At 38.3% G+C, this 72089-nt stretch overlaps 2 protein-coding genes, 1 long non-coding RNA gene and 1 pseudogene across 3 annotated transcripts; 2 read left to right on the top strand and 2 right to left on the bottom strand.

Annotated features, from left to right (window-relative positions):
* Nucleotides 1-13057: 13057 nt before the first annotated feature.
* LOC147557197 (uncharacterized) lies at nucleotides 13058-13531 on the top strand. Its single transcript, XR_015235180.1, has 3 exons — nucleotides 13058-13121; nucleotides 13225-13312; nucleotides 13481-13531. It is a non-coding gene; the product is annotated as an uncharacterized LOC147557197 (long non-coding RNA).
* A 2451-nt stretch (nucleotides 13532-15982) lies between these two features.
* Nucleotides 15983-18204, bottom strand: LOC147557196 (pumilio homolog 12-like; annotated as a pseudogene).
* Nucleotides 18205-27116: 8912 nt separating this feature from the next.
* LOC147557195 (tubby-like F-box protein 1) lies at nucleotides 27117-33005 on the top strand. Its single transcript, XM_086658181.1, has 4 exons — nucleotides 27117-27671; nucleotides 28083-28170; nucleotides 31081-31210; nucleotides 32088-33005. The coding sequence occupies exons 1-4, from the start codon at nucleotides 27279-27281 to the stop codon at nucleotides 32662-32664; spliced, it is 1188 nt and encodes a 395-aa protein (XP_086514307.1). The 5' UTR covers nucleotides 27117-27278; the 3' UTR covers nucleotides 32665-33005.
* A 21505-nt stretch (nucleotides 33006-54510) lies between these two features.
* On the bottom strand, nucleotides 54511-57360 carry LOC147557194 (uncharacterized). The gene has a single exon (XM_086658771.1). The coding sequence runs from the start codon at nucleotides 57358-57360 to the stop codon at nucleotides 54511-54513; it is 2850 nt and encodes a 949-aa protein (XP_086514897.1).
* Nucleotides 57361-72089: the final 14729 nt, after the last annotated feature.

Raw genomic sequence — 72089 nt, 5'->3', positions numbered from 1 at the left:
CTAATCTAGGGCTAGGATGAAACCCATTTTTGAGCTTTCAGAGACAAATTCTTGTATAATTAATTCTCTTGATTGCGTTTAAAAGTTCAAGTTGTTTTAATTATTTAAACTTATTTTCTTTTCATTGCCTATATTTTTAGTTTGATACGCCATGCTTAGATTAAGTTCTTTGATGGTGTATGCTTATCGATTAATAGTCAATAGTTTAGAGATTTGTTTTTCAAAATAAAACAATTACGAGTTTATGATTGTCAACCGGTTTTAACGAAAATATCTTCCGGAATTCGGGTAGTTCATTACCTTGAATTTTGAGTTATGAAAAGAGAAATTTAACTTGTCTAAGTATTGATTCTTAAAGTGATTTTATGTGGTGAATTCAGAAACCCTAGACTTCTCCCCCCATTTGAGTTCATCTTTTTATTTGTTTTAATATTTTATATATTTTATTTTATTACCAAAACCTCATCAAAACCAAAAACCGAGTTACTTCCAAGTCTTAGAATAGGTTTCACTTCGTCTCTGAGGAACGAACCGGTCTTACCGGAATTATCACTTGACGCCCGTGCACTTGCGGGTGTAGAGACCTTTTAGGGTAACCTTTTAGGCCCATCAACACTTGTTCCATCAAATGCTTCTATGAATATCTTGGGTTGTAAATGGGTTTTTAAAACAAAACTCAAGGCTGATGGTTCAATTGAAAGGTATAAGGCTAGTCTGGTAGCTAAGGGCTTTCACCAACTTGATGGTTTGGACTATTCAGAGACCTTTAGTCCAGTTGTGAAGTCTTCCACAATTAGGGCTGTTCTTACTATTGTTGTAACAAATCAATGACACATCAAGCAGTTAGATGTGTCAAATGCATTCCTGCATGGTGTTCTAGATGAGGATGTCTTCATGGCTCAGCCTACTGGATTTGTGGATTGCTCCAAGAAAGATTGGGTTTGTCATCTTCATAAGTCCTTATATGGACTCAAGCAGGCTCCAAGAGCCTGGTATACTAAATTTGCCTCTTTCTTACTTGATTTTGGTTTTCAGAAAAGTGCAACAGATCACTCAATGTTTGTTTATCAGGCTCATGGTGACACATTGGTCTTGCTTCTTTATGTAGATATCATTCTCACTGGGTCTTCTACTGATTTGCTTCACTCTTTAGTGTTATCACTTCAAGAGGCTTTTGCTATGAAGGATTTGGGTAGCTTGCATTATTTTTTGGGGATTGAGGTATCTCCTATTCCATCTTCTTCAGGTCTTTTGTTAACCCAAAACAAATACACATTGGAGCTTCTTCAGAAAGCAGAGCTTCTTGACTCTAAACCAATGGCTACACCTATTCCTTTTGGGAAAAGACTCTCCAAAGATGATGGTATTCTGCTAGATGATCCTACTATTTATAGGAGTCTGGTTGGTGGGCTTCAGTATCTCACCATGACAATACCTGATATAGCATTTGGGGTTAACTATGTGGCTCAATTTATGCAAGCTCCTAGGGATGTTCATCTTCAAATGGTTAAAAGGATATTCAGATATCTTAAGGGATCTCTTGGCTCTGGTATTTCGATTAACCCAGGAGATTACACTTCTCTTACTGCCTATAGTGACTCGGATTGGGTTGGCTGCCCTGATTCCAGGAGGTCTACATGTGGGTTTTGTGTATTCCTTGGTTCCACATTAGTTGCCTGGTGCTCCAAGAAGCAGCCAACTGTGGCTCGATCAAGCACAGAAGCAGAGTATAAAGATCTTGCACTTGCCTCTTCTGAGCTTCTCTGGCTTTCTTATGTGCTTACTGAATTGGGTGTCAATGTTCATACTCCTTATGTGTTAAAATGTGATAATCTTGGAGCTCAACATTTGGCAACAAATCCTGTGTTTCATGCCCGTACCAAGCATGTAGAAATTGACTACCATTTCGTGAGGGAATTGGTTGCTTCAGGTACACTTCGATTGGATTATGTCTCTTCTCAAAATCAACTAGCTGATGTCTTCACTAAGGGACTCTCCAATCCTTTGTTTCTCTCTCTTCTATCCAATCTGATGCTGTTTTCCTTATCCTCAGCTTGAGGGGGAGTGTTAGAGAGAAGAAGGTGTAATAGAAGTGTTAACATTAGAAGAAGGTGTAATAGGAGTGTTAGTATAAAGGAAGAGTAAGTACTAGGGGCATTTATGTCTTTTTACCTTCTCATAATTCTGTTAGAGATAACTGAAATATGAAAGTTTGTTATAATAACAAACTTTCTCACTCTCTCTCTACCGAACTCTGTATCTTGTCTATATAAGGAGATGATTACTCCTAAGTTTGGTTTAATGAGAAAATACTGTTTCTCTCTCTATCTTACTTTGAGTCTCTGATCTAACAAATTTGTATTCATAAATCAAAATTCTCCCTCAAACTCCTGATGTTCTCATCTTTATCTAAATATTTACAACAATCTGTTTCTCTCTCTAGTTTGTTGCCAAATCTTATTATATTTTAGTTTCCTTCAAAGGGTTCTTTCTCTTATTCAGTTCTTTTTCCTTCTAATCCATTCATTTGATTCCAACTGCCCCTTTCAGCTACTTCATAACTACTACAAGTCAGAATATAATACCCATATTATGAACTCAAATTATATTTTCGTAAGCCCTAATGCGGAAAAACTGTTTGAATTTGAAATTCCTCTCCTTAATCATTATAATGTATTAAATTTATATCAGTGTGGTACAAAGAATTAGGAACAAATCGTAAATGTTCATATCTTCTTTGTAGCAGGATGAGAACCCAAGTACCCAAGCCAACTAGGAAAGGGGTCATGTTTGCAACTGAAATCTAATAAAACCCTAATCTAAATACTCCATTGAAGTGTCTCAGTAGCATTTATTCAAACACCTTTGCCTATTCACATTACATAGGTAGAAACTTGAGAGGAAAACTCATACATCAAGTGAATGAGACCAGACTTTGAACTTATAAATCAAAATTATTTATAAAAGTAAGTCCTTTGAATCTCTAAATTAATTCAATACTGATAAATTATCAGAAGGATTAGGCATTTCAAAGATTCAAACTTATGTCGTTGATTGAAACCCTAATAATGAAAACTCGTGATGAAGAGTGAAAAGATATCTACCTGTCTGGATTGGGAAGACGATGGTAGTTGATACTTTAGAAGAACATTTCTTTCTCTATCCTCTTTACAAGTCTCGTCTAGTTTCAAGACCAGACGAGATCTCGTCTTGTCTGCCCTGGTTTCCAGACGAAACCAGACCGGTTTCACTTGGAAACCAGTGCTCTAGCGAAGGGGTCTTCCCCTTAGCCGGATCTTTAGAGAGAGAGAGAAAGTCGAAAGAAGGGAGAGAGAGAGAGAATGAAGATAATCGAGAAAGAAGAAGAGAAAAAAAAAAATGGTCGCCGGAATTTTTGCCGGTCGGCGTTCATCGCCGGAGAAGATGATGAGATGGCAGGTGAGTGATGACGTGGGACAGATAGGTCATGAGATGGAGGTGAGAGAAGTGTCTTTAATATTTTTAAAAGAAATTCTACTTTGGTCCCTAATTTTTTCTAAACAAATTAAGTTTTTTTGAGAATCAACCCATATTTGAAAGGGGGTCAAATTTGAATTTCCAAAATTTCTTTTATAACAAGGGCAATAATGGAAACAAAAGAGTTAACCACTAAAGTTAACTGATGGTGTTAATAAAATAGGGTCATATTTGAATTTATGGAAAACAGGGGGCCATAAAAGAATCTGGTCACAAAATAGGGGGCCAAATAAGAATTAACTCAAAACAATAATATAAAAAATTAATACAGTACAATAGCTGTTCCAACACATGAGAACTCTTCAAAAGACACAAGTACTTGACACAATCATTATCATAATTTTCTATGATCTGCTAGAATTAACTTAAGTTCTGCAAACCTACAAAAATTAAATTATATGTTTCTATAACAATAGGTTCTTATTTCCAAAGATTTGAATGTAGATATACTAAGCTAACCTATATGTGTTGTATTTATCTGAAATTTAACAGGATCTCCATAAGAAAGTTTTTTCCTAATGGGAGTACTCTCATGATCCGGTTGAGTTAGTTTTTTTATTGTTTAATTACTAATCAATTTCCGTTACTTAAATAGTTTTCAGAAAAAAAAGGAAGGTATAGATGTCAATGATGTTATTTCACTGATTTAGTTACATTTATTTTTAATTCAAATGATATTATGCTGGTAACTATGATACGAAGCTATGACAAAACAATGAAACACAGGGTTCAACTTGCTTGTGGAGCCAACAGTTGTCCTGACATTGTTGTTACGCTCTAATTTCAAAGACCCTTCAATTCCACTCCGCAGAATATATTTTTCTCTGCATATGATCTTCTCCAAAAAACTGGAATGATTTTGAAGCATTTTAAAATTGTATCTTTGAAGCATTTCGACAGTTTCAGACATTTTTGGATTTCGTTTACCTTTTCACTTTTGTTAGTAACTCACTTAAAATACTGTATGTCAGCGAGCAATGCTGAAGCAAATGTACGAACCAAGAGAGTCCATGACAAACCAGATAATTATAGCTTTCTGGAAGAAAAAAAAAGGAAGTCTTGAATTCTTAGTCAACATCAATCATAAATGGACAAACTCATTGTTTATGTTCTTTGTATTTTCAATTTAGTTTTGTTATTCACATTGACTCTTTGATGCCAAAACGATGAAGAAAATGACATCAACATATAACTATATGATATATGTATTTACATTAAACCCAAAGATGTCTTTGCCTTTACCACAATAATTGTTTTTTTTTTATCAAAACTAACATAATTATTCAAACTTGGAAACAACATCAAAAGTATGAGTTTGAAAAATTATATAACAAAGATGAAGTAGAAACTTGTTACAAGAAACAAAAAGAAATGATGATCGGTTTAGAATGAATAGTAAAATTTATAACAGAGAAATTCATTGATTTTGAGTGAAATGCAACCTTTTTGAAAATGGGTTACAAAATGTGGAAGATTTACAAAGAAAATCCATCGGTTACGGAAGGGAATTGATCAATTGAATTCTAAAACTTACATTAACGATCCCAAAGCTTCGTAGTTCAGACCAAGAACAAACTCATGCTCCCAAATTTCTAACAAGAACTTTTTTTTAGATATTGGGTTATTAGTTCTTCTAAAACTAATAAACCATATGATCATTTCCAAAAAAAAAATTCCATCTCTACAAATTGGAAACGTTTTTATTTTTATTTTAGTAGTAATTCCACCTCTTAAAAATGTTTTTGGTAATAATTTTAAAGAATGGAACCGTTTTTTTTTTTTTTGCAAAGAAAATCATATAGTTATTGGATAGATATACAGACAGTTAAAGAAAAATTTAAAGAGGTTTAATGTAAATACATATATGGATAGTTAAAGAAGAAGAAGAAGATGTGTCATAAATGGGGGAAAAAGTAGGTTGTCTAGAAATCGGTGTGGCCGTTTCATTCAACCTGCTTTAAAGGCCTTCAAAGCTCTTTTAATGGCCTTTACTATAGGGAAAATATCTAATGGCTATGATTAAAAGACAAAAAATTGGGTGGTAGATTTATAATTGAGTTTTATTTACTCTTTTCCATTTAGTGGGTCGATAAATTTTTTATTTTTAGGGTAGATAATAGATAAAAGGGTGAGTATCGTATCAAAATCGCAACAAACGACTGGATTTGTCTTTCGATTTGCCCCAGTCAGCACAAAACCTTGTGTTTTATATAACCCGTGTCTGCGGCACGACAAGATTCAAATTTAAATATACGTCACTGGAACTAAACACATTATGTTTATTTTCTTCATTTCTAGCAAAATTTGCAATTTACATCATTTTATGTCGTTCTTATATCATGTTATGTAGTTTTACATAAAAGTAGTACCTTTAGGTTTCTTGGTAAAAAGGAGTTGAAGATCTTCAACTTAATCACCATCATCACTTGTCTTTCGTCTTATGGTCCGTTTCACGGGTCTTTTTCTCCTCAGCTGCAACATACATATCGAGTTTCCCCATATAGGATTCCCTATTCCCCGAACTGAAAGAGCACTGAGGTTTAAAGTATAACTTGTATAACTTGAATTTGTCACCTCTCTGATATACTTGTATTACACAAGAGTCCATTATAATTAAAGATTACTGATACAAATCCTCTCGAGAAACAATCATAAAATGATTAAATATAATTTGCTTGATACCCAAACTTGGAATAAATTTGAAAGTAAATAATAAAGTTGATAAATGGCGAAGCATTATCTTTTTTTTTTTTTTTTAAGGGATTTGGCGAAGCATTATCAGTACATAGAGTGCGTAGCTAAGATAATCACGATTCGACAAAAAACATGAACAAGTTGGTCAATACTTGACATTAAAAAAATGAATAAGTTGGTTAATGTTCGTTATATAGAATAACACAATTAAGATAATACTTGGTTAGATAGCCAATAATAAATCATGGACATCATCTTTTCCTCATCCTTTGCACTGAAATACATTTTAGTTAACAAGTGTTATAACCAATAAAAAAAAACTAATCAAACAGAAAGTGAATAAAAAGGATTTAATCCAAGCAAAAGTGAGAGGATCTTATAACTTTGATCTCACAAGTGCTATAAGCAAAATAAAGAAAAACATAATCAACACAATATCTTACAAAAATTCTTGGATCTACGATTTGATTGTCTATTCCAGTAGCTTTCTATACCAAGTACCAGTTGCTCCATTCTTTCAATTTCAATTCAAAATCCAAAAAATAAATGAGGAAGAATAAATAAAATTGTGCGGTTTTGGCGAATAAACCTAGAAAATTCGAAGAGTCAAGCACAGAGAGAACCTTGTAGTTGATTAGTTTTACCTATAACCAAATCCAACAATAAAGGCAAATTATTGGAAAACCCCTTTATTCTCATATTCTAGAACTATGAACAAATAGATATATTGTCTTTCAAGAAGAAATCGAAACTTACCAACCCTCGGTTTCACAGTAACCGAGAAATATTGTATATTTCAATTGAAGATAAATTATATATAAGTTCAAGGGGTTAAAAGAACACGAGAAATTGAATATACAAATCGAGATGATCAAGATATGAAGAAAATAAAATAAAGATTAATAGCTTTTACCGTAAATGCCATTAAGAAATAATCAGCTGCTTGGTATTGTTGGAGAGAAGAAGAGACTTGAGAGTCCATACACCGATCCCTAACCACATAAACAAAAAAAAGTTAGTCGCAAATCATGTTCTTTCTTCAAATCAAACTCACAATTAAACAACGAAAAAGAAATATTAGAAGCTAGATATGAAACCCTAATCGCACCAAAATAAATTATTTGCAATCATGTTCTTTCCTCAAATCAAACTCCTAACCGTTTATAATTGATCTCTACAATTAAAGGTGAGATGAATTTTGATGCATTTTCCTTTTAGTAACAATAATTTCATTATTAGCTAATAAACTCATGCCTTAGAGAAAGAGATGGTGAGAGAGAGAGAGAATAAAGAAGGTGTTATATCATTGTAAATGTGGATAATTGATTGTTGAATGTTAATGAGCATTGTGAATGCAATAGATAGAAAGGAAGGGAGATGGATAGTTGGAACAAAGGGGAAGAGGGTGTTAACGGATGAAAGAGGGAAAAAATGTAACTGTTGACCATTACATTGAAGTGCAGCCATTAAATTGTCATCAGTTTGGACAAAAATTTAATGAGAGGTAAATTTTGGTTAATAGGTTTAATGAGGGGAGGGAAATTTTGGAGGTAATAGATTTAATGATTTAATAAGAGGGTGATTAGACGGTCTAGATTCATCAATTTGTTTACCTTCTTATATTAGGCGAGTGAACAATATTTTTTTTCTTGGGTAGGTAATGGATCTAAAGGGCAAGTGAGAGAAAATGCAACGAACGACGGGATTTGTCTTTCGGCTTGTCCCAGTCAGCAAAAAACAAGAAATAATCAGCTGCTCGTTATTGTTGGACAGAAGAAGAGACTTGAGAGTCCATACACCGATCCCTAACCACATAAACATAAAAAAATTAGTCGCAAATCATGTTCTTTCTTCAAATCAAACTCACAATTAAACAACGAAGAAGAAATATTAGAAGCTAGATATGAAACCCTAATCGCACCAAAATAAATTATTTGCAAATCATGTTCTTTCCTCAAATCAAACTCTTACCATTTTATATTTGATCTCTACAATTAAAGGTGAGATGAATTTTGATGCATTTTTCTTTTAGTAACAATAATTTTATTATTAGCTAATAAACTCATGCATTAGAGAAAGAGATGGTGAGAGAGATAGGATAAAGAGGGTGTTATATCATTATAAATGTGGATAATTGATTTTTGAATGTTAATGAGCATTGTGAGTGCAATAGAGAGAAAGGATGGGAGATGGATAGTTGGAACAAAGGGGAAGAGGGTGTTAACGGATGAAAGAGGGAAAAACTGAAACTGTTGACTATTACATTGAAGTGCAACCATTAAATTGTCATCTGTTTGGATAAAAAATTAATGAGAGGTAAATTTTGGTTAATAGGTTTAATGAGAGAAGGTAAATTTCGGAGGTAATAGATTTAATGATTTAATAAGAGGGTGATCAGACGGTCCAGATTCATCAATTTGTTTACCTTCTTATATTAGGCGAGTGAACAATATTTTTTTTCTTGGGTAGGTAATGGATCTAAAGGGCAAGAATTGAGAGAAAACGCAATGAACGACCGGATTTGTCTTTCGGCTTGTCCCAGTCAGCAAAAAACTTTGCGTTTTATATAATATATATATAGTGTAAATAGAACTTAAGGATTGATTTCTCGACAGTATAATCTATATTTTGTTGTAATGTTTTGTCTTCCACAATTATAAGTTGTAACATCTACACTAATGTGGTCATATGTAACCTATATCTTAAAGACATATTCATGTGTATGCATGTAATTCCTTGTTAAATGTCCATGAATGTATTTCACTTTGTAGAGTCTATAATAGGGGTTCTAACCCAATGTAATGGATATAACATTTAGTAGAATATTTTACTACAATCTTAAGGTAGATATATGGTGATCTTAGTCTATATTAGTCTTCTCTCTTCTATATCTATCTCATTTTCTTAGTCTTCTCTATTTTGGTGTAAGAAGATTAGAGAATCCTTGAGAATGTGCTTACAAATAGTTTTAATATTTATTGTATACATGTGAATAATCCACTTTCCTACACTTGCATCTTTAGGAAAAGTAATTACAAATATGAAAGTAATGATTTTTTATAAACATAATTGTTCTTCATATTAGCATTTATAATCATATTTGTAGCATGTTATTTTTTATGGTAGGATTGGAATAGTCTTTATCTAATATTATAGATAAACTCTAACAAATTACTGTTTTTTATAATGTTGTTCTTTTTATTTTTTCTATAGAGATTATTAATGGTGTTATGAATATATTGATATATATGAAATGATGAAGACTTTTAAAACATTAAAATAGGAAGCAAATAAATAAATATTTTTCTTAGGCATATTTGTCTAACTTGTTTGTTTGTATTGTTTAGATCATGTCGGGTAATCTTACAAAAATGCAATTTCTTGCTTTTGATATTACAAGGAAAAACTACTCGACTTGAATTTTAGATGCTGAAATTCATCTTGATGCTAGAATCTCGAAAATACCATTATGACTGAAAATGAAACATCCCCACAAGATCGGACAAAAGCAATGATTTTCCTTCGCCATCATCTTCATGAAGGTCTAAAAACTGAATACCTAACGATAAAAGATCCATGTCTCATGGACGAATCTAAAAGAAAGATATGACCATCAAAAGATTGTCATCCTTCCAAAAGCTCGTTATGATTGGATGCACCCGTGTTTACAGGATTTTAAGATAGTAAGTGGGTACAATTCAGCATTGTACAAAATTCAATCTCGGCTACAATTATGTGGAGAGAATTTAACTGAAGAAGACATGCAAGAGAGAAAATATTTTACTTTTCACGTATCGAATATGCTTCTACAACAACAATATCGAGAGCGTAGGTTTACAAAGTATTCTGAATTAATTTCATGTCTTCTTGTTGCTGAAAAAATAACGAGTTGTTAATGAAAACTCATAATGCTCGTCCCACTGGGTGAATCTTGTTACTCAATTAACCGTGACCGCATACATGATAATGGGCGTGTTTGAGGCCAAGGTTGATATAATAATCGACAACGTGGTGGTCTTAGCAAGCCTTCAAGTGAACAAAAATTAGCATCAACCCACGAGAAGTGGAATAACACCAAATACAAACATGACAAAGGAAAAGGTGTACAAACATCTAATGATCGTGAATATATTTGTCACTGATGTGGTATGAAGGGGCATTGGTCACGTGTTTGTCGTACTACTAAACACTTGGTTAGCCTTTATCAAAATTCAATTAAGGCGAAATGAAAAGAAATAGAAGCCAATTTGACAGAATTTGAAGTACCGACGAAGACACCTCCTTTGGATATTTCTGATTATTTCATAGATCATAGTGGCAAAGAATTTGAAGTATTAATAAGTTAACCTCATTTGGATGTTTTAGATTTTTTTTTGCGGATCCAAGTCGCAAAAAATTTGATGTTTTACTTAGGAATGAAAATGTCAACTAGAATCTCTTATAAAAGATCTAGTTTTAATATGTTTTTAGGAAGATATATTTTTTCTTAGGTTATGTTTTTTACCCATTTGTTTTTTTTTGAAAATTGTACTTTTGTTATGTTATTTCTATTCATAAAATATTAAAGTACTTATTATGTTTTTCTTTTAGTTCCTAATTAGTATGGAGTTTCCTAAAGATTCCAAAACTAATTATAAGGATGAATGTCTTGTTGACTGTGCAACGACAAATCCTATTCTGTGAGACGAGAAATTTTTCTTACAATTAAAATTAGTTAAGGCTACTTTCGTTGCAATTTTAGGACCCACAAACCTGATAAAAGGTTGTGGTAAAGCCGTTGTTATGCTACAAATTGTACAAAAATTGATATCTCAAATGTTTTATATTATCTATATAATAAAACAGGTTGAAAAGTGCTGACTGGGACAAACCCCTGGATAAATTAAGCCGTCAGTTTTGTTTGATCTCAAATTATGACCAATGGATTACCTACCACAAAAGACCATAATTTGTTCACCCACTCATTTAGGTTTTAGTTACCAACCCTTTAAGTGAAAACCCGTTTCTCTTTCTCGGCCAATATTCAATGGCCATCCTTCTCTAGAATCGACATAACTTCAGCGCCTCTCTCGAATTGACATTACTTCAGCAACCGTTACAATCTTTATCAGATTTCTATCTTTACCCGCTCATCGGGGTATATCATCTTCCAATTTTTCCTGTCATCTCTCTAATAGAAATAGGGATTTCTCTCTCCAGAGGCTGCAAAATGGTTACAGGGAAGAAAACGGTAAACTCCAGACTTTCTTAATTTTGGGTTTTATGATTCTTCGTCTTCCTCTTTTTCCTCGAACTGTAAGCAGGATTTTTGAAGGTAAGTTACCCACTTACTATTTAATTTTTAGGGTTTCAGAATTATCTTCATTCTCCAACTTATTGGTCATTTCTCTTTTAAGGTTACAGAATTTAGTTTTAATGAATCACTCTACTAAAGGAATTCTCACCACAACTGGAATCAGGTTAAGTTTGCAAATGGACGAGGAAGAGTTAACAGAGCAGGTAAATCATATATCTAACTCCTCTTTATGTTTTTGTTCTAGGGGTTTCTTCCATTTCAATAACCTTTACATGCTTATGGATTTGAAATCAGCAATTGGGAATGGATTAAGATTTATTCATCTATTTTTGTTCTTTCTTGCATTATATTTACATGAAATTATAGGGGTGGTTCTCCTCCTATTGCATCTTATTCATGGAGACGCCTCTTTTCGGTTTCGTTAGCGGAATTTAAATACCCTTTTCAACAGTTAAACCCATCTAAATACATCATTTGTATTTTTATATGCCTATTTTAGTTTGATTCAGATTTAGAGTTTCACCTCTTAGTTAAATTTCTTAAGCTGATATCTTTTCTGCATTATTTTTTTGTTTCATTATATTCATTTGAGATTTTTGATATTTTGTTGCTCTAATCAAATTTCATTTGGTTCTGTTACAGGAACACAATTGAACCTGACACTGAACCTTCTTGCTTGGAGAGTTGTTAAGGAGGTGAGTTTCTCAATCTGATTGTACACTAAGTGTTTGATGAAATGTATGACTAAGCTTGGGTACATGTTAATACTTATTGTGTTATTGTGTTATAGAGAGTGGAACATCTATTGGGAGTTGAGAGTCTCAATCTTATTTGCTTAAGGTTATTGCATATATAGTCACCAGTTTGTCTTTATTTCCTGCTAATTCTATGTATACTCTCCCCTTTAATCATCGCAGCACATTCATGTTCCTGTGTTTGCTCACGTGAAGAGACATGATTTTGAATGCCCTTTGATTAGGAATAGAGTTTTGTGATTAAAAAACATATTACATATGGTCTCTCCGGATAGAAAGGAATAATCGATCATTCCGTGAAGCAGATTGCTTAATCAAATGGGTTATTATGTCGGTTAAATCATTGATTTATCTTTGGGGAATGTCGACTAGATAGTTTGAGGATATTCCTTAAAATGTTTTGTTGAATGCTTAGGATAACATAGTTCTTGTAATGTACGCTTTTTTTTTTATGCTTTTCGGTGTAGTTTTTGTGCCTTCTTAGCAGCTAAATAATATTTCAATTACTAAAGCATCTAGCTCTAATTAACTTTTGAACATTCATTAAATTTGCCTATTTGCACAAGGAGTTGCCAGAAGTGATGAAGAAGTAGTTCTTGCTATTTTTTTTTTCTTGTTCTTTATTTGAGTAAACCCCCATCTTTTTTTATCTACTGATGGGACGTCCATGCAGTTGAAATACAAATATTGTGTGAATATTAGAAAAGAGCAATTACGTTAAATATCTTCAACATGATATTTGTACGTCATTACTATATTTGTAAAGGAGTTTCTCTTCCTGATAGGCTGCAGCGGATGCCAAGGTTTATGGGAACTCAGAAATTTATAATATATTGAGTGCTCGAGGAGCCAAAGTTCCGGTAGTGCTTCAAACTTCTCTTATATTTTTTTTCTGCTCTCCCGAAATGGAAAACAAATTCCACTTAGCTTTGGTTCTTAAATGTTTCTCATGATACCTTGTAGAAGTTCAGGAAAACACCAATGACTGTAGAAAATCCTGGAGAAGTTCCTGAGTACGAGCTTAATCCATCAGACCTACAACTACGGAAGGGTAATGGTATTTCAAAGGCATGATCTCATTTCTTTCAATACATAAAATCATTTAGTGAATTACTTTATTTGTTGTTTTTATCATAATTGAATACACGTACTAATTATAATTCAAGCATCACCCTAAGCTACTTTTGAAGATGGATTGAAGGCATCTGTTTTGTTGCAGAATTCATATCAAACAGCTAAATGGAATGGGACAAAGGTTGTTGTCAAGATATATACTTGATAAGGACGGCTACACTGATCCAGATGTAATTTACGTACTTAATATTTCCCTTCTTTCTTATATTGGTTGTTCTGTAGTTGTGCATCACACCTACAATAGGCTCCCTCTGGGGCGCTAATGTTGTTTTCATATGTTTTCGACGCATAATACTTATGGAGTTAGCGGTGGTTTTTGTTAGGACTACCCATATCACTTTTCTTTTTCAACATTTTGAATATGTGTTATATGCTTTTCAACATAGATATGGATGGTTTCTCTTAAAGTTGTTCCACTGATTGTGTTACCAAATTTGCCTGTTATAGACAACTGTTTATAATATTTTCTTATCTTGGGCAGAAATGCTTTCAAACTTGAGTTGACATTGGTAGAGAAGGTGCGACATCCAAATGTGGTGCAGTTTGTCGGAGTCGTTGCTCAAAAGTAGTTTGCATACATTTGTAGTTAGTTTGATGCAATCTATATTCATGTAGTTTGCGTACATTAGAAATATATGGCATAGTAGTTTGTTATTTGTTTCTACTGCCGTCATAGGAGGGGCTTCAAAATAATGGAAACATCTTCAAGGAGAATAAGTTCTTGACGGGTGGTCTGTCTGGCTCATTGTTGTTGCTGCCGAAGCCATTTAATGATGATTCCCTCTCAAAGCTGGTTCTTTTCAAAAATTGGAAAAGGTAAAACCCAATTTTGAAACTCACCCAAGTTTAATAACTATGGATTCGACTTCCTGTGAGAATCAAACCTATAACCTATTATTCAAGCAGGGTTGGTCAAATTGAATGTTTTTATATTTTTTTGTTTCCTTTCTATCAATTGTAAGGAAGAAAAATTTAGAGCAGGTCGTTGTTCATGAAATATGAGAAATTTAAAGTATCATATATATTTCTATCACAAGTCAGTGACAATAACCCTTCTATAGCACTTCCGAACAAAAAAAAAATCTATATGACCTATAGAGGAAAAAAATCTATAGTACAATGCCTGTTTTAGCTTTTTACTATTGTGGTAGTTGTATCACCCAGTTTAGAAATGTAAACTATTGCAATCTCAATTTGATGAAGAAATCTTATCAACCAATATGTGAATTACTGTTTTGTCCGTCCACCAAATTATATGCCTACCAAGTTTCAACAGAATTTATATTCTTTCTTGTATGCTTACTGGTACTCTCATATGCTATCTCTAGGTTTCGGATATTGATGATATTATATAATCTGTATTGAAATCTAACTTGTTATTTCTAATTTGCAGTTTCAAGGGAAACTTCTTCTGATGTGGTTGGTCGTCATTATGTTGCCCTCAGTAGTGTTACGTGGGTATTGTGGTTTAGCATGTGATGCTTGAGTGATGGGTGTTTTTTTACTGTCAGTGTGCCTCGAACCAACCACATAGAAGGTGGAAAACTTAACCTCCTGCCACTCCAACCAAGAGCTATTGGCTGAGTGATGGGGGTTATCACATACATATTGCTAAGTGGGGTTCCTCGGGATGGTGAGATGTGATTCTTCAGTCCATCTGCTTGAATATGCTCGACACAAATCTGACTACAAGTATGTCCAATTATTCGGGTATCAGAAAGTATTTGAACAAATTTCAGGACGAGAAGACTATCAGTGATTTTATATTTTACTAACTTATAGTTTTTAGTGTAATTTTCGTTTGACAAAATAGATGTTGTTTGTATCTTTAATAGGTTCTGTAAATATTGATTTCAATATAACCTCTTCATGGAATTGATAGATGCTTTTGTTTGAGGAACTGACTAATATAAAATTCACTATATATGAAATTTATCATAATGTTTAAATGGAAAGAAGAGAAGGTATCAAGGATTCTTTAATCAAAACTAAAACAAAATTTGCTTCGTACTTACTATCAAATTTGCATCATGTAGTGCTTAATAAGTTTGTCCGTGCCGGAGGCACGGGCTATACCCTAGTAAAATATTAAAATGTATTCAATAGCATGCAATGAAATTTTTTGTTTTGTTGAAAGAGCATGTAATGAAGTAGATATAGAACGCTAATGTAAGAGAGTTGAAACTTAAATTTTTAGTACATATTGATTCCATTTACTTAAAGTTCACACATTGTTAGTGGCCGTCACATAGTTTCTCTTAACGTGTAACTTTCATGATAAAAAAATTCAATTTATTCATGATCCCGATCATTTCTTGCATATATATATATATATATATATATATATATATATAGTATGTAATTTCTGTTTGTTATGTACCTCAAAGTATGAGAGCCACAACACTAAAGCAAAAACAAAACTGAGACATTGGAGTAAACCAGAAAAAAACTAAGATAATGTTGAATGAGGAAGATATGTTAGCCAACAAAGTCAAAACCACGACCAGATTAGAGATCAATTTCCATCTGATCTTGCTCTAGACTACTTAAGAAAAATCAAAAGGGAAGGCCATAGCTATGATAACTTTTATTGGACAACACGAAATTCAAAACATGAACCACTTAGAAGTTCTTTGATGATTTGAGAACGACGATCTTCACCACCATATATCAAGCATTTCTCAACCACATGGCTGCTAATTTTCTGTAAAGAGAGGTTTATATAACAACCTTCAAATTGATCGAGCACATTAGTCGTAGCCCATGGAATCTGAAGTCCCAAGACACACTTAACAACATAATTCCTGCGTGAAATTAACCGATATTTTATTCAAGTTATTGTACTCTCACGAAAACAAAAAACTTCAAACTCTAAATAGAATGTTTCATGATACCCAAATGGATCTTGTGCAAGGATAAAGGCATTTGAAATGATCTTGCGGATCAATTGGCGCTTCTGGCTAAATTCCGAAATGAGAAAACACTTTTGGAGTACAACACAACCTTGAGATCTGTTGAAAGCACAAAATAGTGTGGAGTCATATCTTCCAAAAGAAACTGCACAAAGAACAAAGAAAGAAACCGCTCGACTGTTAATACGTTGAATTTGATAATAGATTTATATATGTTTATTGCATTTCAATCTGATGTGTCATCTCCAATGCACATGCAACACAAGCTAACCGGGGGTTCGGCTGTGAATCGGCTTGGGCTTTATCCAAGCCCGCGCCCACCCCAGAGTTACTTGTCTGAGCCCAACTACATAGAGCATAAGAAATTTCATTCTTTCCCTTGGACATTCATTTATCAATAACATGAACAATGAGGCAAACCTCCAAATAGGCTGAATGCTGACTAAATTCAAAACCCTTGATTTTAATCATAAGTTGGTCGTAAATATGCTAAATTGTGAACAACCTAAGGATGTGGTTACCAAGTTGGTTTCCACCCTCTAGGTTAAGGGTTCGAGACACAATGTCATATCCCTTAAAGTATGTTAATCTTTCAAAGAAATAATATGTTGAGTTGTGTTGAAATGGAGCAAACTACTGGTTAATTGGCAACCACTGGAAAATAGAGTAGTTAAAATGTGGGTTTTTAGTACGAGCACAAGCCTCACTGAAAGAGCAATATGCTTGCAGTGTATATCACCGAGGTGCAAGGCTCTGTGCACGCATCATTGGACGAAGGCATGAACAATAACGAAGTGCATCTAAATTGAAAAAAAATCACCTCAATACACTCAAATAGAGTATGTATAAAGTTTTAGACACTTTTCGAGTATGACTGACAGAAACAAGAGTAAATCCGAAATGGAAAATGGAAAGAGCTAAAGATAAGCATGCATAGTATGATAAAATGCTCGCCTCGCTGTGTTCAGAAATTAAATACTGTAAGCAGCGCTGAGCAACATGAGTTCCATTAAGATCTTTCATTAAACAAATTATTCCAGGCTTCAAAGAGGAAACCACCACTGCAGATTGCTCCAGAGTCTTAAGCATTTCTATCACCTTTTGAACAGCTTGGGTCCTGCAATTTCGTAATTAGAGAAACAACAATTGAAAGACGAATTAACGAAAAGGTGAATTTCATAAGGTGAATTAAGAGGAAGAAAGTACAGACCCATATGTGTCACTTGAAATTCTAATAAGTTCACCGGGTCTTTTAGTAATAGCGTGGAGTATGTGCATCCTCTGAGCTTCGTTACACACTTCGAGCAGTTTTTTAACGAGGTAATTACCAAAAGGATCTAGCATGAGCTCAACAATGTCATCAATGATCTCCAAAAATATTTTCCGGATATCTTCTGGACTACCCTCAACCAACTTCTCTTGAAGAAAATGACAACCTTTATGATCTTTTGCTAATCGATATATTCGTCCAATGACTTCGTCAACCGACTCATATTTATGTAGCTGTAACTTCGAATATCCATGTTCCCGACTTCGACTTAAATTCCTATCGTTTAACATTTTCCCATCGATGTTTAAACGATTGAGTACTTCTTTCGCTCTTATAGAACTTGGATTAATAGCTCTTAGTGAGTTCAACCCATTTGACCTTGTAAGAATCCTTTCAGGAAAATTTTCTCTTCTCATTTTGTCAAAAACTTAAACTGCTTCGAAATCATTGTCATTTGATGGACCGCTCTCTCAAAGAGGTTTGCCTCTGGTCATGTCCACGTGGACCGCTCTCTCCATTGTCATTGAGTCCTTGAGCAAAGCAATGGCATCCAGGAACACCACAACCAGTTATTGCAACTTCTGAAGCATTAAATCTCGGAACACACACATCATCTATAATAGGCATCTAAAATCGGGGTTGATCAATATTGTTAGTTAAGGGCCTGGTTTTCATACATCCAAATGTTGGATGCACTTAGCTCTTGTGAATTCCCTAATGAATAGTACGACCGCAGATAGGATGAAACAGGGAGGTCAAACCGAGGAGCTACATACTGTATATTATTCATGACCAGAGCACCCGACACCGGATACACTGGAACTGCATTTTGCTGCTTGAAAGAGTTTCCGTTAGGGCTCAAGCTCAACAAGTGCATACCAGTTAGAGTACTATTGGGTGATGCTAAAGGTGGAAAGATCTCTAAGTCCTTAGAATTCAAGAAACATGATTTTGAATTCCCATTAGCAACTTCATTCACTCTCAATTGGGCGAATGCTGATGCTACGGATTGAATCTGAGAGAAGTTCATGTCCTTCCTCTTGACATGTTGTTTCGAGTTCACGAGAGGACTTCGAATTTCGGAGGTATCATTAGGTATCTCTCCTAGTATTCTACTACATCTGCACGAAATCTATTAAATTTTATAAATATTCGTCATAATGGATATCTTATTGAGACAACTTGTGAAAAAAATAAAGAATGTCTTTGTATTACTTCAACAGTCTCAGATAAAAAGTTGATACTAGAAAAGCTTCTAGCTTTTTCTTCTGGTTATTTGATGAACTATACAAGTATAAGAACTATAAAGTCTAATTATTTGATGAACCAGGTGTTCAATTTCATGACTCTTGCAATTTGGCATGATAGACTTGGTCATCCTGATTCTATAATGATGCGTCGAATAGAAGATTTTTCAACAAAACAATTATCCATGTGCATCTTGGTCTCAAGGAAAGTTAATTGTTCGACCATCTCAATAAAAATAAGCATCGAGTCACTTAGCTTTTTACAACAGATTCAGGGAGACATATGTGGACATATCCATCCACCTTGTGGCCATTTCAATATTTTATTGTCTTAATAGATGCTTCAACACGATGGTCACATGTGTCTCTATTATCAACTCACACTATTGTGTTTGCTAGACTTCTTTCTCAAATAATAAGGATAAGGACACGTGCGTTTGATGATTATTGCATGCCAATTAGGATAACTGCTGAGCATCCAGTAGCTCTTACCCATACTCCAAATGGATTAGCTGAATCTTTTATTAAACGATTACAGCTTATAGCTCGACCGTTGTTATTAAGATCTAAATTACCTAGTTCGGCAATGGGACATACTATATTACATGTTGCAGCACCGATTTGTATTAGACCATCTGCTTAGTATCATTACTCTCCAATGCAACTTTTATTTAGACACCAAGCAAATATATCACATCTTAAAGTGTTTGATTGTGTTGTATATGTGCCAATTTCACCTCCACGAAGAACAAAGATGGGTCCCCAAAGGCGTCTTGGTATTTATATTGATTTCGATTCACCTTTAATAATAAGGTATCTAGAGCCTCTTACAGGTGAGTATTTACTGCACGATATACCGACTGTCATTTTGATAAAAAGAAATTTCTACCGTTAGGGGAAGATAAGCCTCAAAATGAGGCAAACCATAAAATTTCTTAGAATACATCTTCCTTATCCCATCTAGATCCTCGCACCAACCAGTTCGAACTTGAAGTTCCAATGATCATTCACTTACAAAAGATTGCAACCTAATTACCTGATATTTTTACAGATTCAATGAAAGTAACAAAGTCACATATACCAGTTACTAATACGCCAACACGGATTGATATTCCTAAAGATCAACATAAAGATACAAATGTACCTAAAACACGGTTAAAGTGTGACAGACGTGTTAGTGCAAAAGATATTACTGTGCGGAAAAGAAAGAGACATGAAAATATAAATATTGGTCTAGAAGAGGCACGAAGCACACATGTACCTGAAATGATCAATCAATCCACCAATTTAGAACTCATTGCTCCAGAAGTGCCGCATGAAACTAATGTAAGAGAATTATCAACTAATTATTTATATTAGTACAGGAGAATACTGGGAAATAAACAAAATTATTCCTGACAATAAATTTGCAATTGTAATAACTCTAGGTGTAATAGCAAATAATGATGATCCTGAACCACAAATATTGAAGAATGTCGACAAAGAAAAGATTGGCCAATGCGGACGGATGCTATTCAAACTGAGCTAAGTTCATTAGGAAGGAGGGGTATTTGGACCTGTAGTTCAGACACCAAAAAACATAAAACCTGTAGGATGCAAATAAGTATTTGTACGCAAAAGAAATGAGACAAATGAAATTGTTAGGTATAAAGCATGTTTAGTTGCTCAAGGTTTTTCTCAAAGACCGGGTATTGACTATAAAGAGACACATTCTCCTGTAATGGATGCAATAATATTCTGGTATAAAGCACGTTTAGTTGCTCAAGGTTTTTCTCAAAGACCGGGTTTTAACTACCAATAGACATTTTCTCCTGTAATGGATGCAATAATATTCTGGTATTTGATAAGTCCGGCGGAGCATCAAAATGTCTTGAAACACGTCTAGTGAATGTAGTGGTTGCATATTTGTATGGCTCACTTGATAGTGACTTTTAAAAGGTATTCGCTAAGGTGGCTATACCACATCCGTCCTGGTTGTTTCAATCCATATAACGATTTTTGCAACTTGAGTGAATACATGTTTGACGATATATTAATAATACAATTTGTCTATGTGTATTCATTAAAAAAATAAAAAAAATAGATTTGCTATTATTGTAGTCTATGTAGATCATTTCAATATTGTTGGGAATCTAGAAGAGCTCACTAAGACGGCTGAATATTGAAGAAAGAGTTTGAGATAAAAAAATCTTGGCAAAACTAAATTCTTTCTTGGTTTACAAGTCGAACATTTGCAAAATAGAATTTTTATCCATTAATCAATGTATACAGAAAAAGTCTTACAACGCTTTTACATGAACAGAGCTCATCCTTTAAGTAGTCCTATGATTATCCGCTCACTTGATGAAAAGAACCCGTGTCCCAAAATAGAAACGACCACGCCCTGACAATTCACTGACGAGACAAAATTCCAGCAGAGTCTCCTCTGTAAATCAAACCGGTCGCACCTGTAAAACCTGCTATACAAACCATACATTCGTATACACAAAATCCAGCAGAGTCTCCACTAACAACTGGTAGGGGGTCACGTAACTCACTGACACGAGTTATTCTGGTAGAAAACCAATCCAAAATCCATCACGTTTTTAAAAGTTTCTTTAACAAGTTATAAACATCATGACAAAATAATTTATCAAAGCCTATATTTTTATTATGTACAAAGTTTTTTTGTTTACATCTAGCAATCAATAGCAGTGATTAGCTGCTCACCCATGGTGCACTCTCGGTTAAGAGAGAATCCATCAGAAGAGTCTATGGTGCATTAGATAGTACCGTCGCATTTCAGCACTAGCTAATGCACTAGCATCTCTTCGAGAAAACATGTTACCCCTAGCTGGTAAGTCACCTTCCCAGCAAGGGACTCTGCAATCATTTAAGAGTTTACCTCATAATACGTATATACCTTAAGTACCTAATACGTTTTATATCACTGAGTTCGAATAAAAGAGCCATCCCCCAATACCCATGGAAAGACCTGAACCTTATTATCTTCGGTACCCTATCATGCATCTAGTGTGATCTTTCAAAATCAGTTACATTCATGTATTAAAACCAATATTATTGTGCAATTCAGTATCTTATCAAACACGAAAATGGAACGACCAAGAGTCATGTCGGACAAAGCAGTGGGATCCCAATCAAATGTCACTGCCTAGGCGAGCAGTCAGAGTGTACATTCTTAAGCCTCGAGCTGGAGGCACGAGCACCAATGGCGAGCGAGTGGAGCAGTTCACACCCACAGGTCTCATAACTAGTTTCACATCACCTTACCGGTCTCACACGGGTTACATCCATGTCAATATGTCATCCTCACCTCTATGGCTCATGCCCTTAGGTTGACATAATCCGAAGTCGGGTACATAAGAAAATTCCAAGTAATTTCATAATCACAGTAAACAGTTCGAAATCATTTCTCATATCATAGTAAAACCATTCAAGCATATTCCAGTTCATCGTTAAAATCGATTTCCATGATACCTTAACTCTATTTCATAATGGCGCATATAACTATAAGATCTAGCATATTTCATTACGTATAAAACCATGATGTATAAAGGATTAGAACTCCTACCTCGCGGTACAAGAACTAGTCTTCCTCCGTTGAAACCGTAACAAGATCATCAACGATAAACTCCGGTTTCCCCTCAACCAAACTCACAACACAACCAATATAAACATTAAGTTCTTGGATAATAACCTTCGTACAACAAACAAAAAATTAAAAGAAAACAATGAAAACTTAAAACATAAAAGAAACCTGTAAAGTCTGGAAGATTTCGAATATAATCAAATTTCGATTGATCTCTAACTTCCATAGCCATGTTCAGTTAAGGTCGATCATACACTATTTGAAAGGTACCTATGTCGGTAAAATTTTATTATTAAATGCCTTCGCCAAAACCTGAGAAATACATCTTCGAAATAGTAAAATACATAGACATCCATAACTCTCTCATCCGAACTCCAAATGACATGGACCATGCCATTTTGGAAAGATAACATTCTAGGCTACGACTTTCGTGTTCCGAGAAAGCCCGTTCAAATACTCTACAAGGCTCCGATTGTTCAATAACAGACAGCGGTGCCCAATCCTTTTAAATCGTTGTTCAGTCGATAAACGATATCAAATAACTTCTATAACGTTGCTTATATTGCAAAATTACTTAATTCTCAGCCATATAAATCCTAGAATTGCATGAATCATAAAAATTTTCAATTCAAAAACCTTAAACCCTATAATTTAAGAATATAACAGTTAAATCATCAAAACTTCAATTTCTAACTTGATTTAGTATTTCTTACTTTACTTGTCCACGACTTCTTGCCAATCAATACAAATTCGAAGTAGAAACAAGAAAACAAGACTTCATAAACCTGATTACAGAATATAGAGTTCTAGAGAGAGAAAGCATGAATTTCTTATCAAAGAATCCATAAAGGCTAGATCCAATCACTTCCTAATGCTTTAATTCATTCAAAACAAGATTTCTCAATTGAATTCTACCCAAAATACGTTGTTCCTCGATTTGGTTTGTTTCAAACCCCAAAACGAATATGTTGAGTAGTTGATTTAGACCCTATTTTAACTTGAACTAGATGCCTAATAGCCCCTCAACTAACCTTAACAACATGGGATGTTACATCCCGTCTTCGAGAGGACGATGAAGATCTTCTTGGTGTTGAAGTACCGTATTTGAGTGCAATTGGTGCTCTTATGTGTTTGCAACTTGTACCCGACAAAATATAACATTTGATGTAAATTTATTAGCAAGGTACAACTCTGCACCTTCCAAAAGACATTGAATTGGTGTCAAACATATACTACTATATCTGCGTGGAACTATCGATATGGGTTTGTTTTACTCGAAAGAAACAAAATCACAATTATGTGGCTATACAGATGCTAGATACCTCTCTGATCCTCATAATGCACGATAATAGACATGGTATCTGTGTACTAGTGGTAATACTTCCATATCATAGAGATCGATAAAACAAACTATCACAACTACTTCTTCCAATCAAAATAATTGTTATTCACGAGACAAGTCGTGGGTGTATATGGTTAAAGTTTGTTATCCAGCATATTTAGGAAACATGTGGAATTTCCTCAATCAATGATACTCCAACAATATTATATGAAGATAATGTAGCTTGTATTGTACAACTTCAAGGGGGATATATCAAAGGTGACAAGACGAAACACATATCTCCTAAGTTTTTATACACTCATGAGTTGTAAAGAAATGGTGGCATAGAAATTAAGAAAATACTTTCAAGTGATAATCTTGCAAATATATTTACTAAGGCTTTACTAACTTCAACATTCAAGAAATTAGCCTATAACATCGGAATGCGTCGGCTAAGTGATCTTTCACAATCTCAATCGTTTGAACGTCTATGAGAGAGAGAGAGTATCCATGAGGGGGAACAAACTAAGAAGGTATGTGACAAAGTGAGAATATATCTACATTGTAATTCTTCGAGCTCTACTCTTTTTCCTTCGCTTTTATCCCATTAGGATTTCCTTGACAAGGTCTTAATAAGGCAGTTTATATACTTCTAACATAATCGAAGATATAGAAGAACATTGTACTCTTTTTCTTTCACCGTGGTTTTTTCCATAGGGTTTTCCTTGTAAGGTTATAATGAGGCAACTTCTTATGCTGTGGAATCCGGGGGGGGGGGGGGGGGGGGGGGGGGGTTTGTAATGCTTTGTCTTCCACAATTATAAGTTGTAACTAATGTGGTCATATGTAACCTATATCTTAAAAGACACATTCATGTGTATCATGTAACCCATTGAGTAAATGTCCATGAATGTATTTCACTTTGAGAGTTTGTAAAAGGGGTTTTAACCCAATGTAATGAATACAACAATAAATAGAATATTTTACCACAATCTTAAGGTAGATATATGGTGTTCTTAGTCTATATTAGTCTACTCTTTTCTCTAATTTATCTCTTTTCCTTAGTTTTCACAACATATTTAAAGATATATAGAGAGATAAAGGAATAGTGAGTATTGAAGATGAAGGATGCTTCTCTTTCTTATTCACAAGATGCCACTTAGTGAAATGAAGAGAGTTAAGGGTTCTGAGACACAAAATTACATGAGTATTAAGGGGGATTTTTTTTTTTTGAAGATGAAGGGGGATTTAGTTCAACAACAAAAAAAAAAATATGAAAGGGGATTTTGAAAATAAAAATTTGGAGGTTAGGTCTAGGGAATTAAAAATTTGGAGTCTATTTTGGTCAAATTAGTTTTAGGACCACTGGGATAATTTGGAATATTTCATCAAACATAAGTAAATAGAAGTCTCTAAAATTTGAGACCTTTATGTACTAAAAAATAGTTGGGTTATTTCCTAAATAGCCCCCAACTTTATGACCAGCTTCCTGCCTAGCCCCTTACTTTATCAAAAATACCCAGATGACCTCTTTTTTTAGTTACCGTTATAATTCTGTTAACTAGTCACCACCTCCCTCTCCTCCATCTCATCACCTCTCTCTGCCACCTCATTGTCTTCGCCGTCGAAGGTCGTCGTCCGACTGACCAATCTTCTCACTCTAAAACAAAAATCCAAACATTAATTCCATAAGTATAAACCCTAAACCTAATTCTTTTTTTGAAGTAAAACCTAAAACCTAGAATGAAGAACTCATCTCTGCTTCTTTATAACTTGATCTAAAATCACCCATTGTTATATAAAGAAGAACAAAACAAGAAGCAAATCCAATAAGTGGGTATAACAACACATTACTTGCCATCTTTAATTTCGCTCTTTACAAATAAATCTGAAACCCCCCAAATTGGTTCGAAAGAGAAACAGGAAGAATTAGGTAAAACAGTTTAACAAAATAGTAACCAGTAAAATTTCCATTGAACAACTGAAATAAACTTCAAGGTTTATCCAAATAAAACTAAAACATCTCAAGATCCAATTAAGATTAACAGTAAGAACACAACAAAAAGGAAAACTGACCCAATACAAACCTCATCTTTATCTTCGTCCTTGTCCACCGGCGGCACCAACACCACGACCGAAACCCAAAAGAGGAACGAGAGAGGTGGGTTCAGCCTGCTTGATAATACCAGGAATGTCCTTGAAATGTGTTGATGATGATGAAGTTGAGGTTATTGTTGTTAAATCTTTTGCTGTGAGTTTTCTTTTCACTATATACTTTTATTTTGTAAGTTCTTCAATGTTCATAGTTTTGGTTTAATTTCTACCAATTAGTTCAAGATTGAATTTGTCTAATGGTTCTGATAATCTCAGATATTGAAGGCCTCAAGCTAGACTGTTCTTAAACATTTAGCTGATACTGAAGCCATGATTTTAGCTTCTTCAATAATACCCAAATCCCCTGCCTTTTTCACTCTAGGATCCACCATTTCCGCCACTCTAGTTGTATCCTTAATTATTGGCTCTGCTACACAAGTCAAAACCTCTTCTTTTTCCTAGCTAAATGCGTCGATTCCTGTAATCGTCTCCAAAATTATTACTCCAAAACTGTAAACATCATTCTTCTTTAAAGCAATTCCTGTTCTTAAATATAATGGATCTATATATCCTGGAGAACCCATTAATGGAGTCATTGAAGATCAACGAGATTGCATAATCCAATGAAGACGGCATACGACGACGTTTCAGAGATTGCATAATCCGACCAGACGGTTGTGCTGACCGACTCGAAGCTAGACCTTCAGACATCAAAATCGGAAATTTGTTCTAAGATTGTTTGAAGTCGATCAGAACCCTGCTATCTTTTTTTACTTTGTTAACACGATCAGATCAATTGATTCTTCTATTGTTTCTTTGTTTGAAGCCTAGTTCTTCATTTTAGGTTTTAGGATTTTTACTTGAAAAGTAAGAAGTTCAGTTTAGGGTTTATACTCATGGAATAAATGTTTGGATTTTTGTTTTAGAGGGAGAAAGAGTGATAAGAGAGAGAAAACATGAGAGAGAAGAAAGAGGAGAGTTTTTTTTTTTTTTTTTTTTTTTTTTTTATGTTTAAAGGTCGCCCGCCGGAAAATTAGTCGGCCGGCTAGCGACCTTCGCCAGTGAAGACGATGAAGTGGCGGGAAGATGACGTGGCAGAGAGAGGTGATGAGATGGAGGAGATAAAGGTGATGATTATTTAACAGAATTATAACGGTAACTGAAAAAAGGAGCCATCTGGATATTTTTGATAAATTAGGGGCCTAGGCAGGAAGTTGGTCATAAAGTTGGGGGCTATTTGACAAATAACCCAAAATAGTTTTAGTAACGATAGAACTAGTCATAAACTAGGGGTGAAACAGGAAATAACCTTAAAAGGAAGTATTCTGGTCAGTCAATCTTCACCCTTTCTCCGTCCATCTCTTTCTGCTCTCCTTCCCTACCTTCCTTTCCTTTCTTCGTTTATCTTTTCTTCCTTTCTCTCTCTATGAAGAAAAAAGAGAGTTAAGACATGGCTATGAGGAGGGCCGCATTTCCTCTCTCTAGAAAGAGCAGACGAAGTTCCTCTTCATATTCTCTTTTACAAGAACAACTACCACAATCAGCAAACCCTAAACATCAAGAAATTGAACATGATAATGTATTAGAAGGAGAATTTGAAGATAAGGAAATCATTGATCTTCTTCCAGGAGAAAAAATTGAGAATGATTGTTGGTCTAAAATGCTTCCTGAGATCCTTGTTGATATCATCGAACGAGTTGAATTGAGTGAAGATCGTTGGCCGATTCGTAAAAGCGTTGTTTCATGCGCTTGTGTTTGTAAAAGATGGAGAGACGTCACTAAGGGGATCGTCATTTCTCCTTTAGAAAGTGGGAAGATCACTTTCCCTTCTTCTCTAAAACAGGTCCATTTGTTACCTCTCTCTCTCTTACATGTGTTTGTGTTTCTCTCTAGGGTTTTCTCCCATTTCTCTGTGTTGTGATAAACTTAATGGCATCTTCTCTCAATTTATGTTCTTTGTTACAAAGGTTTTTAATTGTAGTGATTAATGATTAGGTGATGGTATGTAAAGCTTTATGAAGAGGATTATATTCAGCCTTGATTCGTTAAAGAAATCAGTAAGAAAATTAGGTCAGAATGACACTTTAGGTTATAGTTCTGCAAGTATGTTAGGGCTCTACATATATTAATTGAATTTTTTGTTGTTTAATTCAATTGTCTGAAATTTATTCAAAATTGAGAAATGGGTTTATGCTCCTTGTGAAATTGAAGAAAAATTCGATAATCGAAATCCCTATTTGGATGTGAATTGCAGTCTGGGCCGCGGAATTTACCTCTCCAATGTTTTATCAAACGGAACAAGAAGACTTCTACATTTTATCTATATCTTGGACTTACCTCAAGTAAGTAATGAATGCCTATAAAGTACTTACTGTTTGTTGTGTTCCCATTAGTAATTTTTGTTTTTTTGCTTTTATCTTTTTTTCGCTTTTGAAGATGTAAATTTGAGTTTTCATGGCATCCCCGTGGAAATTTAAGTTTCGCTTTTCTCCATTGAATTTAAGTTTCAAAAAAAAAAAAAAATTCTCCATCGAATTTAATTTAGCAATATCACCTTTAGTTCAACAAATTAATTTACAGCTGCTTTAAGTTGACTTTTCTTGTGCTGTCAGAAATGAAATTTGACCAAGTCATGTATATTATATTTTGAAATTGACTGTGGACTTTAATCTTAAGAAATTCTATAGCCCAACTGCTTAACTAATATTACATGTTTCATATTTGTATGGCAATGGCTAGATTGATCGTTAGGTAATCTATCTATGCCTTTTAGTAGTCATCTTACTTGTCTGTCAATTGCATCTCAATTAAAGACTTAGCGGGGGTTATTCGTTCAGAATTTTTATCAGATCTTCAAAGTTCTTAAGACCTTTGAAGTTTGGCGTTATTGGTTTTGACCTTTTTTTAAAAGTTTCGAAGTTCCGTATTATTGATTCAGACCTTTATTTAAGAACTTTAAAGTTTCGTGTTATTGGTTCAGATCTTTTTTTAAGAACTTTAAAAGAACGCGTTATTCATTTTTTTATGAAAAATTAAGAACTTTTAATCAAAGATCTGACCTAGGGACTTTTCAAGACAAATTTACTCATAAATTCCTACTCTATATGTACCTACAAATTATTGTCAAACCCGTTTGTTGGGGGTGAGGGGCTTTCTCGTTAGGATTTTTCTTGATTGACTCCTTATCTCACACAAATGTTGTTAATTTCTTCTTAAATTTTGTTAATTTCTCTTTATCTCAAATCTCTCTTTTTTCCCTTGAACTCCTAATCTAATTTGTCTGTCTCCGTAGCATCCACCTCTTATAAAAAAAAAAAAAAATTTATTTTTTCACATAAATAATTGATTTTTCCCTTTTAATTCTTTTTACGCGAGTCGAATAAGTGTAGGTGTTTAGTATTTATTTTGGGAGTCTACCTTTTTATTTTCTTCTTAAATTCTAAAGTGATACTTTGTTCATAGAAATTAAGTTTTATCTATTTAAAAATTATACGCCAATAATATAGGAACGTCCCGAGCTTTCATTCTAAAATAATACTTTAAAGTTTAGCTTTTAAAATAATATAACGTTTGTTGTAATCTCAAACATTAGTTTCGACGGCTTAGATTTGAAATAATATTAGTTTGATTTTAACAAAATATTCCAGATTTTCAAAGTTTCAATAAAAAGGTTTCTAAACTTAATGATCAACGACTTTAATGTCCCGGACCTTTAAAAGTTTCAAACTTTAAAGTTTCTAAACCTTTAAAGTTTTAAACATTTATGTGCCAGAACACTTAAAAGTTATGAGATCTTCGGAGGCCCGGAACAAAAAGATCTACTAAAGGTCTTAACGAATAACAGATTTGAGGATGTTCATAAAGTCAATGTTTTAAAATACATTTTTACGCCTCAAGGTGGGTTGCCTTCACAAGCGAGGCGGCGAGGCGTACGCCTCTACGTGTAAAAGGCATAACCTTTTTTTCGTGTTTAATAAACATAAATACTAATATTTTGTGTTTTCCAACAACTAAAACATAGTAGGTGACTATAAATGCACCCGTTTTATTCTCGAGTTCAAACACGTACGCCTCAAGGCATCAACTGACCTCCTCGCCTCAAGGCGTGCCTCGCGGCGTAGGCCTTGAGAGTTTCTTAAAACATTGAATAAAATAGTAAACCATGAGAGCGAATCTAGTGGTGTGTTAGTATTGTTAAATCGCGCTAGGAGTCAGGGCAGTAGCGGATGCACTATTTCGAGCTAGGGGGTGTGAAGCTATATCTCCAATTTTTTTTCTTTTGTCCAACACAATTAACAAAGTACTTATATTCATTAATTATATTAATATGTGAAATTGCAAGTGCAATTGACTTCTACGAGAGTTGAGTTTGGAACTTCGGTGTTGGAGTCGTCGATGTTGAACTTGATTAAATGAATAAGAAGTAGAAGAATAGTGATTTTGGATTGGTTTGGAGAAGAAGATATAAGAGATAGAGGTAGAAAACTGAATTACGTAGTTGGGTAGTTGGATTGAAGTTTATAGGTTGAATGGTTTATAGTAGTTAATGGGTATTAAGTATGGTGGGAATTTAAAATTTATGGTTATGGTCTTACGGTTATGGCCGCAACCCCGTCTATTAGCCCCTGAGTCAGGGGCATCTGCTAGTGGCTCATCCCGAAGAGTAGAACCAAGGAAGAACATTTGAATGTTTTTTTTTTTTTTTTTGTCATTTAGAACTGAACTACTTTTTCTTATCAAAAGCTCATAATCATATATGCTTGTGGAGGGTTCTAAATGGCAAATGAGATAAGCGAGTCAAGACGCTTTTTTCTATTTTGTTTATATGAGGGAATTCTAGTCAAATAGGAGAGAAATACCTAAAGAATTAATAGAAGACTACCTAACGTGAGGGTTGAATGACTTTTGGAAGTAACAGGAAAACCAGAGAATAGTTGAAACTTCAAATTCATCTTTTTTGGTATCTACGTGGTGTGGAGGTAGGGGTAGTGATGCCGAGCTTCATAAATGTGCTTTATCTTACAAAGTTCAGTAAAATTGGACGAACATTTAACTGAAGTGTTCTGCCTTCCCCCCATATGAGAACCTTTATGTATACGCTAATACGCCGTGTGATATGCACAATTGTTGAAAGAGGTTTGTTTCTTTTTAATCAGACAAATGGATCATTCCTTTTATTTTGTTGCGGAGCCGTCGTTTCTTCTTGATTTGAAATGTTCGTATGTGTTGACCCATTTTGTTACCCGTTACAGCATTAATTGACAAGGGGAAATTTCTGTTGGCGGCTAGACGGTTTAGGCGCGGTGCCCGTATTGAGTATATCATATCTTTTAATGCTGATGACCTATCTCAAGGAAGCAATGCATATATTGGGAAGTTAAGGTCAGTTTTTGTCATTTATGTACTTTACCTTTTCCAAGTTCCAACTCTTATGCATAACCATTAGATTCTTTTTTTGATTAAAGACAACAATAATTGTAATTATGAAGTATTATATCCAAACTAGTCCTACTTACAAAAGATTAATAAAAATGACGAAGTTGCGAAAATTGCCTCCAATTAAGCGTGGACTCCACACAAAATCACATGTGAATCCCGTAGTTTCTTATGATCCTTATGTGGCGGGAAAGAGTCCCAAGACCACAATAAAGCGTTCCCCTCTCAAGGAGTTGGCCCTTGCATCGAATAGCTTCACAAAGAAAATACCATATCTTCCAAGTTACCTTAAGTCCTTACTATGCAACAAGAGCTGGTTGCCGATTCTTCTTCCTTCTCACCCATGATGAATGAATTTATATCTACAATTTTTATTACTAGTAGCGGTATAAGCCTCATAACCACTAGAAATTTGGGTATGATTTCTGTCTTCGGTGGCAGTTTCTGAGGAAGAAATCTCATCTGCTTTATTATGCAAGTCTTCCTGCTTCCTGAGTTCTCTCATTGACTCCCCAGACTCATCAGCTCAGAGGCTGCCCCACCTACCTTGCCATCAGAATACTGAATTATCAGGAAACTTATAAAAGAAAATGTATAAATTTTTCGTATTTGTGTGTCAGCTTCTCACTTTGGCATTTCGATATGAACGTAAAACGTTTTGACTCTTACTACATCCATCGCAAAGAAGTATATTTGACTTCAACTAGAATATAGACTAAGAGAAGCTTCTTTGAGCTTTCAGGATCTTGAAGCCATGTTTAATCTTTGTGGAGATAATGTATTACTAGTTCTTCACTTGTCATTATTAGACGTATTTATGCAGCTCTGACTTTCTTGGGACCAAGTTCACAATCTATGATAGCCAGCCTCCACATAATGGTGCAAAGCCTTCAAACAGTCGATCAAGTCGCCGATTTGCAAGTAAGCAAATAAGCCCCCAAGTTCCAGCAGGAAGCTTTGAAATTGGACAAGTCTCCTACAAGTTCAATATGTTAAAATCAAGAGGGCCAAGAAGAATGATCTGCAATCTGCAGTGTTTAGGGACAAGGCGAAACATCAAAGAGGGACTTCAAAAAGATGATCCTAGGTTCCTAATCCAAGAAACCCCTTCAGAACCCATGGTTCTACAGAACAAAGCTCCAAGGTGGCACGAGCCATTACAGTGTTGGTGCTTGAATTTTCATGGACGAGTTACAGTTGCTTCGGTGAAAAACTTTCAGCTAGTTGCTTCACTAGACCCAAGCCAGCCCGAAGGGAAAGGGGATGAGGATACTGTGCTTTTACAGTTTGGGAAGGTAGGAGATGACATGTTCACTATGGATTACAGGTATCCCTTGTCGGCCTTTCAGGCATTTGCTATTTGTCTCACCAGCTTTGGCACAAAACTAGCTTGCGAATAAGCGAACACGGGAAATGATATAACCGCCCTCAGATTGGCTACAGGCATGCTCCTTATTCCCAAATTATGGGGGCATCTCAGTTGTAATGTGGGTGCCTACTGCCATTCCAGGGCACCTATAGAGTTTGGGGGAACGTATAGAATTACACACGGAGAAAAATTTCAGTGCAAATATCTGGTTTGTGAAGAAAAAGAAGTATTTTATGTGAAAATGTATTTCAATGTGTTCCTTAGGTTAAATATTTGCTTTATGATGTATATACCAAACTTTTGTTTCAATGAAAAGCAGAATGTATAAATTTACTACTTTCTTAATATGATGATATTTGGAGCTTGTCTTAATTTTTGTTATAAGCCAGAGTTTGGTACATATAACAAGGAGTTTTGTTTGAATATAGGTCCCATTGAATAGGCAAGGAGTTTTGTTTGGTACATAAATCAGATTTTGGTACATAAACAAGCTCAAACTCGATACTGCTTTTTATACGTAGGAGTTAAGATAGAACCTAGCATGGAGTTTTGTTTGAATATAGGTCCCATCCACCGAATAGGTCCTATAGAATAGACTTCAAACACTTCTAAACTTGAGTTTGTACCTATATAGTCCAAACACTAGTGCTTTCTCAATTAACTGCTAATAGTTCTGAATTGTCTTCTTTTTTGTGAAATTATTTGCTATCTCATTGCCTTTGCGAGGGATATGAGAGAATATCATGTCGTGAATGATGATCGATAGGTTATATTTTTCAAAATGGAAGGACTGACCCTAAGCACCCCAATGACACATAGTAGGAGTCAGATATCGCGATTCAGATTCCATAGCAAACCTTTTTGTTATTCAATTGCAATATTATTGAAGATCAACCGTTAGTTACAAATTAGCTATTCCTAACCCAAGTGGATATCTGACATCTACTCTTGACTTGATCTTGACAACTTGGTGCCAAACGGCCAAACCATCTGCATGAGAGTTGGCGCAGCTGTCCAATGTGCTGAATGCTGATGACTGGTAATCCCGACGGCTTTGGCTGTAGTTATCGCAAGAAGAGCAGCTAAAACCTCTCCTTCAGCTACAGCACATGATGGTCATTTTTCCAACAATGTGTTTAGATTCTGAATTATAGAAAGGGTTATTTCTCAAATAGCCCCCAACTTTGTGACCTGCTTCCTGCCTAGCCCCCTACTTTACCAAAAATATCAAGATGACCCCCTTTTTCAGTTACCTTTATAACACCGTTAACTAGTCATCACCTCTCTCTCATCCAACTCATCGCCTCTCTCTGTCACTTCACTTTCTCGCCACCTCATCGTCTTCACCGGAGAAGGTCGCCGGCCGTCCAAATTTCAGTCGGCGACCTTCAAACATAAAAAAATTGTTATCTCTCCTCTCTCTCTCTCTAAATTTTTTTTTTAAAATCTATCCTCTCTCTCTCTCTAAAAACTCCGGCGAACGGAAACCCCTTCGCTGGAGGTGGGTCTGTTCGTTGAATGAAGGTCTGTTCAACGAACAGACCTCCTGCTATTCACGAACAGATTTCTGTTCGTGAACAGACGAACAGATTTCTGTTCGTGAACAGACCATCCGGTGAAGGGGTTTTCCTTCGCCAGCGTTTTTAGAGAGAGAGAGAGAGGAGAGATTTTAAAAAAATTAAAGAGAGAGAGGAGAGATAAACAATTATTTATTTTATTTTAATGTTTGAAGGTCGCCGGCTGGAAATTTGGACGGCCCAAGACCTTCGCAGGTGAAGACGATGAGGTGTCGAGAAGGTGAGGTGGCAGAGAGGGGCGATGAGTTGGATGAGAGAGAGGTGATGACTAGTTAACGGTGTTATAACGGTAACTGAAAAAGGGGGCCATCTGGGTAGTTTTGATAAAGTAGGGGCTAGGCAGGAAGCCGGTCACAAAGTTGGGGGCTATTTGGGACATAACCCTTATAGAAAACACAAGAAATAACGGCAATTTCATTTGGGGCAATAAAGGATAAATTAAAATAAACATCATTATTCTAGGAGTAACTGTCAGTCTAAGTATGTCTTTCAGATAATTATCATTATTTTTGTTCTTGATTCTTTCATTGTTCCAGACCTGCAGGTGCTTGTACACACAAGAAATAGTAATTTACCCGAGTCCAAAAGAGCCGACCTGGATACCATTATCGGCTGCATGGGCAAAATAATTCAAGTCAAGCCTAGAAACTTTGGTTTAATTCACAACTAGGTAATCCAGGTTCATTTCCTTTATGATGTCAGATCCCCACTTTTAGCTATTATCAACACCATCTTTTCTGATGGGGAATCGGAAATAAAACTCAGCTATCTCAAGTTCCTGTGGAAATCTGTCAAGCTTGCAGGATTGTTGACCATCCTTTAAACCATTGTCCTGTCCTTACTCTTTCCTCTGATGAGGAACTGGATTCCAACTCTAACCCTATAGACACCACTATTATCATCTCTGCTGACTATGATCATGAGCCCCCTTTACCGTAGTTCCTCCACCATCTCCCATCACCCATACCACCCCCCTCACAACCTTTTCATTACCTATGGTAAAAGAGGCAGAGAAAACCCGAGCCATCGTTCTATCAGATCCCCTGAAGGTGTTGAGACTTGTTCTTCAAACATATGTGGTGCACTTTGTATCGTATTCCTCAAGCTATCCAGAACAGAGCCGACATGGATACCATTTTCGACTGCATGTGCAAAATAATTCAAGTCAAGCCTAGAAACTTTGGTTTAATTCACAACCAGGTAATCTTAGTTCATTTCCTTCATGATGTTAGATCTCCACTTTTAGCTATTATCAACCCCATCTTTTCTGATAGGGAATCAGAGATAAAGCTCAACTATCTCAAGTTCCCTAGGGCAATCTATCAAACTTGCAGGATTGTTGACCACCCTTTAAACCATTGTCCTGTCCTTACTCTTTCCTCTAATGAGGAGCTGGATTCCAACTCTGACCCTGTGGACACCACTATGATCATCTCTCCTAACCATGATCATGAGCCCCCTTTACTGATAGCTCCTCTACCATCTCCCATCACCCATACCACCCCCCATCACAACCTTTTCATTACCTCTGGTAAAAGAGGCAGAGAAAGCCCGAGCCATTGTTCTATCAGCTCCCCTGAAGGTTTTGAGGACTTGTTCTTCGAATATATGTGGTGCACTCTGTATCGTATTCCTCAAGCCATCCAGAACAGAGCACACCTGGATACAATTTTCGACTGCATGGGAAAAATAATTCAAGTCAAGCCTAGAAACTTTGGTTTAATTCACAAACAGGTAATCTTGGTTCATTTTCTTTATGACGTCAGATCCCCACTTTTAGTTATTATCAACCCCATCTTTTCTGATGGGGAATCAGAGATAAAGCTCAGTTATCTTAAGTTCCTTGGGGCAATCTGTCAAACTTGCAGGATTGTTGACCATCCTTTAAACCATTGCCCTGTCCTTACTCTTTCCTCTGATGAGGAGTTGGATTCCAACCCCGACCCTATGGACACCACTATTATCATCTATCCTAACCATGATCCTGAGCCCCCTTTACTGATAGCTCCTCCACCATCTCCCTGAAGGAGATATATTCTAAAGTTGAAGGTATGACCTTCCTGATAGAAAAATATCCTAAAGGTCTGAAAGTATAACCTTCCGACGGAGTGTCTTTCGAACAAGATGGCAATGTGTGCGATTTGGCTTATAGGATAATGATGAACTTATTCGGAAGATCAATCAATCTGGTTCAATTAGGAGTCTTAATGCTTAGCTAGAAGCCGCTTACGATTGTCGGATCACTTCGGGCTCGAAAAAAAAGCCCGAAAAGTCAAAAATCACACTTTTGAGCCGGCCAAAACAAGCCCATAAAGGGCTGCTTTGGCCGGCCACACTAAAGGGGAAACCCTAATTAGGGTTTATCCTAATTAGGGAATCCCAAAATAATTAAACTCTTTTTGTGCTTATCTTTTCTGAGGGATCTTTTAAGATTCCTTACTTGTAGAACTCTACTAAGGTAATGCCTACATAAGGACCAGTTATGAGTTCAGAAAAGGTGTGGAAATTTCTCAGAAGGAAGTCACTCTCTTCACAAAACTATTGGAAAGAGGATTTTAGAGAAAAGTTCCCATTCTATCTATCAAAGTCGAGAAGAAGGAGTTCTTCATCTATACCTTCAAGAAGGTCCTAGCTGACTGAAAGGAGGGAATTCAAGTTATACATTCGCTGTCTCAAGTAGAAGAGCTACACTTGAAGCTCTTTATCTTCCGAATACTGGTCGGAATTTAGTTCGTGGGAAAGCGAATAAAGGTATTCTTCTTCCTTCTACTTCATAGATTAGTTCATGTATAGATCCTGGACAACTTAGTGTTAATAATATGATGATTGAGATTCCGCTTACAACACTAGTAACATGATTAGGATATGTATTAGATACATGTAATTCCCAACAGTGGCATCACGAGCCGTTTGCATGAAACTATCTTTGGCTAGAACGAACTACATTCAAACTTGAGATTGATAGATAGAAATGTTTGAATAAAGATTCGAACAAAACTTTGATTATTTTGAATTAGATTTAAACATAATCAAACATGTATTTGAAAGAGTTTCAATGCATGGGATCATTAGATCTTGATGTTTTTGAAAAGATTTTTCGAAAACGGATCTAACGGATTATAAATTTTGAAAAACGGGTTTCAAAATCACGTAGTTTTGGTGTTGAATAATGGAAAAACAGTAGGAAGAAGACAGTCGGTTGGAGGTTTTTGGAAAGTTCCAAATACCTATAGGCCGGACCGGCAAGCACGCGTCCCAGACGCGTCCAGATAGGCCAGCTGGTCTTGTGACAGCGTCCCGAGACTGAGAAACACGGTACAGGAAGTCCCGGTACGAGTAAGACTGGGATTCCTAGTCCCAACAGGACTGGGAGTCCGAGATTATCAAATATCAGACATCCCAGACGCGTCTAGGACGTCCCAGACACGTCCAGACGCATCTAGAATGCGATTGGAACGTCCAGACGCGTCTAGGACGCGTCTGGTACGTCCAAGCACGTCTCAGACTTGGAGTTAGAGACCGCCTACCGTCCAAAGCACTGGACGCGTCTAGGACGTAACCATGGCATCTCAGACTTGGAGTCCGAGACGGCCAAGTGCTATGCTAGGACGCGTCCAGCACGTCCCAACTGAGACAGTCTTGGCATCCGTCCCTATAAGTCCAGACAATTGACTAGCTTAGATCGAGACTAGTCAAAGGACTTTTGACCAAGTTGGACTTGAGTCTTTTCGAGTTTGACTTGGGCCCGTTGGGCCTTGACTCGAGTGGGAGATTTTCTTACTTTTTATTCCGATTCAAAAACATAATTTTTCCGACATTGACCCGGGCCATTCGAGAGCCGAAAACGAAGTTTTTCCAAGTTTAAGTTTGGAAATCATTAAGGAAGAAACCAAGTGGGCCATTAGTCTGAATTTTACGAAAACTGACTTAGACGCCCATTAGACATAGGAATGCCACAATATCCCACAATTAGCTAAATGGAACATAGCAAAACCTAGAACCGAATCTAGGATACATACTTTATTTTATGAATGTCATATATTTGTATGTATATACATGTGAATGTTTAATGTAGTATTGCCTTTAGTTAAGTTGATGATTGTTTCTAAGCACAAACGAGTATGTGCCCGAATAATACTTAGAGTATAGGGTCTAGAAAAGCCATTGATAAATTGCATGATGAGATCATGATTCGAGTGGGAGTAATCAATGGTGATTCAAGGATGAAAATCCAAACAAACCATTAGGCGAAACAAGAACTAAACTAAACGATAAAGATCTTTTAGGAGGCTATACTAGGGTTTTAAGATAAAACCTTACGAGAATTCACATAAAAACTTACGTATACGTCACAAGGGGTTACGATAGAGTTCACAGTAACGCAACTTGAGAAAATACGTAATAATCTCTAAAAAGAATTTTGAGTATAATCCTACCCGAATAAGACACCTATTGATCCCTTGTTCATCGATGGTGGGTCTGCCTCCGCAGGGTGCCATCTTTTACCTCGGGACAATACGGGTAGATCTATGAAGAGGTCTACGCGTCTAAACTGGTTTTACTCAACGAGTTAGTAAGAAGGTTTTAGATTTTAGGGCAAAGGATTAGTTTGACACTTAAGTGTGAAAACAATTAATCAAGAATCATAGGAGTATGATCAGTAAAGATGTTACTCACCCAGGACGACGGAGTTACGGGCAGTGCCCTCGTACGCTTAATTTCGAAGAATTTGGATCTTGGAATCGTATTATTCAAATAAGGGAAAAGATTCTTGAATAATATGGCAAAAATAGGAACTTGATAGGATAACAAGTTTAAAGTCACTTTGCGTTCTTTAGATGTAGTTTAATTATGACAAACAAAGAAACCCTTAACGTTCGTTGGCTCATAGAGAAAGAAAAGCTGAGCGGAGATAACTTTAAGGTATGGGAACGGAACTTGGGGCTCGTTTTTAGATCCGAAAACAATGCAGTTGTCTTAGACACACCTACTCTGATAATCACGGAAGAATCCACTAACGAGGAAAAGGAGCAATAAAAGAGAGTTCGGTGGAAATCGGAGCCCGTAACGTGCTTAATGTTAGCAGGAAACCAATCTTCAGGCTAAGTTCATACACATGGATGCTTACACCATGATAGGACAACTTAGGGAATTGTTCCAAAAGAAGTCTAGAATCGAGAAATACGAGACGTCAAAGGCAATACTAGATTGCCGCCTTGAAAAGGGTAAGCCTGTAGGGCCAGATGTTTTCAAAATGATCAGTCTTTTGAGAAACTAGTACGACTTGGAGTCGATCATGGCCGGGATTTCTCCACTGATATCATCCTGCATTCACTTCATAATGGGTTCAATCAATTCAGAATGCCATATAATATGAATGGATGGGATAAATCTTTGGAGGAACTACACGCAATGCTCCAGACAGCCGAGGAGAATATTATAGTAGCTGAACCTAAGAAAGAAAATCTAATAGTTCAGAAGGACAAAGGATTTAAAAGGGGAGGTAAACAGAAGAACAAAAGGAAATTTGACAAAGCAAAGGGCAAACAAGTTGCCAAAACCAAAATTCTTCTTCTGACTCCAAATGTTTCCACTGTGATGGCATATGCCATTGGAAGAGAAACTGCCCCAAATTCTGGAACAAAAGAAAAACAAAACGGTAGTTTCCGCAAAAGGTAAAAATGTTAAAAGTTGATTCTATTAAATACAATTCCCTTAAAAGGTATTGGATACCTAGTGCTCATTTCATTACGAATGACAGGAGCAAGTGGGAGCTGAGTATTTAACTGAAATGAGACGAACCTGTCAAAGAGCAGAAGAAGTAATGGTTGCTGAAAAGGATCAAGAAGGATTTTAGTCTCCTATAGGCATTACTTTTAGATTTTAGTATTTTCTTTTTCTTTGAACATCTTTTCTAGAATTGGATTTATGAGGAATAAAGTATTTAGTTTTAATATTTTATGATGTTTTCAGAAAGGTGCCTATTTCAACTTACAAACATTAATACCTATCGATTCAATTAGTTATTCTAACCTAGTCAGACAACTAGGATGAACATGAGATTCGAAAGAATAAAACATGGTTCAAACTATCTGGTCTGACAAGATCTCTTATGACAAAACAGAGGTCAATTAATCACTAATACTTATGTTGGACATAAGATTATGGTTAATGTGACTAGAACCAACTAAGTACTCGAATTTAGAAAAGATTTAGAAACTTGAACTGAATCGAGTAGTGAATGAAAATGACTGAAGGTCTTGACAGTATCAATAGTCTTAGTCATAACATGTCATCCGAAACAACAGTGTCTAATACAAGCTGCATATCCACTAAAAAGTGCTAAGAATTCCATAAGGGTATGGATTTTAGAAGAAGTTCTAAAATAGTTTTTTATTTAGGTCTGAGAACTTCAGACTTAGTTTCTTCTACAAAAGAAGTTATATGGCGTTTTTCCCTCACAACATCGGAACAAAATTGGATCGTTTCTCCCGATGGTGTCTTCCTTGAAAGGAGTTATTCAAGAAGAGAAGTGGGAGAAATATTCGAATCTGATTCGAACCGAGCAACAAAAGAACAACAAATGGGAGTACGAGAAACTCGCCAAGTAACTTCTTAGAAGAGTTAAGAAGATTCTACGATATTGTTCAAAAACCCACGTGAGTCTTCAGAAGACCCACAAAAACTATAGCAGAACCAGACTCTGAAAATTGGCTAAGAGTCAAATGGATCAAAAGTAAGAGTTGGCATCTAACATTCGTAAAGAAGTTCAAGGGTTGATTTTCTGATAAAAATAGTTAGAATCTTGTTCGACAAGAGGGTAAGTGGGAGTAAAACAAGACAGTTTTACGTCCTGTATGTGAGACATACTAGAATTGAGAAACAATTAAGTAACTGACCCAATAAGACATCAGACGAGGGTAAATAAATTAAATGGGCATCGAAATCTATACAGTTATAGATTAACAGATGATAAAACTTGTCCGAAAGAAATTTTGAAGAGGTCTAACTAGAAATAATCTTAGAGAAAAATTCTACCCATCTCTCATGGATCACTGCCAAGCAATCAGAATTTAAAAGTTCTGATGAGCAAAAGCACACATGAGGGAATCACTGATGTCACGAGACATAAGATGATAAAGATGATCGACATTTACCCACACATCTAGAAATACACAAGTATTTGATGTCGTCACCCATACAGAACAGAGAAATTCCTAAGATATTTAGAGCATCTAGGAGAAAGTCTCTGAAAGTAAATAGTTGAAGAAAGTCATAAAAGCAATCTTCCGAATATAAAGATGAGAATCTTTTAGGAAATACAACAAAGTGAAAAGGGTTTTTCACAGTGGCAATCGTTGCAAACTCTACTAGTGAAAGAAAATACAATTAGGACTTAGGAAGTGTTAGTTTCAGTTTAAGAAAATTGACATTATCGTAAAAGCTGATGAAGGCATTCTTCAGCATGATAATAATAAGCAAAGTGGAAACCAAAGTGGATTGAATCCACAAATCTAAACTGTCACCTTAGATCAAACATGGGAGTGGTACGAATCTAAGGAATTAGGGTCATGAAAGACAACCCTAAAAGACTTGTAAAAGCGGGCACGTAAAGGAGTTTACGCGGGGAACTCACTTTTAAAAACTCTTCTTATCTGAAATAAATTAGTTTATTTTGTAATATTAATTGTGGTTTAGAATTTAGAGGACAGTCCAAAATAGTGGAAAGTTCCATGCAGGTTTATTAGACACGTGATCTAATGAAAGAAACATTGCTAAGTGAACATTATATTATATCCCTAATCCATATCATTGGTTGGACAACAATGACTTAAGAAGACTAGCATGAGTGATTGACAAGATAACGTTGTTTTTTGGGCTATAGGAATAAGGGCATTTAAGTCAACTTCATGGGTGTATAAAAATACACTGAAAACCCACCAAGTGAGAGTGCTTGAAGAGTTGAAAATATGAACGTCATGAATCTCATTTAGCAAATTGGAGAGATTCCTCAAAACATGAGTACTCACTCATCTTATGTAAGGAATGTCGAGCTTTGGTCCCGTCTAACGCCGCGCCGTAAAAGGAGGTTATAAAGACACATGCCAGGTAAGACAGGATAGACATTAAGCTGAGTGGGAGTATAAGAATGGAATATGTCTTCCTAACGAGAGTTAGGATAAAGTATCTCTAGGCCACTTGAGGAGTGACAACTAAAAATGCATGGCCGTGCTCAAATGGATTAAATAGTTAATCATTTGATTCGACTGTCTGTCCTCCCGATAAAAAATTCTGAAAAAGTGTGACGTATCAGATGAGATATGAAAAGACATGGGAATTGAGCATTGCAGTTGTTCTAAGTACAAGTGGGAGATTGAAGGAGATATATTCTAAGTCTGAAGGTTTGACCTTCCTGATAGAAATATATCCTAAAGGTCTGAAAGTATAACCTTTCGAAGGAGTGTCCTTCGACCAAGATGGCAATGCGTGCAATTTGGCTTTTAGGATAATGATGAACTTATTTGGAAGATCAACCAATCTGGTTCAATTAGGAGTCGTAATGCTTAGCTAGAAGCCGCTTACGAATCAGTTCGGTTATCCCCGGCTAACACAGACCGGATCCTACAACGGGTTACACATAAGAATGGTAACTTAAACAGCGAGAACAGACTAATGTGAACTAGTATATAGATGGATATGATCCAGTCTGATGATACTCCGAAGATAGAAAAGAATCGAGCTCAAAAAGAGAAGTCCGAAAAGGCAAAAAATACACTTTTGGGCCGGGAAGGGAATCCCTTATAAGGATTCCCCTGGCCTGCCATATAAGAGAAGTGGGCCGGCCAAAACAAGCCTATAAGGGGTTGTTGTGGCCGACCACACTAAAGGGGAAACCCTAAGTAGGGTTTATCCTAAATAGGGAATCCCAAAAGAATTAAACTTTTTTTGTGCTTATCATTTCTGAGGGACCTTTTAGGATTCCTTACTTGAGTAGAACTCTGCTAAGGTAATGCCTATATAAGGACCTGTTCTGAGTTCAGGAAAGGTGTGGAAATTTCTCGAAAGGAAATCACTCTCTTCACAAAACTATTAGAGAGACGATTTTAGAGAAAAGTTCCCATTCTATCTATCAAAGTCGAGAAGAAGGAGTTCTTCATCTCTACCTTCAAGAAGGTCCTAGCTGACTGAAAGGAGGGAATTCAAGTTATACATTCGGTGTCTCAAGTAGAAGAGCTATACTTGAAACTCTTTATCTACCGAATATTGGCCGGAATTTATGATGGGCCAAAAAAGTTTCCTAAATAGGTCTACACCCGCAAGTGCATGGGTGTCAAGTTGTAAATTCCGGTAAGACCGGTTCGTTCCTCAGAGACTAAGTGAAACTCAAATTCTAACCTTAAAACTATTATGATTTTAAAAGTGAATTGATGGTAATAAAGTTCAAATAAAAATAACACATAAACTTTAAATAACAATTAAGTGTGGACGGGTAGAAATTCACACGATTAGAGAGATCGTTAGGTGAGCACCAGCAACTAGGCTTCGGGCCTTCAAATAGACAGGTTAACTGGCAGGAGGTCGGGTCTGGTAGTCAGGTAGATGGGTAGACGAACGTCCGAGTAAAGAACGGCAACTGGTAGACCAACGTCTGGATAAGAAGCGGGTACTAGAGACCTGTTGACCCGCACGAGAGAAACAAAACTGTGAAGTCCAAGGGGGCACCGGAGATGGTGTCGGCCAAGGACCCTCCGACGGTCAAGTCAGTAACTTAGTTCGATAAAGTAAATGAATAAACCGAAAGTAGAGTTACTAATGATAGTGGAGTCGTTGTAGTATCGGAGGAGGCGCGACTCGTAGAGTGGCTGGAGCTCGGTTCTACGGAAAGATGAGTCGGATAACTTCTGGTCTACTCGGACGGTAGAGTAGACTTCTGATCACGGCAGAGTAGACTTCTGATGATGGTGGAGCAGACTTCTGGTGATGGCAGAGTAGGCTTCTGGTCACGGTAGGGTTGACTAGAAAGGTAGAAGAGGAACAGAAAGCCTCCAATAAGATCCGGTGAAGTATCGTAGACACTTCTAGCCGGAACCTCCTTCTTTAACTAACTTAGATAAGATGTCACCGGAGTAGATGGATTCTAGTCGGAGCTTTACTGGCGAATGATTGATGTGATCGGAGCAAAAGGGTTTCTGGAACGCCAAGTTGAGAGTAAGTAAGTAATTTCGAGTGAGAGTCAGATGATCCCTTCTGAGAATGAGGTTCCTCTATTTATAGAACTTAGAGAAGGATAACCACCCATGGGCGCGAGTTAGTTAGATCCGGAATAGTAGGATCTCATTAGAGTGCCTTCGTAGCCGTTGATCTCTAGATGGGGCGTCGTAACCCTACGATGCCTGATCCTTAGTCCGCTTGTTACCAGTAGAAGAGGCCTACTACTCCCTCAAAGTAGCGCAAGACTCGGTCTTCTACCATGACCTCAACGTATAGCGAAATGTTAGGGATTGAGGTGACTTGTTCTTTAACTGCTAGCCACATGGTGGCGTGACCATACGGAGTCTGAGTGAGTTGACACGTCAGACTAGGGTTGTCACACTAGAAGAGTGGGCTAGGGCGAGCACGCCAGACTGACTAGGCCTACTAAGCGTGTTGGGGTTGCTAGTGAGGAACTCTCGACGGGCTTCCATGCCAGGCTCGCTGGGTTGTTGGAGGCGCACACTTCATGTTGTATGAAGGCGGGCGTATAAGGAAGGCCCAACACGAATTCCGTCTCCATTAAGCCCAGATGTCGTTTTTGGCCAATACAGTTTCTCCCCCACTCTCTGAGTTACCATGTGGCTTGCTTAGAGAATAGTGATTCGAAGTGGAAAAGGTCGGCTCGGGAGCTTGCCTTGGGCGGTATGTCGAGATTGAACTTCGAATGACCACGAGATGTGCTTTATTTCTATGCCTTGTACGTACGTAGCAGGGACGCCTGGTCGATGTTTTACCCCGTTGAGCGAGAGTTACGCTCAAGTCAAGGAGACTCGTACTTCTGAGGAAGCGACAGACGTTAGAGTATCGAGGCGTGCTTGTGGTTTGCCGCGGAAAGGGAGATGTTCCCGTCGACTGAGGCGAGGAGGACACGCGTAGGCGAGAATGTCCACGCAGGGCACGACGTCCTTCCCTGCACAGGCACGGCAGGGCAGAACGGTCTGCCCTGCCTAGGTAGCGGCAGGGCAGGAACGCTCTGCCCTGCCTGGGGCGCGGCAGGGCAGAACGTTCTGCCCTGCCTGGGAAGCGGCAGGGCAGAAATGTTCTGCGCTGCCTGGGACGCGACAGGGCAGAAACGTTCTGCCCAGCCTGGGACGCGGCAGGGCAGGGAATTCCGCCCTGCCTTGGCGCGACAAGGTAGGAACGCTCTGCCCTGCCTTGGCGCGGCAGAGCAGAACTCTCTGCTCTGCCATGCCGCAGCAGGGGAGGGGCGTTCTGCCCTGCCCAGACCTGCTGGGAGTGTATTTTTATTTTATTTTTATTTTTTATGTATATACATACGTATATATATATATATATATATGTACGGATACGTTTTTGTACAAAAAATACGCGTATATATATATATGTATATGTATGCGTTCGTATGTCCGCGTATATAGTAATTTCAGAGGTTACCTTGGCGAGAGATCGACTCTTAGTTTCTTCTCCCGGATCGTTGGACGAACGAACTCAAGTAGTGTTGCGAATTAAGTCCGCCTTGATTTCCTCTGCAATAATCAATCATAAACCGTTTTGTACGGATGGGGATTCGCCACGTGGCGATGTGATGGGTCAGACGATGTGGTCCGTTCTTTCAGCTTCACTACCCCTATATAAGGGGGTAAGGGGTCTTGGACCCTCATTACTTGGGAGTGGGTTTTGGAGCAAACTTTTGGAGGAAAGAGTTGGAGAGAGAAATCTAGAGCTTTCTAAAGGTAAGTTTTGAATTTTCTCATCTGTTCTTCGCGTTCTTCGTAGTTTTCTCAAATTTCAATCTTTTATTGCAAGAATCGAAGTGAATTTATATGTTTCTGTGTTTTGATTTTGTTGTAGTAGTAGGGTTCCACCAAATCATGTTTGCCTTACTTGCCATTTTAGCGTAGTGAACCTTATAATTGCTTCGTAGGATTTCTACTATGCATGTTTTGCCATGTTAGCGTAGTGAACTTTTACACTTGCTTCGTAGAAATTCTAGGATGCCTTAGTTGTAGTAAAATTTGGTATTTGCATCGTAGAATTTTTAGCATGCTTCAGGTGTAGCTAACTTTAGAGGTTTGCATCGTAGAAATTCTAGCAGGCCTTAGTTGTAGCTAGCTTTAGCATTTGCATCGTAGAAATTCTAGCATGCCTTAGTTGTAGTGAACCTTGGCATTTGCATCGTAGAAATTCTAGCATGCTTCAGTCGTAGCTAACTTTAGCATTTGCATCGTAGAAATTCTAGCATGCCTTAGTTGTAGTGAACCTTGGCATTTGCATCGTAGAAATTCTAGCATGCTTCAGTTGTAGCTAGCCTTAGCGTTTGCATCGTAGAAATTCTAGCATGCTTCAGTTGTAGCTAACCTTAGTATTTGCATCGTAGAAATTCTAGCATGCTTCAGTCGTACCTAACTTTAGCATTTGCATCGTAGAAATTCTAGCATGCCTTAGTTGTAGTGAACCTTGGCATTTGCATCGTAGAAATTCTAGCATGCCTTAGTGGGCCAACAACCACGTGTGGTTGCGCTTGATGTGCAAGCCTAGAGTGGCCGAGCATGGTAGGATTTGGCGTCGTACCAGACTAAGGTTGGTCGTGTATGGCAGGCTAGGTTCAGGTCCCTTCTAACCCAGGAATGTTAATTATAGGATGAGTGACCAGATGCAAGGGCAGAGCCAGGAATGAAACCTCGGCCTGGCTAGCTAAAAATATATTGGCAAGGTCAAATGGCCCATTGATGGTCTGGTTATTCCAACTCAAGGTACAAACATTTTTTTCAACAACAAAAAAAGAAAAAGTTATACACATTTCAAATTTAGCAGATTAAATTTTATAATATATTTATAGATTTTCTTGTTAGTGACCATAATAAATACATTGAGATTTACACAGATGTGTGCGAGATCTACACTGATACCCTAGAGCACGGGCGTCCTTCACTATGAGTGTATGACCAACTAAGGTGCCTCATTCATGCTGAGAGTATTAACCACTTTTATTATAATATAATCCATCCCTGGCTGCAGCCTAATTCATGCTGAAAGTCTTAGCCACTTTTTATAATACTAGAAATCCATCCCTGGCTGCAGCCAGGGATGGTCTTAATATAGATCCGCCCTTGACCAGATGTACCTGGTGGTCTTTGTTGACAGCGTCCCTTCGGAGCGAAGCGACGGTAGTTCGAGTGTTCCCGGAGCGCGGCCAAAGTTACCTAAAAACCCTTTGTCCACTTTAAGCGATCATTATATGAATGGAGTGTTTAGGGAAAAACATGACATACCAGACGACGTAGAGCTTCGGGCGCCTGGTCCGTTAGAGTTCGTAGACGACGACGTAGAGGGTTGGGTAGCTTTTTACAAGCATAACTTCGAGAGCGGCCTAGAGCTCCCTATCCCGTTCACAGTCTACGATGTCCTTAAGGAGTTTGGGATAGTACCGTCGCAATTGACCCCCAATGCTTGGAGACTCCTACTTTGTGTTCAAAGGTTGGGGGATGATGGCCGAGTTAACAGAGTATTTCACTGAGATGACGTAGCTGCTCACTACTCTCTGAAGTTAGACAAGGGGCGCTACCAATACCTCCTTCGTAGGGATAAGACAACTGTGGTTTTGGGTCTGCCCGTCTCCGAGAAGAAGTGGCAACGTCGTTATTTCTTTGCTAGGGGCCCTAGTTTGTTTGGCCATCGTGATATTTCGTGGTTGCCTTCGGGTTGGAGGAGCGCTAGTAAGTTTCGTTTCGGCTTGGTCTCGTCGCAGTTGTACAGTTTTGTTGTTATATGTTCATTACCTTCCCTTGTTTGTTTTTGCAGATTGTGCTCGTGGTAACCGCCGCAACCTCTCTGAGCTCTTTGCCAATTTTCCGCTTGCTAGTTGTTTGCTAGTTCCTAAGGAGGAGAGGACTTAGGAGAGTTTTCTTATCCCTAGCAAACCTATTGGTAAGCCCTTCGACATTTTCCCCTTATGCGTCGGGTTTGTCTGACAGTTCCTACTGTGCTTTGTTGATTGGAAGTGTATGCATTACAGAACCGGAGATGTCGGCGAAGAGGCAGAAGAGGGCTGTAGTCATACATCCACTCCCTCAGCGCAGAGCGGGGTCGGTACCTGGGGTTGGATCTTCTTCACGTCAAAGTTCACCTGCTGCTACCGTTCTTCCTAACGCTCTTGTTACTCCTACTGTGTCGGCGCCTGGGTCTGCGGCGCCTTCGACGGGTAGCACAAATATTGTGCACTTTGAGATGCCTTCGTCGTCGTCAATATTCGGGGACGACTCATATGTGCCCCAAGTGCTTTCCCGTATAGCAGGGAGCGGGGACGACACTCGTGTTTTCGAGATGGGTCTGTCCGGGCGTTGGATTGGATCGAGGCTCGCGCATACCAGGTTGGCGTTTGTACTTCCGTTTTACATGGTACGATGCAATTTTTCTTTCCACTAATGAATTTTCCGAATGACAGGCGGTTGTGTGTGCCAACCTCACCAAGGGCTTGATAACCGAGAAAGATAGGCAACTTGCAAAGTGGGCGGAGAAACACGCGGCTCTGCAGTCTTGCTACGATGCAATGGCCGGGAAGATGGCGGAGTTGGATTTGGAACATGGTAAATGTCCCGCTGAAGCCGAATCGTACGCGGAGCGATCGGCAATGTTAGCACGGGGCCAGGTCATCAACGAGGTAGCTCAAGGGAGGCACCACACATGGGATATGGCTGGAGAGCTTGCTCGTTGGAAGAAGTTTAAGAGGGAGGAGGGGATACCCGACGAAGAGGAACCTAGCGATGCCTCTTGAGTCTGCACAGGCTAGCTAAAGGAGTATGAGTTGCCTAATTTTGTTGGCCTGCCAGGCTTGGCGGGAACTCTCTTTGCATTTGGCTCCTTAGTACTTGTACTACTTCCGGTTTATAAGACATATGTGTGTTTTGGTTTCCTTTGAGGCGTGTTAGACTTTTGGCGGAGTGAATCCCGCAGCACTTGAACTGCTTTGGTAGTGTTGAAAATGACAATTTAGTAATTGCTCTTTATTTGCTAATTTGGTATTTGTTAGTTCTTTGAGAACTTAGTACATAACATGCTCATATAAAATGTAATAAGTGCTTGGTAGAATAAACTGAGGAAAGGCGTGCCAGGGTAGCCTAGGGGTGCCAAAATTACAATATCATGTCTTGTGCCCCGTTGTTTAGGGGTAAAGAGAGTGGTACGTCTGACGGTGAAGACGGAAGTCGAATCGGAGTTCGAATGGAGAAATAATGGAAGAAAGAAGTCGAAGGGTATTTTTGTCTATTCTGGAAATTATAGGATGTAGAGACAAATTTGAAGGCATCCATTTTGGCTTATAAATGAGAAAAAGGTCTAAAATCCCAAAGCCCAAAGAATAAGGAAGAAATGGAGATTCTATGAGCACCCTTTGAGAGCCCAAGTCAAAATTGTCTTATAAACAAGTCAAGGTTGACTAGGTTTGGGTGGAGGGTTTGAGTAAAAAAAAAAAAGGAAGTCTGGTTGGTTATCTTCTATATGAGAAAACTAGGGTTTGAGGAGTTTTGGAAGGGGGAGAAGAAGGGGACTAGTTCCGGCCATCTCTTGGCCGGCACACCAAAACGCCGGAAAGAGAACACGGGAGAGAGAGAAGCTACCACGAAAACAGGAACGTGAGGAAGCTCGGGTTTCTTCATCAGCAGCTCGGGATTTGAAGGCATAACAAACCGGGAAGGATCGAGTTGCTGGAAACGAACCAGCTCGTCTTCTTCACCAACTCGGGATCTATAGCAAGGGTTCGGGACAGCAAGGCGGCTACTCGGGTCGAAGCTCCACCTAGAGTCGGACAGAAGCAAGTTTCTAGCTCGGGTGTTTTCTTCAAGGCATAGGGATTTGTGGCTCGGGACAGGAGTTTTCTTGGCCGGAACTCATCTCTCTTGGCCGGATTTTTCAGACCTAGCCGGAGCGATTTAGTGTAATTCCAACCATCAATTGGGTTGGAAACCTTAGGGCTTTTCATTGACATATTATTGCCTTGATTTTCTTAGTGTTTGATTGTGAATTGGTTGCCAATTTCTAGTGAGAGAAAGCTTGAAGCAAGCTTTCATGGTGGTTTGGTTTGAGAGGAAGAAGATGACACTCTGTTAAGGGGAGGTCAAGTTCTGCTGAGAGGACACTTATTGTATACTGTTAAGAGGACTCCTGCATTCTGTTACAGGGAGATCGACAGCACTTAAACACATATATTTCCCGTCGATCTTAGTCTCGCGCCTTATCGAAATAGGGAGATTTTCACCTTAACTTATGTCTTTCTTTATTTTCTTCTCGTTTATTATGTGCTCCACCATGTCTAGCTAGCTTTTGTAGTCGGATACTCGTGATACATGTTTTGATGTGACAAGAGTTTTATTGCTTTTAATGATAAAATCTTCCGGATTTTTAGACCGTTCATGGACTAGAATCTGAGTTAAACCAAGAGTTCGTTGACCCATCCAAGTAAATGGGTGAAGTTAACTAACTTTTTATGCTTATAGATCATTAGTACTAGTCACTATCGACTTTGTGGATCGAAGTATCCTCCTCATTCGATTCTTGCTCGACCATTTTTCCCGAATCACTCTCACCTCTCACTTTTAGATTAGATCGTTTTATTTGTTTATTTTTTATAAACCAATAAAAACTCCAATTATCATCTTTTCATTTTAGTCTGAGTTAGTGGTTGACACCTAGACCGGTGGGCTAGACTTTCTCGATATTCTTATTACCTTCCTATCTTCGTGGATCGATCCCGGTCTTACCGGGTTATTACTTGACGCTCGTATACTTGTGGGTGGAGACCTATTTAGGGTAACCTTTTAGGCCCATCAGCTGTCTCTGCGGAGGCGTCGTCTGGGCAGAGGTGATGATTTTCCAATGCTAGTTATCCCTTGTCCCCTCAGCCTAAGTGTAGAGTGAGTTCACTCTGGACTTAGGTTGTTGTTTTTGTTGGCGTCGTAGGATGTGAGAAACGTGTCTTTCTCCAGCTTGTCCAAGTCCGCCATTAGGTGGTTAATCCTGCACACTGAGATGTAGGTGGTCGATGACATTGCCATCGACCTTCCGATGCCCGAGTTTAGTGAAAGTTCAGAGATGACAATGAAGAACAGACGAAGGAGGTAATGGTATGTGTTACTCTCCCTCATGTTAAGAGTCGAACTAGGACTTATCTGCAATTAGGGTGTTATTTTGGTTGACATCGTAGAATGGGAGAAGGGCGTCTTCTCTTCTGCTTGTCTGTGTCTGGCATTAGATAGTTGGTCCTGCATGCCAAAAAGATAGGTGGTCGATGGCATAGCCATCGACCCTCCGACGCCCAAGTCAGTAAGTCTTTTAGACAACAAAGAAAATTCATGAAAGAGGTGAGATCATGTGTTACTCCTTTTCAGACTAAGTACTGAGGTAGGCTTGTTCCTGCCTTAGGTTGTTATTTTGGTTGACGTCGTAGGACAGAAGATGGTGTCTTGTTCCAGCTTGTCCGAGTCTACCCTCTGATAGCCAGCCTGTTCACAAAAAAGGAGAGATGGTCGATGGCTTTGCCATCGACCCTCCGACGCCCTAGTTAGTAATGATCAGGGGAGAAAAAATTAAAATGGATAAAGGAGTTAAGAGTTCGTGATACTTCCTATTTCCCTTCGAGGGGTTAGATTTTGGCACGTTGTGTGCTGCCAAGTGGCTCGGATGGCAGACTTTAGTATACTGAGGTTGTTCCTTCCCTTCTTTTCATTGGTTTGGGGGTTGAAACATGCTCACCAGATACGCATGATATGCTAGCAGACCAGCAGGGATTAGCGGGGCATGTCCCATTTTATTTGTTAAGAGGACTATCAGAGAATGAATAAGAGGGGTAGTCGGTGGCCTAGCCACCGACTCTCCGATGCCTAAGTCAGTATAAGCGTTTGTGAAAAGAATAAGTAAAGTAAAAAATAGGGTCTAGAAATGGTACAACTTTAAATGAGTGGCATTCCAACTGTTGTTAATGTTGAGCCCATCTTTTGCTTGAAGTTTGTATGCTCCCTGACCTACCACCTTGATGATTAAGTAGGGACCTTCCCAGTTGGGTGCTAGCTTGCCTGCCCCAGCTTCTCCGGTATTCTGAAAAACCTTGCGGAGCACCCAGTCACCTACTTTGAAGGCTCGAGCCCTGATGTTCCTGTTGTAGTGACGGGTTACCTTTTGTTGGTATGTTGCGTTTCTGATTACCGTCATGTCTCGGAGTTCGTCAACAGTGTCGAGATTATGGTTGACTTGCTCCCAGTTTGACTCTTCGGTTGTCCATTGGCAGCGTACCGACGGTATCCCAGCTTCTGCCGGTAAGACCGCCTCTGAACCGTAGGCTAGGGAGAAAGGAGTCTCACCAGTTGGCGTTCTAGCAGTAGTGCGATATGACCAGAGAACTTCTGGTAGCTCGTCTGCTCAAGCCCCTTTAGCCTTTTTGAGCCTTTTCTTCATGGTTTTTATGATGGTTTTATAAGAAGATTCTACTTGGCCGTTGGATTGGGGGTAGCATGGGGTAGAAAAACTAAGCTTGATCCCCCATTCCTTGCAGAAGTCCTGGAAATCGAAGCTAATGAACTGGGAACCGTTGTTGGTAACGATCTCCTTGGATACTTCGACCTGCAAATGACATTTTTCCAAATAAAATTTTTTACCTCGCGATCTCTGATTTGGTGGAATGCCTCAGCCTCGATCCACTTGGTGAAGTAATCTGTTACGGCTAGCATATAGACTTGCTGCCCTGGAGCGGTGGGCAACTTTCCTACGATGTCCATACCCCACTTCATGAACGACCATGGTGATAGTATGGAGTTAAGTTTCTCTGGAGGTAAATGAGAAGAGTTGGCGAACCTCTGGCAACTGTCGCAACTTCTGACATGACTTATGCAATCAGCTCGCATGGTAGGCCAGTAGTATCCAGCTGTGAGGACTCGACTGGCCAGATTACGACCCTCTGAGTGATTTCCACACTCCCCTTCATGAAGCTTAGCTAACACGTATTTGGCTTCTTCTGGAGTGACACATTTGAGATACGGTCCAGAGTAAGACCTTTTGAGTAACTGACCTTCCAACATAGTGAACCTGGCTGCCTTTGCCCTTAGTCTGCGAGCCTCATTCTTGTCTTCTGGTAGTTGGTCGATTATCAGGTAGCTTATTATGGGTGTCATCCAGTTATCGGTGGAGTTTACAGTTGTTACTTCTAATGTGGAGTTCTTCCACGTAGCTGGCCATTGGAGGATGACAAGTGGAATTGTCTGCTCTGTCTTGGCTTAGATTGACGAGCCTAGGTTAGCCAAGGCATCAGCGTGCCCGTTCTCTAGTCTGGGTACCTGCGTTATATCAGCTTCTTCGAAGTCAGCTAGCATTTCCTTTACCTTGGTCAAGTAAGCGATCATGCTGGCATCTCTGGCTTGGTATGCTCCTTGCGTCTGGTTTACTATTAGTTGGGAGTCTGACTTTATTTCCATCTTTCGGACGCCCATGTCTTTGGCAAGAGCTAGTCCAGCGATTAGGGATTCGTACTCTGCTTCGTTATTCGTAGCTTTAAATTCACATCTGATGGCACGTTGGATTTGGTCTCCCTCGGGGGATTGGAGGACTAAGCCTAGTCCAACTCCATTCATGTTACTGGAACCGTCAACCGACAACGTCCATTTCAGCTTCTTCTGTTCTGCAAGACACAACAACTCCTTCTCGGCTTGAATTAGAGTACCAGGCGTAAAGTCGGCTATAAAGTCGGCCAACACTTGAGACTTAATTGTAGTACGAGGTTGGTAGGATATATCATGCTCACTAAGTTCGACTGCCCACTTGGTTAGTCTACCAGATAGTTCTGGTTTGTGAAGCACATTCTTTAATGGAAATGTGGTAACTACAACCATCGGGTGGCACTGGAAGTAAGGTCTTAGCTTCCTGGCAGCCATTACTAAGTCCAGGGAAGCTTTTCTAGTTGGCTATAACGTGTCTCTGCATCGACTAGAGACTTGCTACTAGTACTGCACTTACTGTCGTTTCAGAGACTGCTAGGTAGACATACAAGTTTTTGCCTTCTTAAGGCTTAGACAGTAAGGGTGGAGAGGTTAGGTACCCTTCAGCTACTGGAGTGCCTCTTCACATGCTGGAGTCCACGCAAATTCTTTGGCCATCCGCAGAGTAGAGGAGAAATGGTGGCACTTCTCAGAGGAACGTGAAATGAAACGGCTAAGGGCTGCTACTCGACCAGCTAGCTTTGGCACATCTTTGATGCATGTGGGAGAAGGGATGTTTATCACTGATTGGATCTGGTCTGGGTTGGCTTCCACTCCTCTGTGAGTCACCATGTAGCCCAAGAACTTCCCTGAAGAGACACCGATGGAACACTTAGTAGGATTAAGTTTCATATTGTACCTTTCTAGCACGTCAAATGCTTGTTCGAGATGTTTTAGATGCTCGTCGGCCACCAGGGACTTGACTAGCATGTCGTCGATGTAGACTTCCATGGTGTCCCCCAGCATACCAGCGAACATTTTGTTCACCAATCTCTGGTAAGTTGCTCTAGCGTTCTTCAACCCGAATGGCATGACCTTGTAGCAGAAGATGCCTCTTTCTATGATGAAGGCAGTCTTCTCCTGGTCTGTCGGGTGCATTAGTATCTGGTTGTATCCAAAGAATGCGTCCATAAAACTGAGTAGTTGGTGGCCTGCAGTGGCATCGACTAGCATGTCGATGTAGGGTAGCGGGAATGAATCCTTGGGGCAAGCCTTATTCAGGTCGGTGAAGTCGATACAGACTATCCATTTTCCGTTCTTCTTCTTCACCACGACAACGTTAGCCAACCAGTCGGGGTAGTTGACTTCTCGGACAGACCCTGCTTCAATCAGCTTCTGGACTTCCTCATTTATCACTCTATTACGCTCTGGAGCAAACTTTCTACGCTTCTGTCTTACTGGAGGATGACTAGGATCTACCTGTAATTTGTGTACCATTACCTCGGGGCCGATTCCTGTCATGTCAGCATGGGACCAGGCGAAGCAATCATGATCGGCAGTAAGGAACTCGACCAACTTGCTCCGCAACATAGGACTAAGCTTAGAGCCAATCTGCACTTTATGATCTGGGAAGTCTGGGTGGATCTGGACTTCATCTAACTCTTCTATGCTTGGGCGGTCTGGATCAGTGCTACCGAGCATTTCCTTCTGTAATTGGTATAAGGTTGACTTTGGCGCTTTCATCGCATTTTTGTAGCAATTCCTTGAGGAGCTCTGCTCCCCTCTTACCTCTCGTACGCCCCATGGAGTTGGAAATCGGAGCACTTGATGGAAAGTAGATGGAACTGCCCTCATCCTATGAATCCATGGCCTACCAAGTATGATATTATAGGCAGAAGGGCAGCCTAGCACAACGAACACAGTACTAAGGTTGACTCCTCCTGCGAAGACGGGAAGGGTGACTTCCCCTAATGTGTGCTTTTGCTCTCCACTGAACCCTACCAGGACAGTGGACCGTCGGCAGATGCAAGATTCGTCTAAACCCATACCTTGCAAAGCATTCAAGAAAAGAACGTTCATAGACGAACCATTATCGATTAAGATACGCTTAACTAAAACATTTGCGATATTGAGAGAGATGACAAGAACGTCATGATGAGGGTTGACGAGCCCTGTTGCTTCATTGTCTACGAAGCTTATTGTCTGGTTGGTGTAAGCATGAGGAGTGGCTTCTATAAAGTGGGCTAGAGGGTTGGCTACAATTCTAACACTCCTCTTGGCAGCAGAGTGGTTGACTCTACTCACTTCAGAACCTCCTGAGATTACTAGACATGTCTTCGTAGGAATCGGCTGCGCTGGTTCCTTGATTTGGATGTCTTGACGTGCCAAGGTATTCTTCCCTTTGTCTGTCAACAAGTCAGTAAGGTGACCTCTTTTCAGCAACTCTACAACTTCTAGCCTAAAGGCTATGCAATCTGCAGTGTTGTGGTCGTGATTTCCATGGAACTCGCACCACTTGGTAGTGTCCCTCTTCTCGCTAGGATTCTTTGTCTTTCCTGGCCATCTTACTGTACTTCCCATGCCCTTCATAACTGCTACTAGTTCCACTGGTTCAATGCTTAGGTTGTCATCCGGAATTCTGGTGCGAATGGGTCCTTGAGGCTTCTCCGTAGGGCGACCTGATGGAAGGTCAAGTGGCCTTCTGTTCTCTCTAGGGGGGCCACGTCTGGAAGTTGGGTAGGGCTCCCTTGGTCTGCTATCTGTTCTCCGATCTGGTCGTCTGGGGCGACGGTCCCTGTTCCTGTCATCATAAGAATAATATTTGCTTCGGTGGGCTTCGTCTTCCTCCCACCAAATTTCTACCCAACCGCGGGCCAAGGCATCTTCCCTAGTAGTGCAGTTGAATTTAGCAAGCTCCTTGTACAGCTCCCCTTCTGGTAGCAAACCTTTTCGGAATGCGTCAACTGCCGTCTCCTGGTTGCAATAGGGAATCGACACTTTCTCTCGATTGAACCTCCCCACAAAGTCCCTGAGTGGCTCGCCTCTTCTCTGGTGGACTCGGTAGAGGTCTCCAGATAGTTTTTCTAGCTTTTTCCTGCTGGCGAACTGCTCTACAAATGTGTCTGTGAGTTGGGCAAAGGAAGCGATCGAGTTGTTGGGCAGGTTCGTGTACCACTGCAAAGCTGGACCTACGAGACTTGAACTGAAACTCTTGCACATGCACGCCTCCCTGAGATCTCTGGGTATTGCAGCGGTGAACATCCTCTGCTTATATGAAGCGATGTGATCGTCTGGATCGGATGTTCCATCGTACATTTTCATGTTGGGGAATGAAAATTTCTTAGGCATTTCTACCAAGGCAATAGTATCGACGAAAGGTGAGTCTGCATAGCTCTGGGGCTGACTCTTCCTTAGTAGGGCTGGAACTCCAGGGATCCTAGTGATCATTGCCTCCATCTCTGCGAGTTTCCTAGCCATGATCTGCTCCAGAGGAGTAATTGTAAAAGACAAGTTTAGAATGTCAGCTTGTGAATTAAGGGTTGTCCCCCCTGCCACAGTGTGGGAGGAGGGAATGGTAAACATTGAAGAGGAAAAAAGAGGATCAGTAGTAGAATGTAGGGGAAGAGTGGAGTGTAGGGGCAGAGCAGAGCTCTGGAATGAAGGTAGAGTCATTATGAAAGGTGTTGCAGAGCCAGCTTGAGAAGCAGGATTTTAGAGAAAAATTCCCATTCTATTTATCAAAGTCGAGAAGAAGGAGTTCTTCATCTCTACCTTCAAGAAGGTCCTAGCTGACTAAAAGGAGGGAATTCAAGTTTTACATTCGGTGTCTCAAGTAGAAGAGCTACACTTGAAACTCTTTATCTTCCGAATATTGGCCGGAATTTATGATGGGCCAAAAAAGTTTCCTAAATAGGTCTACACCCGCAAGTGCACGGGTGTTAAGTTGTAAATTTTGGTAAGACCGGTTCGTTCCTCAGAGACTAAGTCAAACTCAAATTCTAACCTTAAAACTATTATGATTTTAAAAGTGAATTGATGGTAATATGGTTCAAATAAAAATAACACATAAACTTTAAATAACAATTAAGTGTGGACGGATAGAAAGTCACACGGTTAGAGAGATCATTAGGTGGGCACCAACAACTAGGCTTCGGGCCTTCAAATAAACAGGTTGACGGGCAGGAGGTCGGGTCTGGTAGTCGGGTAGATGGGTAGACGAACGTCCGAGTAAAGAACGACTACTAGTAGACCAACGTCTAGGTAGGAAGCGGGTACTGGAGACCTGTTGACCTGCACGAGAGAAACAAAACCGTGAAGTCCAAGGGGGCACCGGAGATGGTGTCGGCCAAGGACCCTCTGACGGTCAAGTCAGTAACTTATTTCGATAAAGTAAATGAATAAACCGAAAGTAGAGTTACTAATGATAGTGGAGTCGTTGTAGTATCGGAGGTGGCGCGACTCGTAGAGTGGCCGGAGCTCGGTTCTACGGAAAGATGAGTCGGATAGCTTCTGGTCTACTCGGACGGTAGAGTAGACTTCTAGTTAGGCAGAGTAGACTTCTGGTCACGACAGAGTAGACTTCTGATGATGGTAGAGCAGACTTCTGGTGATGGCAGAGTAGGTTTCTGGTCACGGTAGGGTAGACTAGAAAGGTAGAAAAGGAACAGAAAGCCTCCAATAAGATTTGGTGAAGTATCGTAGCCACTTCTGGCCGGAACCTCCTTCTTTGACTAACTAAGATAAGATGTCACCGGAGTAGATGGATTCTAGTCGGAGCTTTACTGGCGAATGATTGATGTGATCGGAGCAAAAGGGTTTCTGGAACGCCAAGTTGAGAGTAAGTAAGTAATTTCGAGTGAGAGTCAGATGATCCCTTCTGAGAATGAGGTTCCTCTATTTATAGAACTTAGAGAAGGATAACCACCCATGGGCGCGGGTTAGTTAGATCCGGAATAGTAGGATCTCATTAGAGTGCCTTCGTAGCCGTTGATCTCTGGATGGGGTGTCGTAGCCCTACGATGCCTGCTGCCTTAGTCCGCTTGTTACCGGTAGAAGAGGCCTACTACTCCCTCAAAGTAGAGCAAGACTCGGTCTTCTACCATGACCTCAACGTATAGCGAAATGTTAGGGATTGAGGTTACTTGTTCTTTAACTGCTAGCCACGTGGTGGCGTGACCATACAGAGTCTGAGTGTGTTGACACGTCAGACTAGGGTTGTCACGCTAGAAGAGTGGGCTGGGGCGAGCACGTCAGACTGACTGGGCCTACTAAGCGTGTTGGGCTTGCTAGTGAGGAACTCTCGACGGGCTTCCATGCCAGCCTCGCTGGGTTGCTAGAGGCGCACACTTCATGTTGTATGAGGGCGGGCGTATAAGGAAGGTCCAACACGAATTCCGTCTCCATTAAGCCCAGATGCCGTTTTTGGCCAATACATTAAGTTGATATTTAGAAAATGGGGACCTAGGGTTTTCGAATCCGTCCACGTGACAATCCTAAAGACGACGTATTTGCCTTAGTCAACTAAGTACTTTGTTTTACTCAGATTCTATAACATGAACGCTCTAGAATCCGGAAAGTGTTATAGTTAAAAGCAATAAAGACTTTAAAATATAATAAGATTTAATCTAAACATTAATTGACTTGCATATAAATCGAATCGATAAAATTCTCGTTATGGACTTCAAAATATAATTAGTTACTCATGGAAATTGAGATCAAAATTAGAAAATAAAGTAAGAAGTAAAGAGGGGAGAAAACATAACTTTTTTCTCGCTGGAAATGATTTCCTTCTGATTTTCCCGTTTATCCGCCAAACGCGCCTTACGAGAAAACGATTTTCTCGTCTTCTCGGAATTGAATTCTCTGTTGGAAAATAGTTTTCTCGTCTTCTCCAACTCTCTTTCTCTCTCTAACTTTCTACTATAACTCTTTCATTCTATCTAATATAATGAAATCATCTTAATGAAATCAATCAACAATGAGTTTATAACATGAACTTAATATAAATCTCTCTCTCTCTCTACAAACTCTTTCTCTCTGTAAACTCTTTGTAAACTCTCTCTCTCTCTCTCTCTCTCTGCAAACTCTCTTTCTCTCTCACAAAGAAAGAGATTACCCGAAAAAGAAAATAAAGTAAAAGAGTATGATGATGATCCGAGAATGATAATGGTCTCCTTCTCTCTCTGTTCTTTGTTCTCCCCAAAACGTTTGTTTCTTTTCTGTGCTTCTCCTACTGTTTTATAGACCCAAAAAGATCAATTCAAATCTCGCCCAAACCAACTCGAAAAATCTTCAGTTTCGTCTTCATACAATCTCGGCCCAATCTGTTTTTCTCTGTTCTCTTGGTATCTAGCTCTATCAAAAATAAAATCGAATGTCTAACTCCCTTCCATCATGCTCGGTCATCTCTCTCTAACTTTTTGAAAATATTGTTGAATTAGAGAGAAAATATCTCTTTTGATTCTTATCTTGTATCCTTCTTTCTCTCGATTTAATTTATATAAGAGGACTGTTGAGAGAGAGAAAGAAAGATTCCCAAGATTTGGGGCAACTCGGTTAAAATATCCGTTAGCTGTCAAGAAAGTTGATAAGATAGATTGTGGCCCAACAGCAGAAGGTGCAACGTGCTGCCACATTAATGGATCGAGAAAGGAGGGATCTCCAACCGTTAGATCGAGCCCTACACCAAAAGGAGTACGAATGCAACTGTTGCTTCGACTATACTAAATCATGAACTCCGTCTCGTCCCGTTACACAAACACGTCTAACCAAAAAGAGCCCACTCCCGTTCCGAGCCATCATATTTGTCTTCCTTCTGCACGCCACATGTCACTGACCACCATATGCCCACGTTCGGTCAACTGATTTTGACTCAACTTTGACTTCCCCTAAATTGCTCGTCCGGACTCCGATTTGACTCTCTTTTTCACCTACAGATCTGCCTTTGACTCTACATTTCATTCGAGCACTAATATTTCCAGAATATCGTAACCTCCAACTGACCAAAATGCCCTCTAGTGTGTCTTTCTCCCGATTTTATCCGTTTTCTGCGTTCAATTCTGTAAAAGACATCTGGACAAAAGGAACACACAATTCATCAGAGTAACTGCTCGAATTGGACTTATTAGTCTTAGTTAAGAGATTCAGATGGGACATTTTCACGTCTCATCAAACATCCCCAAACTTAGATTTTGCTAGTCCTCGAGCAAAACAGAAAAATACAACTCAACCCATTTCACCACTTTCGTAGGGAATCATGATTACACTTAGCACGTGCAACAAGCCGTTAAACCTCTAGGTTACCCAAGAGGACGAGTTTTGTCTCGTGAGGGTTTGCAGTGAATATACCCACAAAATTCAAAATTTCAAAATTCAAAAGGGTCTAAATATGACATGGACTAAAAATGTTTATCCGGTATATTTTCGAAGGTTAATAGAAATAAAATCTAAGTCGACCAAACCATACAAATGCTAAAAATTCCTTCACTAGTAATCAAGACTCGAATTTCACGTGATCACCCAATATGAGTATCATTTCAATTTAGAACAGACAAGACTTTGGTTACTTTCTCGATGCATTTCGCCTCAACTACTGCCTCACTGCCATACACTAAAAAATTAAAGTCACTCAAGAATGGTTCACTCTATGTGTTAGTATGAATATGAAAGAAAAACTCAACACATGAAAAAGACGGACTAATATTTTGTGGATGACTGATCTCAAAGAAGGAAATAACCACTAATATAGAATGGGGAAGCTAACCAACTCTTCTCACCTGATCTACTATCTAACAAAGCTTCCTAGAGGTCGATAGACACTAATGAGGATGTGACTAGAACTCCTGAGAACTCGACGTCTTCAAATCCTCAAGAACTAATTCAAGGGATAAACACTTAAACATAACTAATCAAACACTTTCCTCTTTGAGGTGATGCAGACATTGATCGAGGTGATGCAGACATTGATCGAATGACGAGCCAAAGACTGAAAAATCATCCATAAAGACCTCGAGAAACCTCGCTACCATATCTGAAAATATGCTCATCATACATCGTTCAAAAGTGGCAGGTGCATTACACAACCCAAAAGGCATCCGACGATAAGCATAAGTTTCAAATGGACAGGTAAAAGTGGTTTTCTCTTGGTCTTCAGGCGCTATTGGAACCTGATTATAGCCAGAATAGCCATCTAAGAAACAGTAGTAGCTATGGCCAGCTAGTCTCTCTAGCATCTGATCAATGAAAGGTAGAGGAAAATGGTCTTTCCTCGTGACCGTGTTCAATTTCCTGTAGTCTACACAAACACACCCCCCAGTGGTCATCCTGGTGGGTATTAACTCATTTGACTCGTTCTTGACTACAGTAATGCCTGATTTCTTGGGTACAATTTGAACAGGACTGACCCAAGTACTATCCGAAATAGGGTATATAATACCCGCACCTAATAATTTTAGGACTTCAGCTCTAACAACCTCCTTCATGTGAGGGTTAAGTCTACGTTGCATTTCCCTTGACGGTTTAGCATCTTCCTCTAGGTAGATATGGTGCATGCAAACAGAAGGACTTATACCCTTTAAATCAGCTATTGACCACCCTAAGGCCTCTTTGTGGTTTCTAAGGACATCTAGCAGTCTACTTTCCTGTTCTTTTTCTAACTCAGCAGCAATAATCACAGGTAGAGTTTCAGACGGGCCTAGAAACGAATACTTTAAATTATCAGGCAAAAGTTTTAATGCTAAGGAAGGTGGTTTTTTCTGTGGATGAAGACAACTCTGGGATAGAAGGACCACTGTACTCATTGGTAGATGATAGTTGATTTGTCTCTAAAGTTTGCAAGTCAATTGGCTCTGACAAAATGAGGGGTTCAACTTTCGCTTTCCACTTATCAGTATCCAGTAATGAGGTATAATCCAGCAAAGCATTTACCTCATTGATACTTCCCTCCTCATCAAAGTCTAAGCCAAAATGAGCCAACAGTGTTTCTAAATGATGCTCAGATAAATTTTTAGGTAAAGAATCCTGAACAAACATATCTATATCAGATTCAACTTGCTAAAATCATCAACATCATCTGGGAAAAGTCTAGCTTTAAAGATGTTCATCTGTACAGTCATGTTTCCAAAAGACAATATTAAGAGTCCACTCCTACAGTATACGACAGCATGAGATGTAGCTAAGAATGGGCATCCTAAAATGACGGGAATTTGACTTTGGGTATCACGAACCGGTTCGGTATCCAAGATGATGAAATCTACAGGAAAGATGAATTCACCAACTTTTATTAAAACATCTTCCACTATTCCACGGGGTCGCCTAATAGACCGATCTGCCAACTGGAGAACTATAGAAGTGGGTTTTGTTTCTCCTGAACCTAACTGTAAGTACACCGAGGAAGAAAGAAGGTTAACACTAGCACCTAGATCTAACAATGCTCGTTCGATCTCATGTTCCCCTACGGTGCATGGTAATGTAGGACTTCCTGGGTCTTTGTACTTAGATGAAAGGGTTTGTTGGATAATAGTGCTCACTTGATTAGTCAAGAAGACTTTCTTATGCACGTTCATCTTACGTTTTCTAGTACATAGGTCTTTAAGGAACTTAGCGTAAGCTGGGATCTGTTTAATAGCATCTAATAATGGAATGTTAATACTAACCTGTTTGAACATTTCCATTAGCTCCTCAAACTTAGACTTCTTCTTAGGTTCTACCAAACGCTGAGGATAAGGGGCTCTAGGAACATATGACTCAGGCACAATGGGTGGGTTTTCAGACTCAGGAGCCTTCACAGGCTCTTTACTAGGGGTACTAGTTGGTAAGGTGATGAGACATGAAAATGTATCATCTGAATCTCCTAACTCGGGTTAGTTAGTCTTGTTCGAGCGGTTACTCTGATGATTTGTTTGATTTTCTTCCTCAGGTGTCTTTTACGGAGTTCGGTGAGAAAAATAGTTAAGACCGGGAGAAAGACATACATGAGGGGCAGTTTGGTCATTTGGTAGTTTTGGAAATTTTGATACTCGGATGAAAGTAGAGTTCGAGACGAATCCAGTGGCGAAAACGTAAGTCGAATCGGAGCACGGATGACAAAACTATAGTTAGTCAAAGTTTGGTTCAAAATTGGTTAACCAAGTCAACTGTAAGGCACATGGCACGCAAGAGGGAAGTAAATCAGATGGTCCGGATCAGCTGTGGGATACATTCCGTCAGTAAGGTGGATCACGGGACTCTCTAAAATCACGAGATCTGGTACATCCGAGCACAAGACGTGACCGTTAGATCTGACTAGATAAACTCCTGGACACGGTCACGTCTTGTGCTCGGATGTACCAGATCTCGTGATCTTAGAGAGTCCCTGACCCACCTTACTGACGGAATGTATCCCACAACTGATCCGGACCATCTGATTTACTTCCCTCCTGCGTGCCATGTTTCTTACAGTTGACTTGGTTAACCGATTTTGAACCAAACTTTGACTAACTATAGTTTTGTCATCCGTGCTCCGATTCGACTTCCGTTTTCCCAACTGGATTCGTCTCGGAATCTACTTTCATCTGAGTATCAAAATTTCCAAAATCAGCAAATGACCAAACTGCCCCTCATGTATGTCTTTCTCCCGGTCTTAACTATTTTTCTCACCGAACTCCGTAAAAGACACCTGAGAAAGAAAATCAAACAAATCATCAGAGTAACCGCTCGAACTGGACTAACTAACCCGAGTTAAGAGATTCAGATGATACATTTTCATGTCTCATCATAAGGTTGGTGGTTCAGAGTTTGGTTCACTATCTTCGGGAACTCCTACCTTATTGTCAATTACCCTACCACTTCTAAAGGTGGTTACTGCATTGGCCTGGTCCATCGACATTTTACCCTTCGGGGTTGGCTCTGGTTGACTAGGAAATATACCATGTTCTCTCTGCCTAAGGGCTTCTGTAAGTTGACCTACCTCGGTTCTTAAACTAGTTATAGTCTGGTTGGTCTGTTTTATAGTTTGGTTGGTCTGTTATGCAAACTCCATTTGGGCCTTAGCTAGCTGCGTCATGGTTTCCTCTAAAGACTCCTTGGTCTGAGAAGGATGTTGTGTACTAGATTGACCCTGATTTTGATCATAAGGATTCCTGGGAGCATTAAACCCAGGAGGGTTCATTGAACTACCAATCTGACCCTGACCCTTTGACCAAGAAAAATTGAGGTGATTTCTCCAACCCGGATTATAAGGGTTTGAATAAGGATCATATTTCTGACGGTTATCTTGCCCACAGTTTTGATAAATAGCATTAGCATGATCTTTTTCGTTAGGAACAAAGAATAGGGTACACTTATTCCCAGTATGAGATGGGTCTCCACAGACCGAGCACGGATAAGAGATGGATTCATTTCCAACACTAATGACCTGAGTGGGATCCTCCCTGAATGCTTTAGGCTGACCAAGATCTAGGGCTTCTATCCTTCTTGTCATGGCGGCGACTTTAAGATCTGACTCATCAACTCTATAGATGCCAGCTTTATTCGGAGTAGGATTGGCCCTAGTAGGAGGTCCTCTAGAAGTTTCCCATTGCTGGGATTTCTCAGCCAACTCTTTTAGAAATGCCATACACTCATCAGCGGTTTTACTCATAAACCCGCCACTACAGAATGATACTACCATGGATGTAGTTGGGTAATCTAGTCCGTCATAGAGAATCTGGACTAGTCTCATTTTTTCAAAACCATGGCGTGGACAGTGTAGTAAGTTTTCTTTAAATCTCTCAAGATATTTGTAGAGGGACACTAATAAGATCAGTAAAGTTTTCTCAAGAGAAAAATCTCTCTACAACATCAAGCGGAGAAAGAGATTTTAGAGAAAAAGCTCCCAACCTATCTATCTAGTTAAACAACAAAAGTTCTTTATTTCAACCTTTTAATAAGATCCTAGCTGACACTAAAGGGGGAAGATCAAATCAACTTGCTCTGCCTCAAGCAGAGGAGCTGCAATTTGGAGCTCTCATCTTCGGGATAAGGGCATAAAATTTAATTCAAAGGAAAGCAAATCAGGTAATTCTCTATCCCGTTGTAGTTCATCTTTAGTTCATGCATGTGATCCTAGTAGCTAGTGTTAGACGTATTAGACGTCTGATATTCCACTTAGAACATTAGGTGACTACGAAACACTACATTACTAAGCTTGAGCGTGGACCTGTAGCCCTGGATCCGGATACTCTCGCGAACGATGTGGACCCGTATCACAAAATGGACACGAGTATGCTTCGAAAGTTTAGAAACGAGACAAAATTCCAGCAGAATCTCATATGTTAATCAGATCGGTCATACTTGTAAAACCTGTCATGCACACAATATGCTCACATACACAAAACAAACTTACAAAGCGGAAGCGAAACAAACTCAAACTAATCCAACTTTACTACGAAGCCCAAAACAATGCAAAACTAGCCTCTTAAAACTTTTACATGGGTAGCCACGAGTTGAGGTATACCAAAGGAAAACAAACACATGAATCATTTGTGTAGGACTAATTTACCCATTACTATAATTTTTAAGTAAACAAAATCTTACATTTTTCAGTTACTCAGTAAATCAACTAAATAACATGTAATTTATATGTACTAAAATGAATAAAGAAAGCCAGTACCCCATTATAATAATGTTAGATCCATTTACCCATCACTGTCAAATCAGTACACCATTACTCATTATCTGAGTTTGTGATAAAAGTCCTTTTTTATGGTGTTCAGTTTCTTAAAAGTAGAGTAAATAATTGGTGCTTCAAAGTCTAAGGACTAAAACTGAATTGTTGAAATATTATATATACAATAAGCAATAGTGACTTCAATTTCATGAAGGAAAAAAAGTTCAACATGGGTCTTGTATTAATGTTGGTTCTGTTGAACACTTTCATTGTTGAAAGGTGGCTTTTAAACCAAATTTGGGTTTGGGCCCAATATAAAAGTGTGGGTTTGAGTAAGTGGTTTACCAAACTAGAAGGGGTAAAAAAGTAAAAGCCTCATGAAATTAATTAAAAGGGTGTAGAGAGTTCTTTTTTTAGACAAGTTCAAGAACAATCTAGAGAGAGAAAAGAAAAGGAAAATAGTATAGAAGAAACTTGAAGAAGAAGAAGAAGAAGAAGAAATAGATCTAGTATGAATATTGTGTTTAAGGTAAGAACTAACTTCAAATCTAGTTAATTATTGTGACAAAACTTTGTGTGTTATGTTTATGAGATTGTGTAGATCTAAAGAAACTTTATTATATGAAAGTATGGTGATGTGAATCTTTTGAGTTTATTTGAGTTTATTGAAGTATCTATACCTCTAATCTCCAACAAATTGGTATCAGAGCCATATTAATTTATCATTTCAAGCTTTTATTCAACATTTTGAGATCTAGGGTTTGTGAAATTTTTTTTGGGGATCTTGTAAGAAAATGTCAAATATGATGATACAACCTCAAGTACCTAGGTTAACTAAAGAGAACTATGAACATTGGTGTATCCAAATGAGTGTATTATTAGGCTCTCAAGACTTATGGGATATTGTTCAAAATGGCTATGTAGAACCAACTCAAGAAGAAGAGATTATTATGAATGATGTACAAAAGTGTGTTCTTAAAGACTCAAGAAAAATGGATAAAAAAGCTTTATTTCTTATCTATCAAGGAATTGATGGTCCTACATTTGAAAAAGTGTCCGAAGCAAAATCATCGAAAGAGGCTTGGAATATTCTCAAGAATTCATTTAGAGGAGTTGATAAAGTGGTAAAGGTTCGTCTCCAAATTTTGCGTGGTGAATTTGAAAAGTTGAGCATGAATGAAGGGGGACTTATCTCCGATTACATTTCAAGAGTATTGTCGAATGTTAACGAAATGAAAAGGTGTGGCGAAAAATGTGATGACGTTAGGGTGATGGAGAAGATTCTACGCTCTTTGACACCTAAGTTTGATAATGTGTTTATTGTTATTGAAGAGTCAAAAGATTTGGAATCTATGACGGTGGATGAGTTGACGGGGACATTGCAAATTCACGAACAAAGGGTTAATAGAAATAGTGCAAGCACTTCAAATTATTCGGTGGATCAAGTACTTCAAGCAAAACTAACTCTAGAAGAAAAACAATGTGCACCCCAAAGAGAAAGAGACTATAAGAGCTATGGTAGAGATTATGATAATAGTAGAAGTGAATTTGGAAGTCAAAGAGGAAGAAATTTCTTTAATAGAGGAAGAACAAATGAACCAAGAGAAAAAGAAAACTTTACTAGACCTTATAATAGGCAAGGCAGAGATAAAAGGAATATTGAATGCTATAATTGTCACAAACTTGGACATTATAGTAATGAATGTTGGTATAACAAAAAAAATGAGGTACGTGAAGATGCAAATCTTGTTGAAAATGATGTAGAAATAAATGTAGATCCTACATTGCTTTTTTCTTGTGATGGACTTGATGAATCACAAACAAATACTTGGTATTTCGACACCGGTGCAAGTAATCATATTTGTGGGAAAAGAGAATTGTTTGTTGAAGTGAATGAAAGTGTGAAAGGGTGTGTAAAGTTTGGTGACTCGTCAAAGATTCCGGTGCTAGGGAAAGGTAATATACTCATTCAACTCAAAAATGGAAAACATAACTACATTTCCGATGTTTATTATGTTCCCGCAATGAAAAATAATATATTAAGTTTGGGGCAACTTTTGGAAAAAGGCTATGATATAAGATTGAAGGATCTTCATCTCACATTAAGAGATAAAAGTGGAACTCTAATTGCTAAGGTGAAAATGGCAAAGAATAGATTACTTCCTTTAAACATTCAACATGGTGATGCAAAATGCTTGAACTCTATTGTGAAAGATAAATCTTGGTTGTGGCACTTGAGACTTGGACATTTAAATTTTGATGGAATGAAAGCTTTGGCAAGCAAAAACATGGTAAGGGGTTTACCATATATTGATCGCCCAAATAAAGTGTGTGAAGGATGTATCTTTGGGAAGCATCATAGAACAACTTTCTCTAAAGAAGGAAGGTGGAGAGCTTACAATCCTCTAGAGCTTGTGCATACCGATGTTTGTGGTCCATTGAAGCCAATGACAAATGGAGGTAACAATTACTTTCTCACTTTTATTGATGATTATAGTAGAAAAACATGGGTATACTTCTTGAAAAATAAATCCGAAGTATTTGAAATGTTCAAAGAATTCAAGAATATGGTTGAGAAACAAAGTGGGTATTTTATCAAGAAACTAAGATCGGATAGAGGTGGGGAATTTACTTCAAGAGACTTTGATATGTTTTGTAAAGAACATGGAATTATTCACGAACTTACCTCACCATACACACCACAACTAAATGGAGTAGCCGAAAGGAAAAACCGCACCATATTAAACATGGCAAGAAGCATGTTAAAAGAAAAAAATTTGCCTAGAGAATTTTGGGGTGAAGCCGTTGCATGTGCCGTATACTTGTTAAATAGATGTCCCACTAAAAGTGTTTATATGAAAACACCGCAAGAGGCATGGGGGTATTACAAGCCTAGTGTATCTCATTTAAAGATATTTGGATGTATTGCTTATGCAAAGATAACGGAAGCAAGAAGAACAAAACTTGATGACAAAGGTGAAAAATGCATATTTCTTGGTTATAGTGAGCAAACAAAGTGTTACAAGTTATTTAACCCAACCACCAATAAAGTTCTCCTTAGTAGAGATGTTGTATTTGAAGAAGAAATGGCATGGGAATGGAAAGGAAAAGAAACTATTCAAGTTGAACTTGAGCTTGAAGGTGAAAATGAAGAAGAAGCACCAAACGAAATTCAAAGAGAACCACAAACACCAATGTGTAGAGCATCATCATCACCATCATCTTCATCTCCATCATCCTCATCATCGGAAGGAAGTTCTAGTGAAAGACCAATGAAAACAAGAAGCTTGAGAGAGATTTATGAAGTTATTGATAATGAAGAAGAAGTGAACTTATGTTGCTTTCTCATGGATTATGATCCTACTAGTCATGAAGGAGTCATTCAAGAAGAAAAAATGAAAAAAACAATGGATGAAGAAATTAATACAATTGAAAAGAATGATGCATATGAGTTGACAAAGAGGTACAAGTCTATTGGGGTAAATTGTGCATACACACCAAAGAAGAATGCAAGTGGTGAAGTCCAAAAGTACAAAGCAAGGTTTGTAGATAAAAGTTACAAGCAAAGAGTCGACATCGTTTTTAGTAAGATATTTATTCCTTTTGTTCATATGAAAATATGGGTCTATATAGCGGGTAAATATTCATGGAAAAGTTATCAATTTGATGTCAAGTTGACAATCTTAAATAGTGTTCCCGAAGAAGAAAAGTTTGATGAACAACTCTTGAAGCATGATGTCTTTGAAAGATTGAAGTGGATGCTAGGTATGAGAAGCTATGAAAATTTGGTTTAAGGGGGGATGTTGAAAGGTGGCTTTTAAACCAAATTTGGGTTTGGGCCCAATATAAAAGTGTGGGTTTGAGTAAGTGGTTAACCAAACTAGAAGGGGTACAAAAGTAAAAGCCTCATGAAATTAATTAAAAGGGTGTAGAGAGTTCTTTTTTTAGACAAGTTCAAGAACAATCTAGAGAGAGAAAAGAAAAGGAGAATAGTATAGAAGAAACTTGAAGAAGAAGAAGAAGAAGAAGAAATAGATCTAGTATGAATATTGTGTTTAAGGTAAGAACTAACTTCAAATCTAGTTAATTATTGTGACAAAACTTTGTGTGTTATGTTTATGAGATTGTGTAGATCTAAAGAAACTTTATTATATGAAAGTATGGTGATGTGAATCTTTTGAGTTTATTTGAGTTTATTGAAGTATCTATACCTCTAATCTCCAACATTCATGTGGTTATTCAATCTTAAATGATACCTATATATCAATATATGTCTAAAGAAGTGTTTTTGTTCCAAATACAAGTTTGTTTAATTGTTCCATTATAAGGGTCGTTATACTTTATGTTTATAATGTTATGGGAAGAAGAATTATAGGAGATCAATATTCCACTTAGTTACCTAGCTTCTGTTGCTACTAGAAGAGTTCATGGGTTGGTTTATTGGTTTGATGTCAATGGAAGGCAATAGTCCTCCATTATTCTCAGTTCTAATCATAAGACGTTATCTTCTTTCTCTATGCATCCCCTATTTATCTTCTCTCGTTTTCAATATAATTTTCTCATTGCAGGTATTCCTTCGCCAGTTAAACATAATATTCTAGAAACTAATTTTTAAATAGTTTTTCCATGCCATACCAATCATGCCAATCATGCCATGTATGAGATCATGGTATGGAGATGCCTAATGCTTCACTAGAAAAGCATCATATTTGATATAGAGAGACTTGTTTCATTGATCTGAGTTCTTTGCATTTCTCCCAGTTTCTGAAGTGTCATATATTTTTGCATTTCGTTCATCTAATCCTCATCATGTAACTTCAAATGTTGCTGACAAATGTTATTTACTACAAGGTATTTCGCATGCACTCTGCACAATTTGCAAAGATGAGAGTATCTTTGGCATCTACAAGTCTTAGAGAAACAATGCTTGTATGTTTCTCTTCCTAATTTTGCTTTTGTTAGAAAAAGTGTATTTGGTTTTAAATGGGTTTGCACGATGTCGGGTTTTAGACCTAGTTTACCTATCAACTTTTCACTTAATGAAACCTTGAGAACTTTATGGCAGGCAAAGAGGGTGATTAATATTTATAGTTGGTTTGAATTATACAAGGATTCGGATTTTCCATAGTTTATCTAGATTATTGTAGTCTCTCCAGCTATTTTAGTGCTATATCTAAATAGTTAATATTTGACATCAAGAACCAATTTGTCCCCTTAGCTTATAGTATTTCCGGGATCGCATTACCAACACGTAAGTCTAAATTCTGATTTCTATGAAAGTGACAACCTTGGACTGTTGGTATCGAGTTTATGGATTCGATTCTTGACAACTAATAACTATGACACCAAAAGACTATATAAATATAAAAACGAAAAACTTATCTTGTTTGATCGAGGCGAGTTGTCACTCTTTCCTTAAGACAATCATGTCCCCGCAATGGTGCTAACGGTTTAACTGACACTTGTCTCTCAAGATACAACGATCACGTCATATTGAAAGAAGCACTACAATTCTATATGCTCCATCGAATTATCGAGTTACTATGCTCTCAAACACGACTCTAGACGACTCAACTATTGT

Source organism: Eschscholzia californica, unplaced genomic scaffold (genome assembly GCF_041429995.1).
Source record: "Eschscholzia californica isolate CP2 unplaced genomic scaffold, dmEscCali1.0.p SCAF_2, whole genome shotgun sequence".
NCBI classification, from domain to species: Eukaryota; Viridiplantae; Streptophyta; class Magnoliopsida; order Ranunculales; family Papaveraceae; genus Eschscholzia; species Eschscholzia californica.
This window is presented reverse-complemented; position numbering and strand designations above follow the sequence as displayed.

Excerpts from the sequence above, each read along its gene's own strand:
- LOC147557194 (XM_086658771.1), bottom strand. The coding sequence starts at position 57,360 with ATGGCTAGGAAACTCGCAGAGATGGAGGCAATGATCACTAGGATCCCT.
- LOC147557195 (XM_086658181.1), top strand. The coding sequence starts at position 27,279 with ATGGCTATGAGGAGGGCCGCATTTCCTCTCTCTAGAAAGAGCAGACGA. Across the intron at positions 28,171-31,080 it reads ATATCTTGGACTTACCTCAA|CATTAATTGACAAGGGGAAA; the intron begins GTAAGTAATGAA and ends TACCCGTTACAG. Across the intron at positions 31,211-32,087 it reads GCATATATTGGGAAGTTAAG|CTCTGACTTTCTTGGGACCA; the intron begins GTCAGTTTTTGT and ends GTATTTATGCAG.